This window comes from Humulus lupulus, chromosome 4, assembly GCF_963169125.1.
Source record: "Humulus lupulus chromosome 4, drHumLupu1.1, whole genome shotgun sequence".
NCBI lineage: Eukaryota > Viridiplantae > Streptophyta > Magnoliopsida > Rosales > Cannabaceae > Humulus > Humulus lupulus.
The window spans coordinates 143,299,344-143,355,566 of NC_084796.1; the positions used below are offsets into that span (position 1 = coordinate 143,299,344).

The 56,223-nt window shown below is 36.2% G+C and overlaps 1 non-coding gene across 1 annotated transcript; it reads left to right on the forward strand.

The window, feature by feature from the left end:
* The first annotated feature begins 33,991 nt into the window (after positions 1-33,991).
* On the forward strand, positions 33,992-34,098 carry LOC133833405 (small nucleolar RNA R71). Its single transcript, XR_009892786.1, has one exon. It is a non-coding gene; the product is annotated as a small nucleolar RNA R71 (small nucleolar RNA).
* The last annotated feature ends 22,125 nt before the right edge of the window (positions 34,099-56,223 follow it).

Below are 56,223 nucleotides of genomic sequence, written 5' to 3' on the forward strand. Positions count from 1 at the left end.
AATTAGACCCTCAACAGGTCAAAATTACAAATATGCCCATTTAAATAAATGCGGGTCTGTTTCATACATTTAATACACCTAAACATGCATAATCAGCTATATAATAATATAACACATGCAATTCACATAATCCCATCAATATCCAATTGATGAACTGGTCGCTCCTCATAGCACAAATCTGTCTGCAACTCCAGATCTTCATAACCCAATACATGAGTTACATATGACATATATATATGAAGCATCGAAATATGGAATACATTATGAACCCCTGACACCGATGGGGGTAAAGCCAGCTTGTAGGCTACCTGAATAATCCTCTCCAGAATCTCAAATGGTCCTACGAACCTAGGGCTCAACTTTCCATTTTTCCCAAACTGCTTCACCCCTCTCAATGGTGAAACATGAAGCAAAACATAGTTCCCAGCTTGGAACTCTACATCCATACGCTTGGGTTAAGCGCAGCTCTTCTGTCTACTTTGAGAAGCGAGCATCCAAGCTCTAATCTTCTCAATAGTCTCATTGGTCCTCTTACTGCTTCAGGACCTAGATATTTCCTTTCAACCATTTCATCCCAATGGATGCATGATTTGCATTTCCTACCATACAACATCTCATAAGGGGCCACTCCAATAGTTGATTGATAGTTGTTGTTGTAGGAAAACTCAATCAATGGAAAATATTTAATCCATGATCCTTCAAATTCCAACACACATGCTTGCAACATGTCCTCTAATATATGTATCATCCTCTTAGATTGTCCACCTGTATGAGGATGATAGGCGATACTGAACTTCAATTGTGTACACATAGCCTTCTGCAGACCACCCCAGAACTTGGAAGTAAAAATGGTGTCCCGATCTGACACAATAGACCTAGGAGTCCCATGAAGGCGCACTATCTATTTCACATAAAGATCAACATACTGATCTACTATAAAGTTCATCCTCACAGGCAAGAAATGGGCTGATTTGGTATACTGATCCACAATCACCCATATTGAGTCATGCTAACCCACTGTCTTGGGTAACCCCACTATGAAGTCCATAGTAATGTCCTCCCATTTCCACTTGGGGATACCCAAAGGCTGTAATATCCATGCTGGTCTTTGTTGTTCAGCTTTCACCTAATGACACGTTAGGCACTTAGCCACATATTCAACTACATCTTCATAACAGGCCACCAATATAGAGATTTAAAATCCTGATACATCTTCATGGTGCTTGGATGGAGCGAGTACAACATAGTATGAGATTCATCCAAAATCTCTCGTCTGATAGCAGAGTCCATCAGAACACAAATCTGCCCCATGTATCTCAGTAAACCCATAACTGAAACAGTGTAATCCCTAGCCACTCCAGCTAGGACGTCCTCTATGTGCCTCATCAACTGAGGATCATTCATCTGCCCTTCTCTAATCCTCTCCAAGAGAGTAGACTACAAGGTGATGTTAGCTAACTGGCCCACCTCCAACTCTATGCATGCTCTAGCATCTCCTCTACCAACTCCTTTGATATATGTTTCAAGCTAAACAGCTGTGCCGGACCTCTCATGCTCAAGGCATCAGCCACCACGTTAGCTTTCCCTGGGTGATAAAGAATATCACAATCAAAATCCTTCACGAACTCCAGCCAACGTCTCTGTCTCATATTAAGATCTCTTTGGATAAAGAAATACTTCAAGCTCTTATGGTAAATGTATATCTCACACTTCTCCCCATAAAGGTAGTTCCACCATACCTTCAAGGCAAAGACCACCGATGGTAATTCTAGATCATGGGTAGGGTACTGTTTTTCATAATCTGTCAATTGACGTGATGCATAGGCAATCACCTTTCCAGCCCGCATAAGGACACAACGTAACCCTTGTTTCGATACATCATAGTAAACCACAAACTTCTTCTGATGTGAAGGAAACATAGAACCGGAGCACTGATCAGTTGTTGCTTCAACTCAGGGAAGTTGTTCTCCCACCTATTTGACCACACAAACTTTAAGTTCTTGCGTGTCAACTCCGTCAGTGGTGTCGCAATCTTTGAAAATCCTTCCACAAAACATTGATAATATCTTGCCAATCCATGGAAACTCCTAATCTCTGAAGCACTCTTTAGCCTTGGCCAATCCCTAACTGCCTCAATCTTTGCAGGATCCACCATTATTCCATCTTTGCTGACTATGTGACCGAGGAACGTCACCTGAGACAACCAGAACTCACACTTCTGGAACTTTGCATCAAATTTGTGCTCCCTCAATCTCTGTAATACCAACTGGAGGTGCTTCTCATGCTCTAACTTCGACTGAGATTAAACCAGAATGTTGTCGATGAAGACTATCACAAATTTGTCCAAGTAATCCTTGAACACCATGTTCATCAGATCCATTAAGGTTGCCGGGGCATTAGTCAATCGAAATGACATGGCTAAGAACTTGTAATACCTATACCTGGTATGAAAGGCCATCTTCGGAATGTCCTCATCTTTGATCCGCAGCTGGTGATAACCAGACCGAAGATCAATCTTTGAGAATACAGTCTTACCCTGTAGCTGATCAAATAAATAATCGATCCTTGGCAATGGATACCTGTTCTTGATGTCAGCTTGTTTAGCCTCTATAATCAATACACATTCTTAGAGGGCCATCTTTCTTCCTCACAAATAAGACAGGTGAACCCCATGGAGAAAAATTGGGTCTGATAAAACCCAAGTCTAGTAACTCCTGTAACTGAACCTTCAGTTCCTTTAACTCTGCTGGAGCCATCCTGTATGGTGCTCTAGATACTGGCTCTGTCCCTGTGACAATTCAATGACAAATTATATCTCTCTGTATGGCGATAACCTTGGTAACTGTTCTGAGAATACATCCAGATACTCACAAACTAATCTATTCTCATCAGGTCCGATTGGCACAGCCCTAGTGGTATCTACCACACTAGCTAGGAATCACATGCAACCGTCTCACAATAGGTCTCTAGCTCTCAACATTAATATAATAGGAATATGAGGTCCATGCACAGTTCCCACAAATACAAATGGGTCCTCGCCCTCAAGTTCAAAGGTTACCATCTTTTTCTTACAATCTATGGTTGCCCCATACTTGGCTAGCCAATCCATACCCAATATCATATCAAAGTCTTCCATGACCAACTTAATGAGATCTATGATAGCTCTATGTTATCCACCACCGGTGATGACCTGACCTATCTCCTACAGACTACCAGATCCCCAGTACGCAATTAAGTCCCAAATCCCATTGCATAGTATTCACATGGTCTACACAACCTATCAATCACCCTACTAGATACAAAGGAATGTTTAGCCCCAGAATCAATCAAAACAAAATAAGAAGTGCCAACACTAGAAAGCTATCATGTCACTACTGAGGGTCAAACCTTAGCCTCTGATTGTGTCAATGCGAACACTTGAGCCAGAGCCAAGCTGTCCGCCGTCTTTGGTTCTTCCTTCTTCACCCTTGGGAAATCTTTCTTAAGGTGCCCAACTGTACCACATAAAAAGCAGGATTTTGCCCGACATTCTCCCAGATGACATCTCCTGCATCTGACACATTTTGGATAAGTCCTATAGCTATCATTGCTGCCCTAGGGGCCAACTTGTGTACCCCGTGGCCTCCAGTCTGGGCCTTGAACTGAAATGGCATCTTAGGTCTCCCTCTTCTAGTCATTAGGGCCTCCGCCCCTACCAGATCCAATAAAAGGAAGTCCCAGCCACCTAGTATCTCTTCTGGTTGTGTTATCACACCAGATTTTGTTCCCAGTGCCCTTAGCCATAAGGCCATTCTCCACCACCCGAACATAAGTCGTCACTCCAGGTACTGAAGTAATTTTAACATCCCGGGCTATCATAAGGTTTAGCCCTCGAACAAATATCTCTTCCGTATCACATCAACTGGCACCAATTCTATAGCGAACTTGGCCAACCTATCAAATTTTAGGGCGTACTCTATAACAGTCATGGTGCCCTGTACCAGATTACTGAACTCATCAACCTTTACAACTCTGACTGCATCGTTATAGTATTTCTCCTTAAAAATATCTCTGAATTCTTCCCAACTCAGGGTTTTTACTTCTCTAGTTTGGCATATAACTTTCAACTAGATTCAGGCATCCTCCTGAAACATGAATGTGGCACAAGCCACTCTGTCATTACCTGCCACCCCTATAAAGTCCACGATGGAGGTGGTCATACCCATCGATTGCTCAGCTCGCAGTGGATCTGGCCCTCCCTCAAAGGTAGGAGGGTGCAGTTTCCTGAAGCGCTCATAAAGAGGCTCCCACCTATTTTCAGCCCCTAGTTGTTGGTGTAATACTGGTGCCACAACAGGTGGCACAACTAGTGCAGCATTCCCTACTAGAACCTACTACTGTCTCAACAGGAAAATTTCTTCTTCCTGCCTCTGTATCCTAGCTTGCATATCAGCAAGCACCCGATGCCAGTTCTCAGGAGCTGGTGGAGGGTTCTAACCCTGGTCGTTGTCTCTGACTTGACTTCTAGCACTAGCTGGTTCATTTGATTTCCTAGGAGCATACTTCCAAGTCTATCGTCAATCAATGACTTGGCACATTAAGCAATAGTAAGAGTTCCCATCACCACTCCCACGATCCAAGACCAAACAATTAAGCATACACATGCAATAAAAGTGCTAATAAGCAGTTCAATGGCTTTCACATACAAGAGTCATGCTAATAAGCAAGTCAGTTCATATTCATGCTCAATCAAGGTGCTAATAAGCACATTCTTCAATATTCATAGTACTAATATTGCTAATAAGCACATCCTTTATCATTCACATAACAATCAAGGGTAAGGCCCTATCAGTATAACCCATGCTTCCTCACAAAGCATGAAAATAAGACATTCATATATCTAATAAGCAGGTGAACACATATTAACATAAATAGTTACTGAACCCTGAATCAATCTTGTCTTCAGCAGCAAGTGTACATGCCCAACCAATCTTTAGGAACCTTTAAACCTATAACGCTATGATAACAAGTTGTAACATCCTCCTAATCCAGTACCGTTACACTGTCTAATTTAAATAGTGCTTAACTCGCTAAACGAGTCATTTGGACTTAAATCGTGTAATTAAAACTAACCACATGTTTAGGTACTAAAACTTTCATTCAAAAGTCAACCATTTCATTAAAATATTTTGACTTCAATAAATGGATACAAACATAGTTTAAAACAATTACAAACCCAAAAATGTATACAAAAGCCAACCTAGAAGACAAAATTAGGGTCCAACCATAGTTCCAATAGGTAACCTCGACCGTGGTGGACAAGCATGCCGCATATGTACACTCTGCCCCTGAAGCTCTCCAACTCATGGATGGTCCAACTTTTCCTTTCCTTTACCTGCACCATTTAGCACCTGTGAGCCAAGGCTCAGCAAGAAAACATAATCATGCTTATAAGCAATACGTTATCAGATCACAGATTCATTATTAGCATGCCTAGCAGTACTAACCCTACTCAATCATGCAATCAATCTAGAATCTAATTCTAGGGCCTATTGCCCAATTTCTCATATAACTATCATTAGACCTGGCCAAGAAAATCTGATGCTTAACATTCAAGATGACCCTAGGGTCGGTCAAGCGTATATCTCGCTTCCGGGTTGGCTTAACCCTTGGCCAACGTTTAGCACGCTATTGCCAATCTCGAATCGTAAGTCGAGCCTGTAAACCCTCGACTTAAAAGTCGAGTCTCTTAACCTTCTAATGATAAGTCGAGTCTTTTAACTTTTGAATGATAAGTCTAGTCTTTTAAACTTACTGATAAGTCGAGTCTTTTAACCTTCGACTGATAAGTCAAGTCTTTTAACCTTCGACTGATAAGTCGAGTCTTTTAACCATCGACTGATAAGTCGAGTCCTTAACCTTCGACTGATAAGCCGATTCTTTTAACATAGATATGCCCTGGAATATTAAGCCAAGCTCTTCATTAGATGACACATATAAATACTCAGCTTATAAGCTGAGCTTCCCAATCAGATATGTAGACAAGCAGTTATTACATAACATAGGTAAGCATAATGCATTTAACATGTTTAATAAAACATTCTCAGCATAGTAATAATCTTGTACTATAACCGAGCCAAGCCATAAACACAGACCAGGTGCAGTTTTCTTACATCAGGTCCTGAGTAAATAGTGTTTGACAAACCCCAAGTATGATCCTTTCCTCCCGAGCCTTCACCCTTTGGTTGAATTCATCTCAGCTATGATTCCCTTAAGCTTAAATAGCTTCCTACTTGCCATTAGCCTTTTAAAAAACTCAATCCTCCTTCAAAACCACCATGCTTAGAGAGAGAGCATGAGAAACGAGAGAGAGAATGCCTGCCTTGTTTTTACTCTGTTTTTCCCCTACTTCCTGAGTTATACTACTCAGCCAATCTCAAAATAACTAATGGTCTAAAGACCAAAATTCCCTCAAGGAAACTCTCTCCTCTCAACGCCCCTCAAGGCAAAAAATGTCAATTACACTCCCATCTCACATAATACTTTAAATTCAAGGTTAATTTCGCTAAACTTGGAATATCACTAATTTTCCCCAAAATATGACTCATAATCTAATGAGTCCCGGTAACCCACCAAATTACTGTAATACTTGTAACGACCCAAAACAGACAAGACCAAAATTATGCAGAAATATAAACTTTTTACCTTTAAGTAATTATACCGAAAATCCTTATAAAAAACTTTTAAAAAGATCGTGTGCACACACTTTTAGTTTAGCAAACAGAATTACAACTACTCTTCCATAGATTTATAACAAAATAATTATCCCAAAAAATAATAAACTTCCATCTTTTTCTTTTCAAAATTTTGATCCATCAAAAACCTCCCCAGGTGAGGCCACATGTACATATCCACAAGTAGACTCTGACGCTCACTGATCCACTTTTCCTTTGCACTTACCTACAACATGAATAGCCTTACACACAAGTATACTAAAATCCAGTAATGGGTTGACCTAAGGTAGATATCGCTACCATTCATTAGGGTATTGGATAAGTTCCAACCCTATCATGCAATTCTCAATAATAACCATTACAGAAAATCAAGCACTTTGGTTGCACCCAACAACCAATTTTCATACATATCATAACAACCTGCACTCAGAAAATCCCAAACATTCAAGATATAAAACCATATCCAAAATAAATACTTTCGTCGTTTAGAACAACCAACTTCACACATATCACAATAACCTGCACTCAGAAAATCCCATACATTTAAGATATATAACCATATCTGAAATACATACTTCAGATGTTTCGAACAACCAAGTTCGAACATATCACAATAACCTGCACTCAGAAGAATTCCAGAACATTCAAGATATATAACACATATTATAACTAATCAATTGATTAACAACAAAGGATTTAGGCCTCAACTCGGTTCCAATATTAATCTCATGGCTCCAACCAGACTATATTACGCTAAGGTTCTAGATCCAACCCGGACTATATGTTTGTACCATGTCCTGGCTCCAACCCATACTATATTTTGCTATGTCCTGGCTCCAACGCTAAGGTTCTGGCTCCAACCCGAACCTACTTACCATTTAGCCACAAAATGCAAAAGCATTACAAGTGTAAGTGTTAAGCATACCCCGGTCTTAATGACCCAAACAAAACTAATGTATTCTACTACTACAATCACACACTAATATATTCATATTGTAGCCAAGAAACAGAAAGACTAACTTACCTAGAGTCCTTAGTTACCCACTGGATTCTTAATTTCGCTATTCGTTTTTCTCTTTTGCGGTTACTATAATTAGTACAGTGTACTCGGATTAAACTATGGCATAAACTTATAGCTACTATTTTACAATAGCTACATGCAATAAACTCTCAGAGACTCTATACTGTAGCCTCTTATGCACTTCATAGTGTATAAGACCGAGTTTTCTTTTCAGTCTTTAAGTTATTGTAGAAAAATTGGTCTCATAGAAACATGCTCTCCACAACGTGTGTTTCAATATTCCTTCAAGAATGAATTATCTTATTTGATCATTTGGTACTCCCATTTGAGAAAAATTTGTTAACAAAACCGTATCCTTAGAAAAATACCATATTTTTGGTCCTTTTATAAAATTCACCATTTCCTTTCAAAATACTAAAATACTCCTTTTATACTCTTTAATTATTATTATCTTTTAAAAGTCACCCTTTGTTTATAAATATCAATTTTAACCTAAACTTATATTTTTACCAAGTTTAATGATAATCTAAAACCTCGTTGTGGTATTTTTGAAAAGAAGGGTAATTGGTCCCTTGATTTATTAAAATGGTCAAAATCATATTTTATTTATCTCAAACTAATTTTAGAGTGGTTTAACATCAAAATTCTTACTTACTTTTATAAAAAGAACCATTTTCCAATTGCCACCATTTTACTTTTACTTCTTTATTTAAGATGATAAAAGTTCATTTTTAAACTTTTTCCATATGTTGAGCTTTTTGCCAAAGCCCTTAAACTTTCATCCACTTTTCTTTTTTCATAAGGACGGGAACTAGGTTAAAACCTTGCATCAAAACTAGTTTTAGGATAGGAGAACTAACCTTCCATAAATCACTTTTCTTTATGGTCAGAAATTACAACTTTTCAGATTTTAGGGCAAATTAGAAAATTTATTTCTCTTAAACTGTGAATCATTTTTTTCTTAACTTTTATAGGGGTCCTGATACATACCTTAACTATGTCCCTTAAAAATTTTATAATTTTTGGGAAATTAAAAACCATTCAAATCATTAAAGAAATCTGGGTAGTGTTTGCTGCCCAGAAGTTATTTCCAGATTTTAGGGCATATTTTGAAAATGTGTTTCTCTTAAACCATAGCATATTTTCCACTTCCATTTTACAGGGACCCTTATAAATGTATCAACTAACATCCTACCAAAATTCATTTCTTTTGTATTAGTAAAACCCGTTCAAAAGATAAAGAAATCTGGGCAGTACATGCTGCCCAGAAATTTTCCAGATTTGCGTCACAATGCCAATAAGTGCATAACTTGGGCTTAAAAATAATTTTTTGTGATTTTACAAAGCCTAACATCAAGTAATCACAAATAACTACACAAATTATATTCATAAACCGAGGCATTAGGGTGCGATCTAACCCCTTGGAAGCCAGACCCCAAATTTTGGCAGCGTTCATTTTTACTCACATTTAACCACAACAAGAATTATTAGCATAAACCCTAGCCATATGCATGCATGAAATACATCATAGCACACACTAAATCATACGCATAAAAATAAGCTCAAAAACCAATGAAATTCCCTATACAACCAGATGTACGAGAATCACCATAAAACTTCAGGAAAGACATCATAGATTCTACCTTTTGAAGCCAAAGATTGGAGATGTATTCCTTAGTGCCCCAAAATCCCTAATGAGGTTTATGGTCAGATTAGAAGGCCGCGAGGGCCATAATTTAATTATTATGCCATTAAATTATTAAATGCATGATTATGTGAATTATACTATTATATGATGATAAATGCATGCATGTGGGTCCATTTTTCATTTTAAGGGCATTTTTGGTAATTTGGCCCATTGAGGGCATATTTGTATATTTTCATGCATGTTGGTGAATTATGGATGAGGCCACATTATTATGTGGATTTTTTTAAGTTATTCGGCATGAGACGATCTTTGAATACAAGTTAGCAGTTTGGTCATAACAGGGTTAATTTCAGGGCTCGGGATGAGTCTCGGGGTAATTTGATGATTAGGACATTGCCAAGAAATAAAGGGTAATGGGATATGATTCATTAATATTTTAGAATATTTGGAATAACGGGAATTGTAGGACATTAATTATAATTAGCGAGAAAGGCGGGAAATGATGATTTTGCCCTTGGGAGGCTCAAAAGGGATTAGATTGACCTAGGGGCATTTAGGTCTTTTGACCTTAGGCTATATTTAAATTAGAAGGTTGTGGAATAGAGAACAAAGCAGCAAAAACATAGCACTCCTTTCCCTACCCCAAAGATCATCTCTTCCTTATCCTTTCCTTTGAAATTTTGAAGCAAGTTTGAGGATTCAAGCTAGGAAATTAGAACTTGAGGTTCTAGGCTTATGTTCAGCCATTGAAGGGGATTCAAACATGAGTTTAAGGTAAGGTTTCAATTCAATTTTTCTGGTTCCTTGCTCTGTTTTTGTGTTATTTTTGAGCTTGAAGTTTTGATTATAGAAGTGGGAATTTGATGAGGTTTTAAATTGTTTAAAGCTTTGGTTTTGTGGTTAAACTAGTGGACATGATGTGTTGGTGATTGGTTGTGATTTCTTGGTTGGGTTTTTGGCTGATGGGTAAGTAGGGGCGAGGTGCAAGGTTGGTATGCTGTGGCGCAAGGTGCAGACAGAGAAGAGGTTGGTGCCTCTGTTTGGGAGGCAGGCCACGGCTCAATGGAGTGGGACCACGGCTCTTAAGGGCATTTTTTTGCTAGAATTATGTTTTAATCATGGGAACTCTAACCTTAGGCATCGGGATCGTTCCTACTACCCAGTTTAGTAGGATTCGACGTCCCTGAGGCTAGGTCTTGGTCCAGGAACCTTTTATTACTCATTTTATTGATGGGAGTTTATATTTCTTTATAACTACATGACCACTAAGGGACTTAAGGACTGATGCTCAAACCAGAGGTAAGAAAACTACACCCAGTATGTGACATGCATGGTTATTCATGAGAAATGTTGAATGCTCTATATGTTGACATTGATTGCATTGTAAATGCTTAGCATTCTTGCTTGTCTGTGAATGGTACAAACTTATTAGTCAGAAATGACAATGGTATCAGTATTGATTGTGAAGCTATGACTTATTTGTCATGTTCGACAGTAGTACTAAGCACTGGTCGTATGGTATTGACTTATGAGTCAAGAACGGTATTAGCGTGTTTAACGCAAGCCGAAAAGATTAGATCTAATCAACATAAGCATTACCATCATAAGCATCAAATGCTTGACCGACCTTAAGTTCTATGAAAACAAAAGTGCTTGTCTAGTCTAAAGGCTAGTTACTTAGAGCCAGAGCCAAAAGGATAAGGTGACCGACATGTCACATGGCTTAGGGAGCGGATCCCCATAGATGGACTTATTAGCCATCTATTTAAGGAGTAGAACCCTAGAGATGGAATTATTAGTCCACTATACAGGGAGCAGATGCTTAGAGGTTGACTTATTAGTCACCTGCACAGTGTGTGACTCAATAGTGACCTATCTGATTAGGGTGCAGAGCCCTAAAGATAGACTTATTAGTCATCTATTCATAGTATGACTTAATAGTCACTTATCTGATTGGGCTACAAGCCCCAGCATGATTATCAGAATCATTATTGATCTTCACTTATCTGATTTGGGACACAAACCCAGTATGATTATAATAATCATCAATTGATATTGTATACATGCAGTAATAAGTTTTCTTGCTGAGCCTTGGCTCACAGGTGCTATGTGGTGCAGATAATGGGAAAGAAAAACTCACCCAGCCTTGATTGGAGAGCTTACATGGCGATGTGTACATATGCGGCCACTTGACCACCACGGCCAAGGTGTTTCTCAGAGGAACTAGGGGTTAACCCTATATTTTTCCACTTAGGTCAGCGGGTTGTAATTTTTACACTGTAATGACCATTTTAGATTGTAAATAACTTGAAAATACTTTTATGGGCCCATGTACAGTTTTATGTTTTAAATAAAATATATCCATTCCTTTTGATCGAGATTTTTCACCTTAGCCTATTAATAACACCTAGATGCACGTTTATAACCTAATGAATTGTTTAGCGAGTTATGCAATGTTTAAAGTTCACAATAACAGTTTTAGAGTAATCAAGGTGTTACAAAAACCAAGCCCCAAGTCCCACATGAAGATTTTTAAGAAAGGATTAGGATAGGAAGAACTTAGATGAGGGATAAGAACATGCAAACTTACAAGAAAACTCTTTCCTTGCTTAATTTGATCACAATGGTGTTTAACTTTGAGATCCAACTAGTAAAGGCTTCTCTTGAACCCTACAACACAATAATAAGGCAATGCATGGATTTTGGATCACATGCATGCACAAGGAACCCTAGTTTTTGGGTTTGAAGGAGAAGAGAAGAAAAAAAAAATGTACTGGGGAACATTATACTTACAATAGACAAGGAAATCTCTTCTTGAAGCTTTTTCTTCTCCAATGGGGAAGAGGAGTACTAGTTATCTCTAGGATTTGAATTTATTTGCAGCAATGGAGGAGACAAATAGAGTGTATTTGGTTTTGGAGAGAGAGAGAGCTTGAGAGAGGGTGTTTTTATTTTTTAGAAATGATTGGTTTTGGCTTGTATAAAAGGTAAGAGACTTTTCCCATTCCATAACTTTTGGGGTATGTAACCTAGCTTATGAGAGCCCTAGGGTCTACCCCTAGCCTTGCCACCCACCCCTCTCTCTCTCTTCCCTTGGAAATTACTTTTATGCCCTTGCTTATTTTACCTCACATATAAGGAATCCAAGGGCCCTTTGGGAAATTTGTGCTCTAAATTTCTCTTAACTTTTAACCTATAGTTTTTTAAATCTCCAAGCATAATTAAATAAAATAATTTGTGACCAAAAATAAAATTTGTCACAATATCAAATAATTTTTTCAATTTATCACATATTGACAAAAATTCCCTTAAAGGCCCGAGCAGGAAATTTTCATTCTTAAGCCTGGTTGATTGGAATTAAAACTCAATCAATTCTCTTAAAAAAATTTGGCTCAACAATAAATTCTCAGTTGCCAAACAAAATTAATATTTTTATTCCACAACATTTCCTATTTTATTTAATTCGAGACTTTTCTCCCATTAGTGTTTACTCCTTGCTCCGAGACCAATCTTTCTTTGCATAAAACTAGATCCTTTACCGGATCATCACATCAGCTATACAAATTCATGAATTATCATAAATTCATATAATATCATTTATCAAAATAATATTCCACATAATTCTTCACCAGCTCCAACTAGCTACTAACGTGTGTTCAAAACAAGGGATGTCACAATACCTACAATTTATAAAAGTTCCGTCCCCGAAACTCAGAATATATGGGGATACAGCTCCCGCATCTCGGCTTCAGTCTCCCAGGTTTCCTCTTCAATGTCGTGGTAACACCATTGCACCTTTACCAAAGGTATTGTATTGTTTCTTAACACCTTGTCTTTCCAATCAAGAATTGCGACCGGTTTCTCCTCTTAACTCAGTCGAGGATCTATGCTAAGTTTATCGTAACATAGCACATGAGAGGGGTCATTCACGTACTTCCTTAAGGTTGACATATGGAACACTTTGTGAACTCTAGAGAATGCGGGAGGAAGGGATAGTCGATAATCCGCCTTCCCAATGCGCTCCAAAACCTCAAACGATCCTATGTACTTAGGGCTCAACTTGCCCTTTTTTCCGAACCTCATAGCTCCTCTCAGTGGAGTTAACTTTACCAGTACCTTGTCCCCAACTTCAAATTCTAAAGGTCTCCGTAGTTGATCTTCGTACTTACGTTGTCTATCAATGGAGGTCCGTAACCTCTAACGAATCTACATAATGTCCTCCGAAGCTTGGTCTACCTCTTTTGATCCCAAGAATTTCCTCTCACCAGTCTCGTGCCAGTGGATTGGAGATCTACACTTTCTTCCATATAGTGCCTCATATGGAGCCATCTTTATCGTGTCATGACAGCTATTGTTGTAGGCAAACTCAATTCATGGAAGTTTTACACTCCATGAACCTTTAAAATCTAGCACACAAGCTCTCAACATGTCTTCCAAGGTCTTAATTGTTTGTTCCCTCTGGCCATCCTTCTATGGATGAAGGCAGTAATAAACTTGTGTTTAGTTCCCAATCCCATTTGCATTCTCTTTGATAACACAGAGGTAAATCGCCCACCACGATCAAACACTATAGAGATGGGAACCCCATGTAATCGCAATATCTCAACAATGGATAAATCTTTCAACTTATCTGAACCCTCATTGTCTTAATGGGTAAGAAATGAGCGAATTTTGTAAGTCTATCCATGTAGTGTCCCAGAATATTTACTTAGCTAGCTAGATAGTAGTAGTAGTAATAGTAGTAGCTAGTAGTAGTTTGTAGTATGATAGTTTCCGTGGATTTTGGTTCAAACCGAGACTTAGTTGGAAACTCATAGCAACAGTTATGGATTTTATAAGTTTAACATATAGTTTAAGAATATTAATTATAACATAAAGTTTGATTAATATTGCTGGTTCTAGAAATATAATTAATTATAACCTAAGGTTTAGATAGAATTAATAAGAGCATGACATTTTTCATAATTATGTTTATTAAGGATTTAAGTATTTTTTATGAATAGTTTAATTAAAAGAAAGATCTAGAAGCTCTAGAACCTTCCAACAGCTGTTAGGATCACATTCAGACTTAGTCAAAGCTGTTTTATCAATTTAAAATATGCTGAAAAAGTGCAATGACGTGTTTGATATATCAACGTATGCCAATATATCGCAGCTATAGGGGCCGATATATCGCCTACCGAAGATACGGAAAACACGTCGACTTCGCACGAACAATCGAACGGGGTTGGGAATATGGGGGATGCGATATATCGCCTATAGGGGGCGATATATCGACTCCAACTATCATTTTTGAAAGTTTGAGGAATTTTCAATTTAAAAATAGCATTAACCAATTAGACCTGCCTATGAACGGTATTGACAGAGTTCTGGGCATCTGTAGAACGAAAATTCAAATCTTTTTCATTTTATATTCATTTATTCACTCAAATTAAAAGGGGTTAGTTTCACTCCTTGAACTCTATAAATAGGACCTAGTACTCAACCATTTTCTTCATTCTTCAAGCATTTGTTCAGAGCCTCCAAGTTGCTAATGTTACTATAGAGAGAAACACTTGGGTTTTGGGTTAAACGCTTTATCATTCTAAGCTTTTCTAAACACTTGGGAAATGAGATATAGTGAGATTTCGGTATCGAGGTTTAGATCAATTCATAAGATCATTCAAGATATTCTTATCCCTAAGTTCAATTCTTTATGGTTCTTTAGTTTTATTTTATTTTCTTTTCCGATTCTAACTCCTGTTTATGATTCTTGATTAGGTATTTAAGTTTCTTGAAACTTAAGGTTCTTTTCAGTAAGTTTCTACTTGGATGGTTTAGTTCTCTTTTCATCTTCATTCTTTAGAAATACTCATGGTTTTGTTGTTGGTTTTTAGGAGTGTTCCAATCCCGTTCTTGTTCTCAAATATCCCAGTTTTGGATAAGGAAAATAGGATAGATTATATGTGCTTATATGTTTATGTTATGATATGTTTTATGCTATGATATGTATATGTATAATTATGTTTTGTAGTCCATGGGCATATGAATTGCTTAGATAGCAAGCCCCAAGAATATGTTTTATAGTCGCTTGGGCATTTGACTTGCTTAGATAGCAAGCCCCAAGAATTTTTATCATTTTCATGGTTTAGTGCTTTGATTTACCCTACCTCGATTAGTAGACAGAGGACCTAGATGGGTTATCATATACTACCATGTGATCTAACCTACCTCGATTAGTAGACAGAGGACCTAGATGGTTTATCACAGGCCATGTTAATGAGTTAATGGCCATTAATATTGTAGTCCTATATGATATACGTTTTTATAGTCATATGTTTTATAGTATATGTATAAGATATAGTCTTATGTTTATGATTTACGTTGTTAATAGATTTTCCTTGCTGGGCATCAGGCTCATTCCTTTATTTTTAGCTTGATACAAGGCAATGATATGGAAGGTGGAATGATTCATGGCAGCTTAGCTTATGTGTTGAGGATGAATGGATTGAATGGACTGCGTGACGATCAAAATCGAGGATGACGTTGTTTTTTAAGTTTTTTTTTATTTATGTCTTTATGTATATCCGCATTTAGTATTTAAACAATTAAAGTTTATGTTTTATGTTTTATAAACAATGGGCACTACAAGAAAAAACAGTATTCATAACACTTAAAAACTGCTATCCGGGACTATTGATAGCACTTCTGAAAATGCTAACATAGCCCCTGTTATTAAAAGTCCAGTCTTTTCTATAACAGTTTTTGAATGTTATGTTCGGTGTTATCTTAAACTATTCAATAACACATATTTAGGTGCTATAATATTCAAATAATAACATTTAGATAGAGTTTTTGGTTATAAATTTGAAGTTTAATCTTGTATTTTTTCATAACATTTTTCAACTGTTACATTTGATTATTTTGATAACATTTTTAGTTTGTTATATTATATAAACCATAACGATTTTTTACGCTTATAATATATTTTTAAATCATAACATATAGTAATAAAATTGTTACTTTAGTGTGGATAATATATTTTAAATTATTTTTTGATAAGTATACTTGTATGGTTTTTTTTAATTAAAAGATTTTCATTATTGTATTTTGATAAACAAAATCAAAATTAATCATAAAATGTAATTCTCAATAAATTGATAAACCATAAGTATTACATTAAACAATAACTAATTCGAACCATGAATGTGTCTACTTCATGAGATCTTAGTTCTAACTTAAATTTGAAAACTTAACATAATAAAGTTTTATAATCTTGAACATTTTTTACTTCAAACTATAGTTTGGATGATGCTATTGTTGCTGCTGCTGTTGCTGATGTTGTAGCTATTCTTCAGCTTGTTGTGCTTGACTGTGAACCCTAGATGGTGTACTAGTCCTTCGAGGGAACTTGTTCAAACACTCTGAAAAATAAATAGATAAAGATAAGCAACAAATATAAAACTGCATGCTAACAAAAATGAAACTATTCTCATAAGAAATATAATCCAAGGAAAATAAGTCTTGGAACCCCTTGTAATATGGTTTTGGTATCAATAAAGATTCATTCTAGTTATTCAACATACTAGTGTGCATCAGCAATACAAAGACCCACAAACAAATTAATGGTGTATTCAAGAGACCACTGAAACTCTTTAACCACAAAATATAACTCACCTTCAAGAAAATCTTTTACACTACCCACAACTTCATTTATTCATTTTTTTTTTTTACCTTTTATTGGGTGCCTAACATCTAGCAGAATTTATCAAAAATTTGAGGCTTTCCAAGTCATCATCCTGTAATAGCATGAAGAATTTAGCCGAAATCAGCATCATTATGAAGTGATAAACCAAATATTTCTAGACAAGTTTAGATCTATTTTGTTCCTTTGTTTACTTTTTAGTTTTAGGATATACACAAATAAGATTTAACAATAAATATATCTTAAACAAAGAAAGAAAAGAATTTAAATGTTATAAATTCTATAGATAGTCACAAACACAGTCTAAACAGAGGTTACACAGATATGGATAGTAAAATAAAACTTACAAAGTTTAACATAAAGCTTCATACGAACTTCATGCAAAGTAATGAACTAACATCAACTGAAAATAAAATAAGTACAAAATTAACAAACCTCTTGGTGCACCTCCCTCCTTCAGTAATCTTTCCTCAGCATCCCTGTTAAAACAATATATGCTAGTTAAAAAAAGAAAAAGAAGGAACAATTGATGTTAATCTGCTATAACAAAGTCCAAGAAGATCATTCACAAGAAATCACACCTCAAGACCTCTGCAATTGTTTCATCATCAGGAGAAACTTCATGAGCCTTGATAAGATCAGAGACAGCATCCTAACAACAAGAATGTCCCCCAATGGTTAGCAGGGCAATTGCATAAACATCCTTCAGAAGACATTTATTATAAGCATTATTTTCTAAAACAATTTTTTTATTATAAGATCAGAACTGATAGATTGAAAATGAGAAAATACAAAAGCAATTTTAGATAACAAACAGTCCTCTAGCTTTGGTGCTATTATTATAAATGTCTTGATTATTAATCACAGTTGACTGATATATAGTATAATAGAAATCAAAAGGAAGACAACTCAATACCTCAGAACCTTCTTTTATGCATTCATCAAACTGCTTTGTTTTCAAGTAACAAAAATGGGGTATTCTTTCCCTTTTAAGTACTTTCTGATCTAAAAATAGGTTCCTGATCTAAAATATTATTTTTGCAATTTTGTTAAACTAAACTGAGCGCCAAACAAATTAAATTTGGCACCATAGTTATTTACCTTCCATATGAACATGTAAAACGATGTTATTGCAGCTTTGCTGCTCAAATCAACCGACTTGGCATTAGTCCAGAGTATTGAAGCCAAAATTGTGTGTCCCAATACCTAATCAAGGAAATACATATAAAAAAATCAACATTCACAGTACTAATCAAGCAGAAAGGGAAAGCACACAACATAGTTCCATGGAAAAAAAACAAAAGTTGATACCTTAAATAATGCTATAACAACTGAGAAGAAGCTCATAAATGCAGTTGCAAATATGAGAGGCCTTGAGAAGGCAGCTGGCCTTTTAAAGACATGGGTCTGAAAATCAATGCATATTTCAGTACTTGGAATCATTGAAATCTTTTCAATTTAAAAAAAAAAATTATTGAAATCTGAAACGCATTACTATTATAATTTACATGATCATAGTAACAAATGGCTAAAATATGCAACTATTTGGTAAAACAGATACCCAAATAAACATTATTCCTTCCCCTTCTATTTATATGATACATGTTCCTTTTCATTTACATTCTTAATATCTATGTCATGCATGATTTAGTTATTTTTAGTTTATATCCATACAATAAATGGCATAATGAAAACTTATTTTTATTAAAAGACAATCAGCTTTGGGCACAAGAAATAAGAATGTTTGGATCATGCATAGTATGAGTAGAAAGAGACATGCAAAGTTCAACTTGGCTTGCAACAAGAGGAATAGATATAACATAACCTGCATGTGAAGAAAAAAAGCTAGTTGAACAATCACTGCTCGAACTGCGAGAATGCACATTGCTGCAACTAAAGCAAATCTCTTCCATCTCAAAAGGGGCACCTGACATGAAAGGTGTTAAGCTACCAAGTGAGAAACAGATTCTGTAAAGTTTCCACCTTAACCTTAGCATAAGAAAAATCTCACAATTAGCATATTGGAAACTGTTAACAAATTATTCCCATGAACAGAACTTTTTTTTCAAAACCAAAGACAAACATATATCAAAAGCAAAACCTTTTGAAAAAAGTTCATGTTTTCAATCAAGGATAACAGAGGACCTGTTCTATTTGACCTGGTTATAGAAAATAACATCATTGAACTTATGTCCCAGCAGTGGTTATGTCAAAAATCTAATGACTCTAATCAAAGTTTTTAACCAACTGGAAAACCAGTTGATGCAGCACAAGCACAAATGCCAATGCCCTATAATCAGAGAGAGCAACAAAGCTTACAATAAAACAAGTTTATACAACCCCTTTTACATTGCAGCAAGGTTGTCCATTAGTTACATTTCAGCATCAACCATTTTTCAACCCCTTTATTAAAGAATATATATGAACAGTAAACAGAGGAACTCATCCAATTTTATAACATTTTGGCTAAGTAAGATGTGTGAAGGGAGAAACTTAAGTAATTCGATAAAGGTCCTACAAGAAAAAGGGCCTAAGAAAAAAAGACAAATATGATTTCTGTTATACAAGAAAAAGAAAACATAAAAGTGTGTGAAACGATTCAACCACTGAATTAGAACCAAAAATTAAAAAACAAGATAAACTAATAAGAGGGCCTTTCTAATCACATGAAACTAGAACCAAAAATTAGAGAGTTGCACTTAAAATTTACGAATAACAGGGATTTAAAAAGAAACAACACTACTTGTATTCACTTGTACTATTTATATAAAGAAAAAATACAAGGAAGTAGTTACATGATTTCTTAAAAGGATAAGACACTAAGAAAAAGACAAGCTAAAGATAAAGCAGTGAAATATTTTAGCTTCAAAGTTATTGAAATCAATTTGATGATGATAAATTCATTCAATCAAATATGTAATGGCACACAACAATGAATCAAACACTAACAAGCTCGTGGGATGTGTCTTTTTCTAAGTTAATTGCTATACAGAATAAACCCTTTTCTTTTCCAATATGGAACCTTTTTTATGTTAAAGTCAAACCAAACTTTCTATGCATGTACATGATATACAACAAGATACCTAAAAGCTGCTTCCTCTAGATATGCTTGATCTCAAAAGATTTAGAAACTCATCTTCTCCTCTGGATATACAACATGATTATTGTCTTGCAGCTGTTCATGAGGTTCCGAGGGTGAAAAAGATAAGATCTTCATCCTATAGCCATAACAAGAACAAACAGGGCGATTATCAATACAAGAATCAATTTTTTCAGAAAATTGATGAATTACGTTTTTCTGTGACCCAGATATACAGTTAATATCACAATTACATACAAATTTATAGCCTTTATGATATAACCAGACTAGACATGAAAACCCAGGTGAATGAAACCAACCCTCTTTTTTCATAAATTAGAATACATTACTAAATACAGTAAAATTCACATCAGCCAACAATCTGTATTATCAAATACAGCAGCCACAAGGAAGATAATGACATTCTACCAAAAGCAATGTCAAGTTAAGAAATTCAATCAATCTTTTATTCTCCTAAAAGAAATACCGTTGAAAAGGGACTGAGAGAGAGACCTAACAGAACCTTGAAAAGGAATGCTTGAAACAGATATGGCTAAAGTAATATCAGATATGCCAGAAGCAAATTCAGTCAAGAAAAGACAAAACTCCCACCATCAGAACTCGGGACCAAATTGTTTGAAATATAATCTTCTCAACTAAATCACAACCAAACTAACAATGAAAGAAACAGAGTTACCAATCCTAATAACCCAATACCCAACATCAAATTATGTAGTAAACACTCTGAAATAACTATCCGAGCAAACAGTTTCAAATTTTCAATCTCCCCCAAATATAAATAAAGTCCCAAAGCTTTCATTTTTAGCAATACAATGGTTTTATAATTATTATGTGAAGAAAAAGTTCTTTCTCAACCATCAATGTAGTTCAAAGGAAAGACACCATGACTAGTACTAGTAGTTACTTAAAGGCAATAACAAAAACTGAGAACGCCTAAACATATAGTTCATCATAATTATGTCAATGGTTTTCCTCACTAACTGTAATTAAGAAACATGTAACAACAAGGAAGAGTACCCTATTATTATGCATTTAGTAATCTATCAAATGTGTTTGATGGTGTTTCAGGGACGAAACCTGAACTCCAATTGTCTACCTCCTCTGTCTCGCTCTCCACCAACAAGCCCAGTCCCACGCTCGACCCTGCACACTGCCGGACTTGTAATGATGAAATCAGAGACAGAAATCTTCAAGCTCCTGCACCTCCGAGTCCTCGTCACCACCTCCGTCTAGTCTCCCGCGCCAGCCACCTACAAGAGAGAAATGTGAAAAATGATGGAGTTGAGAGGTTAGATAGATGTGAGGGAGATAGGGTTGAGAAGAGAAAAGGTACATCGCTGAGAGAAGAAAGTCGAGAGAGAGAGAAAGAATGAGAATAAAGAAATTAAAATATCCCATACTAAGCCTTCGACTACCATGAACCAACCAACAGCAACAAAAATAAGTTGAGAGGAAACATACCAGATCTCGCCTTCGTCGTGTGCTGAGGAGAAGAAGACCCACGCAGCGTCGAACCCGTGACCTCGCCTCTGCCTCCGCCTCCGCTAGGCGCCGTCACCTATTCTTCCAAGAGAGAGTGAAGTGGGGATGGTTTCGAAGCAGGAGGGCGTGAGTAGAAATGAGAGGCCCTGAGGTAGCAAAGAGAGAGAGAGAACCAAAGAAAAGAGGTTGAGGGGAATCAGGAAATGAAGAAAAAGAAGAATAAAGGATAGGAGTGAGAGGAGGAGAGGGTGGCGGCTTAGGGCTTCTCAGATTAGAGTGTTGAGTGAAAAAAAATGAAAAGTAAAGCGCCATTACTAATTCACATGGCGCCAAAAACTTCCCTCCGTATGTTTTAGAGCCTCCGTATGATTTAGAGCTAAGTCAATAATAGCACTTTAAAAAATATGTAATATCTTACCGTAATATTTACACAAAATTCTTGTAGTGTGATCCCATACCATATCAAATTTTATTTTATAGTTTTACCTTATCTTGTATTGGTACAATATTTTTGGTTTAAAATAAAGTTATATTATTTATAATGTATGTTTCCCAAATTTGTAGCTATGTCTAGTAGTTTTAATGGTCCAAGGCCTTAGAAATAGTTGGGTCATTACAATCCACGATAACTCAGAATGCATCATGCTCTTTCGGAGTGTGTGGTAACCCGGTAACAAAGTCCACGGTGACCATTTCCCATTTCCACTCAGGGATCTCTAGCAGCTGCAATAACCCTGTGGATTGGTGATGCTCTGCCTTCGTTTGCTAACATGTCAAACAGTTTGCCACGTACTCCGCTACATCTCTCTTCATTCCTACCCACCAATAGTATCTTTTGAGATCTTGATACATCTTATTAGTTCCCGAGTGCATAGCATAAGGAATATTATGAGCCTTATAAAATATTTGTCTCTTGATCTCCTTATCATTAGGCACGCATAATCTACCCTTGAAACCCAACACTCCATCCTCTGATGTGAATCCCTGGTCGCATGTCTTTCGTAGTCTCATGCACGAGTCATTGGATCCACGAATCTACGAGTTGTCCCCCTTGGATTGCTTCCATAATCGTGGGTTGCACGGATAACTTTGACAATCTTCCCACAACTATCTCCAAATCCAATTTAGAGATATCAATTTGTAGTTCTTGGGGTATTTCCTTCATAGTCATCACATAAGCCATTGACTGTCCACTCAATGCGTCAACTACTTTATTAGCCTTGCTTGGGTGGTATAGTACATCGCAATCATAATCATTGAACAATTCTAACCACCTCCGTTGTCTCATGTTTAACTCTTTCTGGGTGAAGAAATATTTCAGACTCTTGTGATCCTTGTATATGTCACAGTGGATCCCATAAAGATAGTGTCTCCAAATCTTCAATGCGAACACTACCGCTGCTAGCTCCAAGACGTGTGTTGGATAGATTCTCTCGTAGTTTTTTAGTTGTTGGGAGGCGTACGTGATCAATTTCCCGTGTTGCATTAGTACGTCTCTGAGTCCTTGACCTGATGCATCGCTATAAATAGCATATCCCTCGGTACCCTTTGGAATAGTGAGGATGTGAGCAGTCATTAATCTGGTCTTTAGGTCTTGAAAACTTTGTTTGCACTTGTCTGTTCACTCAAATTTGACGTTCTTCCGGGTTAGTGTGGTCATAGGCGTTGCTATTTAGGAAAAACCTTCCACAAAGTGCCTATAATACCCTGCCAGACCCAAGAAACTATGAACTTCTTGTGCGTTCTTTGGGGCATTCCATTGTTCCACCGCTTCAATTTTGGTAGGATTGATTGCAAGTCCATCTCCTGACACACGTGCCCCAGGAAACTTACTTGAGTCAGCCAAAATTCGCACTTGGAGAATTTGGCGTACAACTTTTTCTCGCGTAATCGTTGTAAGATTATCTCCACGTGCTTGGCGTGTTCTTCATGGTTTTGTGAGTATACGAGTATATCGTCTATGAACACAATCACAAATTTGTCCAAATACTCACCCAGTACCCTATGCATAAGATCCATGAATGTTGCGGGCACATTAGTGTTTCCAAAAGACATTACCACGAACTCGTAGTGGCCATACCAAGTTTGAAATGCGGTCTTGGGAATATCCAATTCCTTGACCTTCAACTTGTGGTAGACGGATCTCAAATCAATCTTCGAGAATGCCGATGCTCCCTGCATTTGATCGTCACCTTATTAAGTTCATGGTAGTATATACACATCCTCATGGAGTTGTCTTTCCTTTTCACAAATAATACCGGGGCTCTCTAAGGAGAATTACTTGGTTGTATAAATCCCTTATCTAGGTAGTCTTATAATTGCGCTTGTAGTTCTCTGAGCTCTGCCGAGACCATCTGGTATGGTGCCCTTGAAATAGGTGTGGTTCCTGGAATTAACTCGATCTCAAACTCGGCTTTCCAATCTAGGGGTATCCCAGGAAGATCCTCATGAAACACTTTTGGAAATTTTCACACTACTACTACCTCGGTTGGTTGTAGCTTAGTCTTTCTACCCTTGTCTATTACGTTCGACAGGTACTTGATAGATCCATCATCTAGTATTTTCCTCACCATCAAGGTGGAGATCATCGCGAAATTCTTCTATCGGGTCGTGCCTTTGAACATAAACTATTCAACCTCAGGTCGATTAAAAGTTACATTTCTTCGTTTACAATTCACCACTACCTGTATTTTTTTAGCCAATCCATACTAAAAATTCTAAAACTAGTAAGTCCACGGTCAACTCCTGGCCTTCTACCCAGACTGGTACGGCTCCAACCCAAGATTGTACCATCATATTCTCTCCCAAAGGTAAGGATACAACACATATATTTATCATAGGCCCAGGCTTCCGATCTATCTTATCAACATAAGATGCAGCAATAAAAGAATGAGATGCACTAGTGTCCATCAATACATATGCTAAGTCAATACATATGCTGAGTCCATCAATACATATCGGAAGTCCCAGCTCCTTTATCGCCCTGGGTGAGTGCATAAAATCGTGGTGCAGCTCCTATTTGCTTTGGTTGGTCGTTTCTTTCCTTATGACAATGAGTCGAACAGTTCCTGAAGAAATGACCCAGCTTTCCACAGGTGAAGAAGTTGTTATTGTTGCACTCACCTGGGTGGCATCAATAGCATTTGTTGCATTACAGCCAATAGTTGTTCTCTCTCTTTGGTTGCTTGTTGAAGTTTGAACTTCGGCTTGGTGGATTCATTCTTCGTTTATGATATCCACCATTGGGAAACCTAGAGTTTCCTAAAGTATTGGTTTTCCCCATACTTCTATAGCCCTTGGATTCAAACCTCCAAGAAAGGTCGCTCTGGTTACTAGAGTATCTCTCATGATCATTTGAGACATTTGCTCATTCTGCAGCCTTGTAGGGCTCTTTCTTCTATTGAACTAGCCATGATTCTTGGCGGATTTCTCACTCTACTACTTCATCACAAGTATACAGGCTGGTCTTCCTGGTATCCACAGACTGAGCTATCTTTCTTTTTAACCCCTTCATGAATTAGCGTAACCGGTTGGCTTCAGTGTTTACCACATCCAGAGAAAATCTTGATAGTTGGTCAAACTTGCGCACGTACTCTTGTACTCTAGATGACCCTTGGACCAGGTTGGTGAACTCAACCTCCTTCTGATCTATCATCATCTGGTTGTAGTACTTGGCATTGAACATGGTCAGGAATTCTGCCCATTCCATCTATGCAACATCACACCCCTTCCTAGCACTATCCCACCAGATGTTGGCGTCCTTCCTCAACATATACACTGCACATATTACCTTTTCCCTTTCAGTAGCCGCCATAAAGTAAAGATTCTCTCAAGCAAGCTGACCCATTCTTCTGCCAGGGGGTCCAAAGTCCCTTCGAATACGGGTGGGTTTTGCCTGTTAAATCATTACGAGATCGGTTTTGGCAGATTTGTTGTAGATGCATCCACTGGCAGATTTGCTCCCACCGGTGGATCTTCTTGTGCTAGTAATTCCTGTTGTTCTGGAACGTCCTCCCAGGGTGCTGGGGGTGCGCTGTTGGGTGGCACTTCTAGAAATCTTCGCATCAATGCCTCAAACATCTGAGCATTCGTCGTATCCTTCTCATGCACAGTCCTTCTCAGATCCTCTATCTGAGTCACCAGATTTGTTTTCGGGTGTGCTCTTTGTCCTCTGCCTCAGCCACAACCTAAATCTTGTTCAACGACTGCTCTCTCAGATGGGTCTGGTGGATTAACAGCTCAACCTTCCCTTGCTTGAGTGTTAGGCACCATCGCGAGTCTCTATAAAACGATGTTTAAACATTTGAGTGTACAAGTTTTCCCAACACACAAGGAAAGGAAAAAGGAAATCATAAGGATTCAACTCAAAATAGGTAGTCGTAACATTCAGGGATATAACCTAGCAATACAAAATGATCATGACAGATCATGTGATAAGGTTTTAGTTAGCATAACAATAAATAATAAAGAGAACCCTAGCTACACGTCGGGTTTCTACATATGCCTGCTACAACAATACAAAAGTCCTACAACCTAGTAGGTTTGCAAAGTCTTTACAAAAAGTATCAACAAGACTCTCACAGCATAACCTAATCTATGATATCCATCAACATATCAAGCTCTATGTTGGTATCCTCGTCAGTCTGCTCGAGATCCTCCTTTGGCTCTACTGCTCTGCCCCTACGTATGCTATCAACCACGGAGATAGTCCAACCCATGGCCCAAACACTAGCTCAATCTGCATACAGAAGTCATCCCACATGTCACGAACCAGCCGTCAACGTCTGTGACAAAACCATATATGTGTCGAGCGTCTCAGACAAGTGTCGGCATATCACACTCTCTGTTGCTCGGGTGTGTTGGCCCTATCAAAGGCTTTTTTCATGTAGTGTGTCCATTTCCAAATGACACGCCAATGCTAGTTATCGTACTCCAAGCGTCGAGGATTCTCAACATTAAAGAGTAAATAGTAAACGATCCTAGGCGTAGGGATCATGGGTAGGTTCTTGATGGACCCAAAACGGGTATGTTTAAAAATTTATAAATCGCAAGCGCACGAATCGTTCATAAAGAATAGTGATCGTGTAAGCAAGGATGTCGAACCCAAAGGAGTTGTCTAAAATTGAAAAGAGAAAACTATTTTAAATCAAAAGTAATAAATTCTAACCTAGTTCCAAAGATTGATGAGTTTTAATATTATGAACATAAAATAAAAGATTGAAAAATAAAGCTATTTAGGAGAATAAAAATAAAGCAATAATGAGTTGAAAATAAGTGTTAAAAGAAAAGATTATTAAGATACTAGAATCCACAAAGTGTAAGTTTGATAATATTTATTAGTATATTGATTCCCAAGTTTTAGTGATAGTTAAAATAATTCAAACTATCATTTTCCAAAAAGATTTATAATTTTAAGCACAAATTTCTTATAAAAAGATAGGATTTTTCTTCACTTTTCAAAATTATAATTTCAAAGCATTTAGTGTAAATCAATCTAATGAAATAACAAATAAATCAATGAACATTATTTATGAGGCAAAACATAATATTTTTGTTCTAAGCATGGATGTGTACAATTTAATGACACATCTTACACAAAGAATATTATGTTTATGCACTAATGAAGAACAAAGTGTAAATATGTTCTAACAATCTAAAATAAAAGATATTTAAGAAGAAAGAAATATATGAAGAAGAAAAATCCATAAACTTGTTGCATTACAAGGGAAATCAACATACAACATAAATATTACCTAGTTACAAGTTGCTTCATCATGATCTTAATAATCTTATGAAAAAGATTAGAAGCACATAACTAGAGTAGAAATTACAAAATAAAAGACATACATACTTGCAAAATGCTCTTGAAAAACCCAAATGGAAGAGAGAATGGTAGAGAGAAAATGGGAGAAAAAAGATGGTAACCAAAAATTAAGCACCCCTAAAATGGTCTTCAAAACCCTTATTTATAGCCAAAATGAGATTATTAAAATAATCAATTTAGATTAAGTAAATTGATTAAATTAATAATAATATGGTAAATAGGGGTAAATTGTAGGAGTAATGATGATTTTGGGCTAAAAAGTGTATAGAAAATGGGTAAAAAGTGGCATTTTGAGCATAGAGGACAAATGATACACTTAGGCAAATTTAGGCTCAAAAAGTGGCAAAATGCAGCACTAGGCTGCTGGTGGCAGGCGTGGCCTTGTGGGCTGAGGAGAAGCTGGGCCTGGCTGGTGGTAGGCGGAAGGCTGCTGCGTGAGGTGCAGCTGTGTGGAGCAGGGGGCGTGAGGTGGCAGATTGGCATATATGGCTGATGGGGTATATAATATATGCAAATTTCCCTCATGAATTGGCTGGAGAATGCTGAACATGAGTACACGGCTGGGTGCTACATTGGAGGACAAGGCTGGGCCTTGGAGTGGGCCTGCTGAAGGAGAAGGCCTTGTGCCAATTTTTTCTACTTCTTTTTCACAAATGCCACTCTTCTTTCTTTCTTTTTCCCAAAACTACAATATAATTCCTACAAGAAAAAAAATAAATTAAATAACAATCAAATATTTTCAAATATAAATACATCATATTAATTATTTGAAAATATTGATTATAACTTAATTTAATATAGCATTTAAGTTCACAAGAATTACACTTTTAACTTCTAACTTAACAATACAAATTTTAAATAATTAAATTACAACATATTATAATAAAATATCTATAAAACCATATAAAAATTTAGAGAACTACAATAAGACTAATAAATTAAAAATTACATAAAAACTTAATAAGTTAATTAAAAACTCAAGAACTAAGCAACAATTAGCATATAAAATATGGTAAAATAACTCTATTTTGTAGAGTTATCACACCCCCAAACTTAAAGTTTTGCTAGTCCTCAAGCAAAAGAAAAATTAAAATACACATTTTTTTTTATTGGTGATATAAAAATGATTTTCTCAAAAATTGCACAATGAAAATAAATCTCATAAATTATTATGAATAAAAGTTAAGCTTATGTAATTAATTAAATTGTCAATTTTGCTTTTAGAAAATAGGTTTTCATTAAAATTATTTTTCACTTAAACTTATAGGAAATAAGAATGTTTTTGAAAAATGTAATTTTTGTTACAAGCAAAATTGACCCTATAATTAAAAACAAAGATTAAAAATTATTCATATTTTTAAGAGAATTAATTTCAAACTCAATCAGAATTTTTATCATTGAAAATGAAAAATATCACCAAATTTTTTTTTTAAATATATATATTTTTTTTTGAATTTTTATGAAAATGAACAAATAAAATTAAATTAAAAATTAAAAACAACAACATATAAATAATTTTTTTTTTCAAACAAACATAAATAACATAAATAAAACACAAAACAAACACAATAAAACTCGATACCCCCAAACTTAATTTAAGCATTGTCCTCAATGTGTCAAAATATAAATATAAATTAAAATTAACAAGAGTGTAAAGTTTAGAATGGTCGTACCTCGATATTGTGCATTGCGAAGAGAGAACAAGATACAACTAACAAAAATTAAATCACACATAAAACAACAATACAAATAAAACACAAGTTATCAAGATTACACAGGAATCAAAGAGCATGGTAAACATGGTCCTCAAGGAGTATCTCATCCACTTCATCAGTTTTTAATTCTAAAAATGGTTTTAATTTTTGTCCATTAACTTTAAATATATCACCATTTTTAGGATTTTCAATTTCAATAGCTCCATGTGGAAAAACAATATGAACAATGTAAGGACTGGACCACCTAGAGCGTAACTTTCCCGGGAATAAATGCAAACGAGAGTTGTATAAAAGGACTTTCTGACCTGGAAAAAAATCTTTTCTCAAAATATTTTTGTCATGGTAAAATTTCATGCGATCCTTATACTTTTTTTAATAGTCATATGCATCATTCCTAATTTCATCTAGTTCATTTAGTTGAAGCTTTCGTTTCTCATCTGCCTTGTCTAAAGAAAAGTTTAACTGCTTAATTGCCCAAAAGGCTCAATGTTCTAACTCAACAGGTAAATGACACGCCTTCCCATACACAAGTCTGTAGGGTGACATGCCAATGGGTGTTTTGTACGCGGTACGATACGCCCATAATGCATCAGTGAGTCTTAAGGACCAATCTTTCCTAGTTGGATTCATAGTTTTTTCTAAAATGTGCTTAGCTTCCCTATTAGACACTTCAACTTGACCACTAGTTTGTGGGGGATATGGTGTTGAGACTTTATGTGTAATGCCATATTGTTTCATCAAATGTTCAAATGGCTTATTACAAAAGTGTGTACCGTTATCACTAATTATAGCACGTGGTGAACCAAAACGGGAAAATATATTTTCTTTCAAAAACCGAAGCACAACTTTGTGGTCATTAGTGTGGCATGCAATAGCTTCAACCCATTTAGATACATAATCGACTCCAACAAGAATATAAAGATTACCAAAAGAGTTAGGAAATGGACCCATAAAATCAATGCCCCAAACATCAAATATGTCAATAATAAGAATAGGATTTAAAGGCATCATGTTTCTTTTAGTTAAACTTCCTAACTTTTGGCAACGTTCACAAGCTTTACAATAAACATATGTATCATGAAAGATAGTAGGCCAATAAAAACCACATTGTAAAACTTTAGCAGCTGTTTTCTTACCGCTAAAGTGTCCTCCACATGCATGATCATGACAAAAAGATATGAATTTAGATTGATCACAGTTTGGAATGCATCTTCTAATTATTTGATCAGGGCAGTATTTAAACAAGTAAGGATCATCCCAAATAAAGTTTTTCACCTCAAAATAAAATTTAGATTTATCATGCTTAGACCAATGAGATGGTATTTCTTTAGTGACCAAATAAGTAACAATATCAGCATACCAAGGCAAGGAAGAAACATGCATCAATTGTTCATCAGGAAAAGTTTCAGTGATAGGAGTAGAATCATGTATAGTTTCAACAACTAGTCTAGATAAATGATCAGCAACAACATTTTCAGATCCCTTTTTATCACGTATCTCTAAGTCGAATTCTTGTAAAAGCAGGATCCAACGGATCAAACGAGACTTAGCATCTTTTTTCGACAAGAGATATTTTAATGCAGCATGATCAGAATAAACAATAATTTTAGATCCTAACAAATAAGGTCTAAATTTCTCCAATGCAAAAACAACAACAAGCAATTCTTTTTCGGTTGTGGAATAATTTAATTGAGCATCATTTTAAGTTTTGCTAGCATAGTAAATTACATGAGGTATTTTTTCAAGTCTTTGTCCTAAGACAGCACCTATAGCATAATCAGAAGCATCACACATTATTTCAAAAGGTATTTTCCAATCAGGAGGTCGAATAATGGGTGCAGTAGTCAACAATTTTTTTTAATTTTTCAAAGGCAACATGGCAATTATTATCAAAGACAAAAGCATTTTCTTTTCCAAGTAAATGGCATAAAGGCCGAGAAATTTTGCTAAAGTCTTTTATAAATCTTCTATAGAAACCGGCATGGCCTAAGAATGATCTAATTTCTTTCACAGTTTTAGGTGGGGGAAGTTTTGAAATAAGATCAACTTTAGCTTTATCAACTTATATTCCCTCAGATGAGATTACATGACCTAAAACAATTCCTTTTTTAACCATAAAATGACATTTTTCCCAGTTAAGCACAAGGTTTTTCTCTTTGCAACGAATTAAAACAAGTGAAAGATGATGCAGACATTCATCAAAGGAAGAACCAAACACAGAAAAATCATCCATAAATACTTCAAGAAATCTTTCAACCATGTCAGAAAAAATCGAAATCATACACCTTTGAAAAGTCGCAGGTGCATTACATAATCCAAAGGGCATGCGACGATATGCAAAAGTTCCAAAAGGGCATGTAAAAGTAGTCTTTTCTTGATCTTCTGGGGCGATGGGGATTTGGTTATACCCCGAATACCCATCAAGAAAACAATAATATGCATGGCCAGCTAATCGTTCAAGCATTTGATCAATAAAAGGTAATGGAAAATGATCTTTTCTAGTAACATTATTCAACTTTCTATAATCTATGCACACTCTCCACCCCGTTTGTACTCTAGTAGGGATTAATTCATTTTTCTCATTTTCAACAACTGTGATCCCAGACTTCTTAGGCACAACTTGAACTGGACTAACCCATTGACTATCAGAAATAGGGTAAATGATACCTACGTCTAACAATTTTATGACCTCTTCTCTAACTACTTCTTTCATATTTGGATCTAATCTTCTTTGACATTCCCGAGAGGTTTTAGCATTCTCTTCTAGATGGATTCTATGCATACATATGGATGGGCTAATTCCTTTAATGTCTCCAATGGTCCAACCTATGGCTTCTTTATGTTTTCTAAGGACATCTAACAACTTATTTTCTTGTTCTTTATCTAAAGCAGATGCTATGATAACAGGTAAGGTTTCAGATTCTCCTAGAAAAGCATATTTTAAATTTTCTGGTAAAGGTGTAAGGTCTAACTTTGGAGACTCAGAAATTGATTGAACATGATCTAAGGGTGAAAAAGGTTCAACTTTGGTTTCATGTAAGGGTATAGGCTCTACCAAAGAATTCACATCATCATTAGAGTCATCAACATGCAAGTTCATACCAAAGTATTTTTCACAAAAGTCAAGTAAGTCATTTCCCTCATCTTCACATATACTATCTATCATGTTAACTTCATGCACTTCTTCACACTTAACAGATTTAACCACATTAAATACATTTAATTCAACAGTCATATTTCCGAAAGATAATTTCAAAACACCATTACGACAATTTATGATTGCATTAGATGTAGCTAAGAATGGTCTACCTAAAATGATAGGAATTTGAGCATGCATATTTTCCACAGGTTGAGTATCAAGAACAATGAAGTCAACAGGAAAATAAAATTTATCAACTTTTATCAAAACATCCTCTATAATGCCTCTAGGAATTTTCACAGAATGATCGGCTAATTGAAGAGTTATAGAGGTAGGTTTTAGCTCACCAAGACCAAGTTGCTTATAAACAGAATAAGGCAATAAATTTACACTAGCACCCAAATCAAGTAAAGCTTTGTTAATAAAATGATCACCAATAATGCATGAAATTGTGGGACACCCAGGATCTTTATATTTAACAAGACTCTTATATTGAATAATGGAACTAGCTTGTTCAGTTAAAACGCCTTTTTAGGAACATTAGTGTTTCTTTTAACAGTACAAAGATCCTTTAAAAATTTGGAGTAGGCAGGAATTTGTTTAATGGCATCTAAGAAAGGGATGTTGATACTAACTTGTTTAAAAACTTCTAAGATGTCATTATATTGACCGCCTTTTTTAATTGGAAGCAATCTTTGTGGGAATGGGGCTTTTGGAATGAAAGGATGGATTGGAATTTCTTTGTTTGATGAGTCATTGAGATTAGAACTAGAAGGCTGACTCTTTTCTTTTTCTTTTTCGTTTTCAACCTCAGGTATGTAATCGGGTTTGACAATGTTCTTTCCGGACCTAAGAGTTGAAATTGATTTGACTTCTCCATTATGACTAGACTTTCCTATCTCATATTGACCTTTTGGATTAGGGATAGGTTGACTAGGGAATGTTCCTTTTTCTCTATCAGCTAAAGCAGTGGCGAGTTGTCCTACTTGTGTCTCGAGTTTGGTAATAGATTGAGATTGATTTTGTAGGATTTGTTGGGTGGATTGCATAAATTGTTGTAAAGTATCTTCTAAGGAAGGTTTTCTTTGTTGCGGATATGGTTGATTTTGTGGGGCATGAGCTTGGTTTTGTGTGTTGTATTGGTGCCCTTGATTCATTTGGGGTTGGTTTTGTCTCCATGAAAAGTTCGGATGGTTTCTCCAATTTGGATTGTAGGTGGACGAAAATGGGCTATCATTTGGTTTCCCATAAGAATGAAGAGCATTGGCCTCCTTAGAAAAGGCTTCTTGGTAGGAAGGACATGATTGGGCATTATGGCACGGACTAGAACATATAGAACAGACATCTTTTCTTGGTTGTATTGGAGAGTTTATAGTTTGGCTTATGGCTAAAGCTTCTACTTTTCTCGCTAATTTATCTAAAGATGTTCTTAAGTCTACTTCTTCTTTTACTTCATACCTTCCTCCTCTTTTTGGTGAATTAGTTGACCTAGACCTAGGATCAAAATAATTCCATTGTTGTGAATTGACAGATAAATCTTCAAGGGCGTCCCACGCCTCTTGTCCTTGAAATTTTAAAAATTTTCCAGTATGCATAGATTGAATTATTTGACGATTAGAGGGAGTCAAACCATCATAAAAATATTTTACAAGTCTCCATTTTTCAAAACCATGATGAGGACATTTTAATAATAAATCTTTAAATCTTTCCCAACATTCATAAAACTCTTCATTATCTTTTTGAAAAAACTCGGAGATTTCTCTCCTTAGACTATCAGTTTTAGACATAGGAAAAAATTTCAGTAAGAATTTATTATAAAGTTGATCCCATGTAGTTATAGACCCCGTGGGAAGGGAATTTAACCAAGCTTTTGATTTGTCTTTTAATGAAAAAGGGAACAATCTTAGTTTGACTGACTCATCAGAAATTTTTTTGAACTTTAAATGTTGAGCAAATTTCTAAGAAATCTTTGACATGCATGTAAGGATCCTCTCTATCTAACCCATAAAAAGATGGCAATAATGGAATGATTGCGGGTTTAAGCTCAAAATGAGTAGCAGAAGTAGTAGGTAAAACAATGCATGAAGGAGAATTAGATGAAATAGGTGCATAATATTCAAGCAAAGTTTTTTCAGGCACAACATTTTCATCAACAGGATTAGCAATAGGTTCCATGATGCTCAAATTTTTACTACACACTTTCAATTTCAAACAAAGATAAATGTCTTTTTAATAATCGTTTTTTAGAGTTACGTTCCCAATGATGCATACAATTTTCACAAACAAGGCAACAAGGATAATCTCAAACAAGCAATTTTCTGATGTGGAAGATCAGTTAAAACCGCAACCACAGAGCATACTTAGAATTTTTAGAGATTTCACAACAATATAATTCTTATGGTTTACATGTCCCCAGGCCTATTTGATTCCACTTACTCGCGCACTACTAACAACTCCCCGAGGTTAATTAGTAGAGGCGGATTGGGAATTTTGTTCAAATTTCCTTTAAGCAAAAATTGCTTATGGTGAAAGGACAAGATTTAGGTTTCTTTTTTTTTTTTTCAAGTATTTTTCACAATATTACACTACAATTTTATAGAAGACAAAGAAAAATAAGGCAAAAATTAAATAAGACTAAAATTTAAGCAAGAGTAGGGAGGCATAGCATGCCATCAACCATAACAAAATTAAGGTAAAAACTAGGAGGCAGAAGTGTCATCAACTCAAACATAAGATAGAGGACTAGGAGGCAAAATTGCCATCAACTAGCTAGGAGGCAAAATTGCCATCAACTAGTAATTTGCGGAAATTAAATAACATAAAAATTACAACAAAATAAATAAAGAAATATTACAACAAATGTTAGGAGGCACAAGTGCCGTCAACTAACAACGAAATACAATAAATAAAAATTACAACAAAATTATAACAAAATTAGGAGGCACAAGTGCCATCGACTATAAAAATTAAAAGGATAGATAGGAGGCACAAGTGCCGTCACTAAAAAAATGTAATAAATATAAATAAATAAGTTTTTTTTTTATGGGTGGTAGAACCGTCCCAAATTTTTCTTTTTATCTTTTTTTTTTAGTTTTTATAGATATATATATATATTTTTTTTTTAGTTTTTTTTAAAGTGCAAAAAATTAAAATAACTAGTAGAAGAATTTACTAACCTTGAGATAAATTTCGTTTCTTTTCTTGCAACTCCCCGGCAACGGCGCCAAAAGCTTGATGGACCCAAAACGGGTATGTTTAAAAATTTATAAATCGCAAGCGCACGAATCATTCATAAAGAATAGTGATCGTGTAAGCAAGGATGTCGAACCCAAAGGAGTTGTCTAAAATTGAAAAGAGAAAACTATTTTAAATCAAAAGTAATAAATTCTAACCTAGTTCCAAATATTGATGAGTTTTAATATTATGAACATAAAATAAAAGATTGAAAAATAAAGCTATTTAAGAGAATAAAAATAAAGCAATAATGAGTTGAAAATAAGTGTTAAAAGAAAAGATTATTAAGATACTAGAATCCACAAAGTGTAAGTTTGATAATATTTATTAGTATATTGATTCCCAAGTTTTAGTGATAGTTAAAATAATTCAAACTATCATTTTCCAAAAAGATTTATAATTTTAAGCACAAATTTCTTATAAAAAGATAGGATTTTTCTTCACTTTTCAAAATTATAATTTCAAAGCATTTAGTGTAAATCAATCTAATGAAATAACAAATAAATCAATGAACATTATTTATAAGGCAAAACATAATATTTTTGTTCTAAGCATGGATGTGTACAATTTAATGACACATCTTACACAAAGAATATTATGTTTATGCACTAATGAAGAACAAAGTGTAAATATGTTCTAACAATCTAAAATACAAGATATTTAAGAAGAAAGAAATATATGAAGAAGAAAAATCCATAAACTTGTTGCATTACAAGGGAAATCAACATACAACATAAATATTACCTAGTTACAAGTTGCTTCATCATGATCTTAATAATCTTATGAAAAAGATTAGAAGCACATAACTAGAGTAGAAATTACAAAATAAAAGACATACATACTTGCAAAATGCTCTTGAAAAACCCAAATGGAAGAGAGAATGGTAGAGAGAAAATGGGAGAAAAAAGATGGTAACCAAAAATTAAGCACCCCTAAAATGGTCTTCAAAACCCTTATTTATAGCCAAAATGAGATTATTAAAATAATCAATTTAAATTAAGTAAATTGATTAAATTAATAATAATATGGTAAATAGGGGTAAATTGTAGGAGTAATGATGATTTTGGGGTAAAAAGTGTATAGGAAATGGGTAAAAAGTGGCATTTTGAGCATAGAGGACAAATGATACACTTATGCAAATTTAGGCTCAAAAAGTGGCAAAATGCAGCACTAGGCTGCTGGTGGCAGGCGTGGCCTTGTGGGCTGAGGAGAAGCCGGGCCTGGCTGGTGGCAGGCGGAAGGCTGCTGCGTGAGGTGCAGCTGTGTGGAGCAGGGGGCGTGAGGTGGCAGATTGGCATATATGGCTGATGGGGTATATAATATATGCAAATTTCCCTCATGAATTGGCTGGAGAATGCTGAACATGAGTACACGGCTGGGTGCTAAATTGGAGGACAAGGCTGGGCCTTGGAGTGGGCCTGCTGAAGGGGAAGGCCTTGTGCCAATTTTTTCTACTTCTTTTTCACAAATGCCACTCTTCTTTCTTTCTTTTTCCCAAAACTACAATATAATTCCTACAAGAAAAAAAATAAATTAAATAACAATCAAATATTTTCAAATATAAATACATCATATTAATTATTTGAAAATATTGATTATAACTTAATTTAATATAGCATTTAAGTTCACAAGAATTACACTTTTAACTTCTAACTTAACATTACAAATTTTAAATAATTAAATTACAACATATTATAATAAAATATCTATAAAACATATAAAAATTTAGAGAACTACAATAAGACTAATAAATTAAAAATTACATAAAAACAAAATAAGTTAATTAAAAACTCAAGAACTAAGCAACAATTAGCATATAAAATATGGTAAAATAACTCTATTTTGTAGAGTTATCAGTTCTCTAACACAGGGTCACCTATATTAGGTATATTAGCCATAACCTAAATTTATAGAATTGAGTTAAATACATAAATGTTAAGGAAAGAATATGAACAGACATTACATACAGTGATTGTTGATCTATCTTGCTGAATGTACATGTGGGTTTGTTTACAGAATTGGCTCAACTCAAGCTTTGATACTACTTGTAATGATCCAAAACAGACAATACCAAAATTATGCAGAAATTTAAACTTTTTACCTTTAACTCATTATACCGAATATCCTTATAAAAATGTTGTTAAAAAGATTGTGTGCACACACTTTTAGTTTAGCAAACAGAGTTAAAACTACTCTTCCACAGAGTTATAACTAAACCATTATCCCAATGAAATAATAAACTTCAATTGTTTTCTTTTCAAAATGGTGATCCATCGAGAACTTGCCCAGGTCAGGCCACATGTACATATCCACAAGCAGACTCCGACACTCACTGACCTACTTTGCCTTTGCTCTTACCTACAACATGAACAACTAGGTAAATGAAATTGCTTAGTAAGAATAGCCTTACACACAAGTATTCTAAAACCCAGTAACGGATCGACCTAAGGTAGATATATTTACCGGTCATTAGGGCATTGGATACGTTCCAACCCTATCATACAATTCTCCATAATAACCATAACAGAAAAGAAAAAAAACACTTTGGTTGATCCCAACAACCAATATTCATACATATCATAACCACCTGCACTCGGAAAATCCCAAACATTCAAGATATATAACCATATCCGAAATAAATACTTTGGTTGTTTTGAACAACCAAGTCCACACATATCACAATAACTTGCACTCAAAAGATTCCCAAAACATTCAGGATATATAACACATATCATAACTAATCAATAGATTAACAACAAGGGATTCGTGCCTAAACCCGGTTCCAGCATAAATGTCCTGGCTCCAACCGAACTATATTACCATTGTCCTGGCTCCAACCTGGACTATATGTTTTTACCATGTGTTGGCTCCAACCCGAACTATATTTTTACCATGTCATGGCTCCGACACAGACTTTAGCTTAGCGTATCTTGACTCAAATCCAGACTATATTACACTAAGGTTCTGGCTCCAACTCGAACCTACTTACCATTTAGTCACAGAATGCAAAAGCATTGCAAGTGTAGGTATTAAGAATACCCTGGTCTTAATGACCCAAACAAAACTAGTGTAATATACTACTACAAGCACACACTAGTATATTCATGTTATAGCCAAGAAAGAGAAAAGCTAACTTACATGGAGTCCTTAGTTCCCCGCTGGATCCTTAATACTGCTATTCATTTTTCCCTTTTGCGGTTACTGTAATTAGTACAATGTACTCAGATTAAACTATGGCATAAACTTATAGCTAATATTTTACAATATATGCATGCAATAAACTCTCAGGGACTATTGTATCCTCTTATACTGAGTTTTCTTTTCATTCTTTAAGTTATCGTAGGAAAATTGGTCTCACAGTAACATGCTCTTCACAACGTGCATTTCAATATTTCTTCTAGAAGGAATTATCTTCTTTGATCATTTGGTACTTTGGTTTTAGAAAAAGAAGTTAACAAAACCACATCTATAGAAAAATACATAAATTTTCGTCATTTTATGAAATTCACCATTTTCTTTCATAATACCAAAATAATCCTTTTAGACTCTTTAATTATTATTATTTTCGAAAAGTCACCCTTTGTTTATAAGGATCCTTTTTAACCTAAACTTCTATTTTTACCAAGTTTAATGATAATCTAAAACCTCTTTGTGGAATTTTTGAAAAGAAGGGGTAATTGGACTCTTAATTTATTAAAATGGTCAAAATCATATTCTATTTGTCTCAAACTAGTTTTAGAGTGGTTAAACATCCAAATCCTTAGTTACTTTTATAAAAAAGAACCATTTTCCATTTTCCACCATTTTACTTTCACTTCTTTATTTAAAGTGATAAAAGTTCATTTTTAAACCTTTGCCATATGTTGAGTTTCTTGCCAAAGACATTAAACTTTCTTCCTCTTATTCTTAGTCATAAGGACGGGAACTAAGCGAGAACCTCACATCGAAACTCATTTTAGGCTAGGAGAACTAACCTCCCAAAAATAACTTTTCGTTATGGTCAGATATTACAACTTTTCAGATTTTACTGAAAAATTAGAAAATTTGTTTCTCTTAAACTGTGACATATTTTTCTCTTAAATTTTATAGGAGATCTGATACATATCGTAACTAACTTCCATCAAAATTTCATAATTTTAAGGATAGTAAAACACATCCAAATAATTAAAGAAATTTGGACAGTACTTACTACCCATAAGTTTTTTCGGATTTTAGGGCAAACTTTGAAAACAATTTTCTCTTAGACCATTATCTATTTTCCTCTATAAATTTTCAGGGACCCTTATACATGTATCACCTACAATCCTACCAAATTTCATAGCTTTTTATATTATAAAAACTCATTTAAAAGATAAATAAAAATTGGCCGATGGTGCCCAAAAATTTTCCAGATTTCCGTCACAATGCCAAAGAGTTCATAACTAGGGCTTAAAAATACATTTTTGTTATTTTAAAAAGCATAACATCATGTCCTCACAAATAACTACACAAAATATGTTAACAAACAGAGGAAGTAGGGTGCGATCTGACCCGTTGGAAGCCAGACCACGAATTTTGGCATCGTTCATTTTTACTCACATTTAACCACAACAAGCATTTCTAGCATAAACTCTAGCCACATCCATGCATGCAATTCATCATGTCATACAACCTCAATCATAAGCATAAAAATAAGCTCAATAACCATTGAAATACCCTATACAACTAGATCTACAAGAATCACCATAAAACATAAGGAAAGCAACCATAGATTCTACCTTTTGAAGCCCTAGCTTGGAGATGTATTGCTTTGCTCTTCAAAATCTTTCCTTGGTGCTCTAAACTCTCAAAACCGAGCCCCAATTCCCACATGTATATTTTTAAGAAAGGATTAGGCTATGAAGAACTTAGATGCGGAACAAGAACATGCAAACTTACAAGAAAACTCTTTCCTTGCTTTATATGATCACAATAGTGTTTAACTTTGAGATCCAACTAGTAAAGGCTTCTCTTGAACCCTAGAATACAAGAACATGGCCATGCATGGATTTTAGATCACATGCATGTACAAGGAACCCTAGGTTTTAGGTTTGATGAAGAAGAGAAGAAAAAAAATTTACAAGGGAACATTATACTTACAATAGATAAGGAAATCTCTTCTTGAAGCATTTCCTTCTCCAATGGGGAAGAGGAGTACTAGTTCTCTCTAGGATTTGAATTTTTTTTTGCAGCAATGGTGGAGAAAAGTTTAGTGTATCAGTTTTGGAGAGAGAGTGATTGAGAGAGGGTGTTTTTCTTTTTGAGAAAGGATTGGTTTTGGCTTGTATGAAACGGTAAGAGACGTTTCCCATTCCTTAGTTTTTGGGGTATGTAACCTAGCTTATGAGAGCCCTAGGGTCTAGCCCCAGCCTTTCCGCCCACCTCTCTCTCGCTCTCTTCTCTTGGAAATTACTTTTATGTCCTTTCTTTTTTTACCTCACATATAAGGAATCCAATTTCCCTTTGGGAATTTAGTGCTCTAAATTGCCTTCAACTTTTAACCTATAGTTTTTAAATCTCCAAGCATAATTAAATAAATTAGTTTATGACCAAAACTAAATTTTTTCACAATATCCAATAATTTTGTCAATTTATAACATATTGACCAAAATGCCCTTAACGGCCTGAGCAAGAAATTATTATGCTTAAGCCCGGTTGATTGGAATTCAAACCTCAATCAATTCTATTCAAATTTCTTGGCTCAAAAATAAATTCCAAGTTTCCAAAAAAAATTAATATTTTTATGCCATAATATTTCCTATTTTATTTAATCCGAGATTTTTCTCCCATTAGGGTTTACTCCTTGGTTCAAGACCAATCTTTCCTTGCATAAAACTAGATCCTTTACCGGATCATCACAGCGGCTATAAAAATTCACAAATTATCACAAATTCATATAATATCATTTATCAAAATAATATTCCACATAATTCTTCACCTGCTCCAACCAGCTACTAAACGTGTGTTTAAAACACGGGACATCACAATACCTCTTGGCTCACCCCGAGCTGGGTATAAATTCCTAGTTGTGACTAAACTGCTATCCTTCTTGAAAGGATCAACTCTTGCCAAATATCTCAAATATATCCATATAATAATATGGTCTCAATCACATAATATCATATAATTACAATTAGACCCTCAACAGGTCAAAATTACAAATATGCCCCTTTAAATAAAAGCAGGCCTATTTCGCACATTTAATACATCTAAACATGCATAATCTCATATATAATAATATAATACATGCAATTCACATAATCACATCAATATCCAATTAGTTCACATAATATTCCAATATTGCCCTCCTAAGGCCCTAATCAAGGCACTAAGCCTTATTAGTAATTTTGGCACGTTGCACCCTAATACGGCATAGTCATCACAAGTCTTAGAGTATAAGCACTTGTCTGTATTTTTTTGTATAAATCCATTTGAAAAAATTACTTTATCAAACCTCTCATGCCATTGTTTTGGTGCTTGTTTCAAAACATATAATGATTTGACAAGTCTACACACTTTATGTTCATTTCCTTGAAGAACAAAACCCTTTGGTTGTTCCATGTATACCTCCTCCTTGAGATCCCCATTTAGGAATGTCGTTTTGATTTCCATTTGGTGAACATAAAGGTTATAAATAGATTATAAGGCAAACAATAATCTTATAGAAGTAGTCCTTGTTACCGGTGCATAAGTGTCAGAGTAATCTATTCCCTCCTTTTGTTTTAATCCTTTGGCTACTAATCTAGCCTTAAAGGTTTGTATGGTGCCATCATTATGGTATTTCCTTCTAAATACCCATTTGCACACAATTGGGTTAGAACTCTTTGGAAGTTTAACCAATTCTCAAGTGTGGTTTGACATAATTGAATCTATTTCATCATTAATTGCCTCATTCCAAAAAGTGGAGTCCCGCGAGGATATTGCTTCTTTAAAAGTTTTGGGATCATCCTCTATTTGAAGTACTATTGGATATTGCCAAGCGACTTCCTCATTATTACCTTCAACAATGTATAGTGTCTCTATTTGAGAACACTTCTCACTTGATCCCAAATCTTTGAGCCTTTGGCTCATTGTAGGCAATTGAGGTTGCTCACCAACCATTTTAGGAGTCTCCTCTTGAGGCTCTCTAATTTGAGTTGGTTCTAATAACTTCTTGTCATCCCATGACATGTTCTCAAAGAACTCAACCTCTTTCGATTCAATTATCACATTAGAATCCAAGTCTAATAATCTATAAGCTTTGTTATTTTGGGAATAACTCACAAATGCACATCTTATACCCCTTGGATCCAACTTGGTCCTTTTGGGATCGATGATCTTGCAATAAGAAACACACCCCCACACTTTAAGATAACCAATGTTTGGTTTGTTTCCTCCATAACACATATGGATAGATATTATTTTTCTTCATGGGAATCTGATTCAAAATATGACAAGTAGATAGCAAGGCTTCACCCCAGAAACTAAAACTCATTTTAGAATGTAATCGCATAGCATGAATCGTCTCAATAAATGTTCTATTTTTCTTTTCCGCTATACCATTTTTTTGTGGAGTATAAGGGGTTGTGCATTCATGTTTTATTCCATGCTCTTCATAAAACAAGTTGAAATCATTTGAAAAATATTCATCACCCCTATCACTTCTAAGCACTTTAATTTTCCTTTCTCATTGATTTTCAACTTTCACTTTATATGCTTTAAACAAATTAAATGCTTCATCTTTATTCTTAAGAAAATATACATATGTGAACCTAGAGCAATCATCTATGAAAGTAATAAAATATCTACTTCTTCTTCTAGTCAACATTCCATTTAGTTCACATAAGTTACTATTTATCAAATCTAACAACTTAGAGTTTCTGTCAACACTTGGAAAATGTTTCTTTACCATCTTAGATTTGACACATATTTAACATTTATCATGCTCAACATTATCACAATCAATCAATCCACATTTAATTCCTCCTTTAATTGTGATAAATCATATATATGCAAGTCTAACATGTCACAAATTAATAGAATTTGAGTTAACCATATAACAAGAAGAAGAGGAAACTTTATTGTTTATGTTATCAATAGAAGTAAAAATTTTAAACATGCCATCACTAGCATATACCTTTCCAAAAAATACATTTCCTTTAGACAAACTAAGCTTGTCGGAATCTATCACAACCTAGATTCCCGGTTCGCCAAGAAAATTATCACTCGCAAGGTTTCTTCTCATTTCTGAAACATACAAAACATTGGTGAGTAGAACCTTCTTGCCGGATGTGAAGAACAAATCAATAGCCCCATTTCCTTCAACCATGGACCTTTTCTCATAGTCGATTTGTATCTCATGTCCTTCCTTTAAAGATTCAAAGGTCTTGAAAAGAGATCTATCATAGGTAAAATGAATGGCGGCACAAGTATCATGTAACGACTCGAATTTGCTAATAGGGCTTAGGGCCTTGATTAGTGTGCCGGGAGGGCAATAAATGATTTAATATGTTAATATGTGGATTTATGTGAATATGTGATAATGATGCATGTTTAGTTGAGTTAAATGTGCATGTGGGCCCCGTCTGGATATCAGGGGTATAAATGTGATAAATGCTATATATATGTGATATGACTGTGCAGCACGATCCGAGACAGTCCTGGGGAGCAGTTAGCCAGGAAGTCACAACGGGGTTGAGAATCCGACTCGGGGTGAGTCGAGGGGTAATTTGGGTATTAGTTATTATGTGGGGTTATCGGGTTATGAAATTAAATATTTGGAGATATATTTGAAGATAGAATGTCTAGGAGGGAATATTGGGGAAATTTTCCATTTTGCCCTCGGGGATGTTTTGGTACCTCGAGCCTTGAGGTAACCTTAAAGCTTAAGTTAAATAAAACAAAACTTAGAATTTGTGTAGAGCATTCAGAAACCGACTCTTTCCCTTTTCTCTCTCTCGAGGTGGTCTTTCTTCTCTCCATTTGATGATTGGGAGAATTCTTGGTGAAATCAAGTTAAGCACTAAGGAGTTCAGCTGGAATTTAGGGAGCTTGGAGCATAAGGGGCTGGTTCTAAGGTTTAATCCAGCAAGGGTAAGCTTTAATTATAAAGATTATGTAACGACCCAAAATCGCTAATAAGGCTTAAGGGCCTTGATTAGTGTGCCAGGAGGGCATTAATGAAATGATTGTGATTTAAATGAGTAATTATATGTTTAGTAATGTTTATATGATAAATTGATGATATTATGTGATATGTGCATATATGTGATAAATGTGAGAACCACATTATTATGTGGTAGGTTTGTAGAGCACGACTCAAGACGATCCTAGGGCCAAATAGCGGGGGAAAAGTCACAACGGGGCTAAAGATGTGACTTTGGACAAGTCATGGGTATTTTAGGTATCGGGTAGTGAATTGGACTATCGGGTTACGAAAATAAATATATGGAGATATATTTGAGGTTAGGATGTCTAGGCGGGAATATTGGGGGATTTTACCATTTTGGCCTCGGGGACGGTTCCGGCACCCCGAGCCTTGGGATTGATTTAGCATGAGATAGACTTAAGGAAACTTTTATAAGAAAATACAAACCGACTAAAACTTTTACCTCAGTTCTCTTTCACTCTCAAGGAAAACAAAGGGAAGGAAAACACATAAAATTTGAGGGAATCAAGCTGGAATTTCTGAGGATTGAGGTGGGGATTTGGAGGCTTAGCTTAGGGATTAATCAAGAACTAAAGCAGGGTTAAGGTAAGCTTTTAATTTTCTTCTTTGTGGTTAGAATTCTGGGTTTTGGTTAAGTGTTGAAGCAAACATGGTTTTGATGTTTAAAGGCAGAATTAAGGATGAAACTTGGAGACTTAGCTTGGATTTGGATTGGTGAAGTGATTCAACAGAAGAGGTAAGTTTCAACTCATGGTTTAGAGGTTTTAAATTGGATTTGAATGGCTAGTTTGAGTGTTTATAGCTCTTGAGTTTCAGAAATTGAAAAGAGAAGATTAGTGTGTGTTAGGCTGTATTTTCTGTGGAATTATGTTGTTTAAGTCATGTTAAAGGAGTTGGGATTAATTGGTTGTGAGTTGGGGAGCTTTGGGATGGTTTAAGGTGAGGTTTCAAGCTTAGAAATGATGGGTTTTTTGGGCACGAAGGGGAGGGCCGCGGCTCTGTTCTAGAGCGCTGCGGCCCTAGGATGAAAAAGGGCTAAGGAGGCTCGGCCATGGGAGGGCGCCGCGGCGCCCAAAGCAAGGGCCGCAGCGCGTGTCTTGTTCAGGGTAGGCTTGGTTCTGTTTTGAGGTTAGGGCCGCGGCTAAGCTTCAAGGGCCGCAGCCCTTGGTTGAACACATGAGTTCTTGAGGGTTTTAGGCATGGGAAGGTGGTCTAGTGTGCTCGAGATTGGTACCACCACCGTGCTTGGTGGAAATTCAGATTCCCGGGAGTTAGTTTTATAACCAGAAACCTATATTCGAGTATTAATGAAACCCTATACTTTGATTGTGACTAGGTGATAAAGGCTTAGGCCCGGGAACGGATCGTGCTTGGGGGGCGTTGCTCGTAATTTAGTTATTGTACAGACTAAAGGTAAGAAAACTGCACCTGGTTGAATATATGTGACGGGACTAAGGGCTCCCCATTGTAAACTCTTGAAAAGATGGTATTATTCCATGCAAGCCATTAGTGAACCAACGGCCTAAGGGTGCCAAGGGTTTCTCTAGCGCACAGGGCGCGGCTCGGCCACTGGTAGCCGAGGACAGCTTATTATGCACTGAGCTCGGTTTAAGCGGGCCGGAGTCAGTGGGTTAAATAGAGGGTGAGGGTGCGGCCTAAGTTGTCGGCCCTGAATATTATGTGATATGAGTGTTATATGTGAAAGATTGTATCTTGAATCTGATTGTATGTGCTGAATATCTGTTGGGGATTATCTGATGGGAATACATGCATAATGAGTTAATTGTCTGTTATCGTTGATTGAGTTTTTTATGATGTTTTCTTGCTGGGCCTTGGCTCACGGGTGCTACGTGGTGTAGGTAAAGGCAAGGGCAAGTTAGATCAGCCCTGATTGGAGAGCTCAACAAGCATAATGTACATAGCCAGGTGCTTGGCCGCCACGGTTGAGGTCTAGGCAAGGACGTGAAACCTGAAGACTGTTTGTTTTGCCTTAGTATGGCTAGTGAATACTCATGTACTTTTGGGAGTCTGTAAACTTATTCTAACTTTGTTTTCGTATGGGATCCCATGTTTACTACAGTTTAAATATATGAAATGAGTCTTTTGAGACCAAAACCTTTTTAACCTTAGCTCTTACATGTTTAGTGACACATTTTTAAAATAATGACTTGACTAGCGAGTCTTGCACCTTTATAAGTACACAGTGTAACGGTCTTGGCTATCCAGGGCGTTACAGATTATGCTTAGAATTGCAGCTGGTTTGGTAGAGTTTGCATGTTAGTTAAATTTGATCTGTTCTTGAGTGTTTTAATTGAGTTTTGGAGCTAGACTCTGTTGGGTTTTGAAGCTGATTATGTGTTAGGAATTATTATGGTGATGAACTGGGATTGTTAGTTTAGTTTTGGGAAGGATTGGTTTGAAGAAAACGCAGGAAAAAGGGTGAGAAATTTGGGTTTGGAGGTGAGGGCCGCAGCCCTAGGAGGGGCGCACCACGGCCCGTGTGCGCGCGCGGCCATGGGAGGCCGAGAAGTTTCATGCGCGCCGCGGCCCATGTGGGTGTCAGTGAGGTGCTAGCCTCTATTTCAAGGCTAGCCGCAGCGCTTGTGGGTAGGGTCGCGGCTCTTAGTGCCAGCTTGTGTTTTTAAGAGTGTTTAGGCTTGGGAACTCAATGGTTAAGGCTCGGGATGGATTTTGTCACCCGGATTGATAGAATTCAAGGTCCCAGAGGTCAGGGTTATGGCTCAAAGTTATTTATTGGATTAGAACTTGATGGATGGATATTGTTAATGTGTTGTGACTAGGATTTCGGTGAGGCTCAAGTTGGAGGACTGTGCTCGGGACATCGGTGCTCGGAGAGCTCGGGACTCAGGTAAGAAAACCCTTGTTCCCATAGAGCTTGTATGCAAGGCTGAGCCCAATGTGTTTGAATTGCAGGGTGCAGCCCTTTAGCTGTATTTGTTAGTATTTTGTACTTGTTTATTATGCTATGAGTGCAATAATGTGAATGATCGGCAAGAACCGGGAATGGTGTAGGCCGAGGACGGCAGGGGCCGAGAACGGCAGAGGGCCGGGAATGGCGTTGGGCACGTTGAGTGCAAGGCCGAGTATGGCAAGGGGCCAGGAGCAGTGTTGAGCACGTGGAGTGCGAGTTGCTAGGGCGAGTCCCTGAAGGATACCTGGGATATCCTCATGGTGTGGACCGCGAACCCAGGGCCTGGTAAAGCGCCTGGGACGGCTAGGCCGTATGTGTTTAGCCTATTGATGGCCAGTTTGTATACTTGGTGTATGTTTTGCATATGTTATCTGTTTGTGGGTTTTCTTGCTGGGCTTCGGCTCACAGAAGGTCTGTGGTGCAGGTAAGGGTAAGGAGAAAGCCAACCAACCATGAGTGTAGCAGGCATGAAGTGGCGTGTACATGTTTGGCCAGCCTGGCTGCCACGGCCAGTGGATTTTGGGAGACGTTTGTAAATAAACCTGGATTTTGTTGTTTAGTCGACTTGGTTCATTTTATATGTTGTAAATATTTCTAAACTGTATTTTGGGCTCCCAAGTGTTAAACTTTTACGATTTTCAATGAAATGGAATTATTTCTAAAGTTTTTCCTCTATTTATGGCTTAATTACACGATTTAACCTAAAACCTCAATTAGCGAGTTGAATGCACGTTTTTTTAAACTCACTTAGTAACAGCTCTAAGGAAGTAGTGCGTTACATATCATATCACCACCCATTAACCTTTCCATGAATGGTATTGACTTCACTTAGTGTTACCACTAGCTCTTCTTCGATTGAGTTGACTCGTGCTTCATTATTATGGTTCCTCTTGAACCTGAAATCTCTAGTAATGTGATCATTCTTGCCACAGACAAAGTAAGGCCCATTGGAAATTTTTAATTATCCCTCATTCTTCTTGGGCCCTAAGGGTTCTTGACCCATGCCCTTGTTCTTCCCAATTCCTTTGCCTTTGTTAGGGTGATTGACCTCCACATTGGCCTTTGAAGTCTCTCCATTAGATTCTTCTTCATTCTTATCTCTAGAACGAGATTCCTCCTCAATCCTCAAATATTTGAGGATTTCATCCAATGAAATCTTCTCATTCTTATGGAGGATCTTCTTCCTATAGCCCCTCCAAGATGGAGGCAGCTTGGCTTTTATGGCACCCACAAGGAATTTTTCTGGCAATACAATATTGAGTGTAGATAATTTATTCACAATAATTTGTAACTCATGTATTTTGGGGAGAAGGGGTTTCATATTATAGAACTTAAATTCCCTATATTGAGTAAAAAGGAATTTCATTGTGCCTTCTTCTTTTTCCCCTTTGTACTTCTTTTCCAAGGCTTTCCAAATCTCCTTGTCGGTGTTGGTGTAGAGATTATAGGGCCTATTCGAAAGAGTATTTAGGATGTGACCCCTACATATCAAATCATCTTCATGCGCTTCTTCCTTTCTTTGATGACTTCTTGAGTATCATCTTCCTTGGCCGCTTCCAATGGTTTTAGGTCTTTATCCAAGACATAGAAGACCTTTAGAATGGTTAGCAAGAATTTAATCTTGTCTTGCCAATGAACAAAGATAGTCCTATCAAACCTATGCAATCTTACAAAGTCTTGAGTCATGAAGTTCAAAAACAAAAAATAGTTAGATTCTTCCATGATGTTCTATCTCAAAAAATAGAGAATAAGAATGTTAGGGGAGAGAGACAAAAACTAGACTCTGCACAAAATAATGATTGACAAAAACCAAAGAAAGATTGAGAAATATGATGCAAACCCTAGTTGTAGAACAAACATCTTCAATTTTGATGAACCTTCAAAAACCCTTTGGAGAACCACAACTTTGAGCTTTTCCTTCTTCAATGCAAAAACACAAAAGAAAAGGCTTATACACGAGATTCTTATCGTTGCCCTAATTCTCTATTTCCTAGCCACCATTAATGCTTGAGGCATTTTCTAAGAGGAAATTGGAATTAGGATTGAACAAGCCTTAAACTCACAAAGTCAAGCGTGTATGAGTTTCGTGGAGAAAGCTAGAGATTCTTGAAATCTAGAAAGAGAGAGAGAGAGGCTAGAAAGAGATTGGAGAGAGTAATCAAATCTTCCAATACTCTATTATGACCATTTTATAGTGTAGGCATTGTCATTAGGTCTAACCAATAGGATTAGAGCTAAAGAACTCGTCATTTGGAGCTTAAAAAACGTGTTTGTACAGACACGTCAAGCGATACGTCGCTTGCTAGGGGTTTTGAGTCCCTTTACATTCAGGCGATGCAACGCCTCTAAGGAGGTGACGCATCGTCACCTCCTCTGACATGTAACCCCTCCAATGGGCCTCAAATTGCTCCAAATGCTACCAAACATTTTGGGGATCCTTAGATTCCTCTATGTATCATTTTGGACCCAAAAACATAGTTTTAAAGTGCCTACAATTGAAACTCAAATTTTGCATCTACATTATGTGAAATTCACTAAGCATTTTATACGTACCTTGTATAACAACACTTATCCTATGTATTTAAATAATCATAACATATGTCGCAGTGAATCTGATACAGATAATGCCTCTAGATTTATAGTGCAAAATCTACTGCTGCCAACTCCAAATCATGCATAGGGTAGTTCCTTTCATAATTCTTTAATTGTTGTGAAGCATGGGATATCACCTTGCCATGCTGCATCAAAACCACCCCCAACCCTTGTCCTGATGCATCGCTATAAATCGCATAGCCGCTGGTGTCATTAGAGATTGTAAGTACTGGAGTAATTGTTAATTTTTTCTTTAGTTCTTGAAAACTTTGCTCACATTCATAAATCCATTCAAACTTGATGTTCTTCCAGGTGAGAGCGGTCATTGGCAATGCTATCTTAGAAAAACCTTCCATGAATCGCTGATAATACCCTACTAGCCCAAAGAAACATCGAACTTCTTGTGCATTCTTCGGTGGTTTCCACTATTTAGCAGCCTCAATCTTGGTAAGGGCCACCAAAATCCTATTCCCCGACACCACGTGTCTGAGGAAACTCACTTTCTCTAGCAAAAATTCACACTTTGAGAACTTGGCGTACAACTTCTCCTCTTTTAACCTTTGCATAACCAGTTGCATGTTCTTTTCGGCTCCGTGAGTAAATAGGAATATCATCAAAGAACACATTGACGAACTTATCCAGATACTCACTGAATACCCTATTCATGAGATCCATAAACGTTCCTGGTGCATTAGTGAATCCAAAGGACATCACTATGAATTCGTAGTAATCGTACCATGTTCCAAAAGCCGTCTTTGGAATATCTTATTCTTTTACCTTCAACTGGTGGTAGCCCAATTGAAGATGTATCTTTGAAAATACCGATGATCCTTGAAGTTGATCAAAAAAGTCATCGATTCTCGGTAGCGGGTATCAGTTCTTGATTGTCACCTTATTAAACTCATGATAGTCGATACACATCCGCATGGATTTGTCCTTCTTTTCCACAAACAAGACTGGGGATCCCCACAAAGAATGGCTCGATTTGATGCACTTCTTATCCAACAACTTCTGAATTCGTGTCTTTAGCTCCTTGAGTTCTACAGGTGCCATCTGATATGGAGCATTCAAAATTGGTGTTGTTCCTAGGATGAACTCAAGAATATCCTTGGGAAATACCCCAGGAACTTTATGTTATGATTGATTAAATACAAATGATAAGTGTTAAAATACAAGTAGGTATAAAAACTTAGGGAATTTCACATAGTGTAGATGTGAAATTTGAGTTTCAATTGTAGGCACTTTAAAAATGTGTTTTTGTGTACAAAGTGATACATGGAGGTATCAAAGGTTCCCCAAAATGTTTGGTAGCATTTGGAACAATTTTAAGATCATTGTAAGGGTCAAAAGTTAGAGGGGGTGGTGATGTGTTGCCCCCCAAGTGGTGTAGCATCGCCAAAATGCGAAGGGGCTCAAAAGCCCAACAGGCGATACATCGCTTGCTAGGGGGCGACATATCACCTGCCAGGCGATACATCGCCTGCATGCAGGTGACGTATCGCCTGTCCTATCCATATGGTTACGTAAATAAGTTCCAAATGACATGTGAATTATCTCTAATCCTATTGGTTTGACCTAATGATGGTGACTACACTATAAAATTGTCATCATAGAGTTTTGGAAGACTTGATCACTCTCTCCAATTTCTCTCTAACCTCTCTCTCCCTCTCTAGCTTTCAAGAATCTCTAGTTTTCTCCAAGAAACTCATAGAGAAAGTGCTTGACTTTGTGAGTTTAAGGCTTGTTCAATCCTAATCCTCTTTTCCTCTTCGAAAAGGCCTCAAGCATCAATGGTGGGTAGGAAATAGAGAATTTGGACAACGGGACAATTCATGTATAAGCCTTGGTTTTGTGTTTTTGCATTTAAAGAAGGAAAAGGCTCAAAGTGGTGGTTCTCCTTGGGTTTTAAAGTTTCAACAAGGTTCTCAAACTTCAAAATGCAAACAAGAAAATCCAGAATTAGATTAATATATAATTTGCTTGACCCCTTGGAAGTCAAGGCTTAAACATTTTCTTGCAAAATCATAGTTTTGTCTATGGAATGTTGGATTCCAACCCTAAGAAACATCCAAACACTCTTGCATGCATGATCAACTAGTGAATATGTAACGCCCCAACTCCAGGGACCGTTACGGTGTGCCTTGTAAACAGTGCTAAACTCGCTAATAGAGTCATTTGGGCAAAATCGTGTAACTAAGTATGATTAGCGGTTTAGGGATTAAAAAATTTGGTTAAGATACAACGTTTCATTAGAACGTTTAATATATATATGTTGGGATCCCAAAATTATAATTTCAGAGTCTACTACAAGAAAGTATTTACAATAGGTCGTTCTATGCGGCAAAACAGGGTTTAACCCTAGTTCCTTCTCAACCTCGGTCGTGGTGGACGAGCAGCTGCATATGTACACCTCATCACCTAAGCTCTCCAACTCAAGGATGGTCCAGCTTTCTTTTGCCTTTACCTGCACCACATAGCACCCGTGAGTCGAAGCTCAGCAAGAAAACTCAATATGCTCATGAACAGTTATAACATGTCATTGGATCATTAGGCACACGCCCTACTCCAACAGGCAACAGATCCACATAATGTTGAGTATAACACATCAACCAATGATCATAATAATCATCCAGGTCTCTTAGCCCCAATAAATAGGTGACAGTCGCAACAATCACAAAAGTGGGTACAGCCCCCTCTAGCCATGTGACGACAGGGTCACTCGGGCTTAATTGATAAGTGAACCTTTCATAAGTTTGAACAGGATAGGTGTATGGTGAATAGTCACCAACATAACCTTCCTCATGACCATAGAGTCATAACCTTGGAACAGCGTTCCCTAGCCATGTGACAAACAGTCACCGGGCCATCTGCCCTGGCTCTGAATAACTAGTCTCAGACAAGCCAAGTGCTTATAAGTTCATCGACCTTAGGGTCGGTCTAGCGTTAATACCCCATATGAGTCATTATTTTTGATATTGATTAGATCTAATCTTCATTTGGCTCGCCGTTCATGACGCTATGCCATTTCTGACTCTTAGGTCAGTAAAACACGACCAGTGTTCAACTCATTGTGAACTTGACTAGTAAATCACAGCTTCACAGATGGATCTAACACCATTGCCGATTCTGACTAGTAAGTCAGTGCCACACACACAAGTAAGCCATGCCACCAAACATATATCACATATCCAATATCCATAAACAAGGTATTCAACATGCTTACTTAACAAGTACTAGTACAATTAGGACTATGCACGAACACAGAGGCTCAAGCTCTGAACGATATCATACTCAGTATATAAAGCATGTCCTAATCACATGGTTCTCATGCATCATATGCATTATATTTAACAATCCAACATGCACCAATAATAGCCATGCATGTCACGTATACACAGGGTGAAGTTTTCTTACCTCAGATTCAAGCTAGAACCAATATAAGAACGACCCTTGAGAACGATCAACCTTTAAGCCCTTAGCGGTCACCTAATCATAACCAAATATGGGACACCATCAATAAAATGATCAACATAGGTTACCAAACCAAAATCTAGCCTCTGGAACAACAATCCAAACTAATCCAAGTAGTAGGAACACTCCCGAGGCCTATAGCTAAGTTCCCGGGGTCAAAACGAGCAAACGGGGTGAAAACAGGGCAAGGGCTGCGACCCTAGCACCTTGGGCCGTGGCCCCCAGAATTCTCTGAGCCAAGGGCTCCGGCGCCCAGCAAGACCAATTTCCTGACACCTACTTCTTCGAGCTAGGGCCGCGGCGCCCAAGAACAAGGCCGCGGCCCCCAACCCTGGGCCATTCCCAAACTCGATTTTTAACACTCCAAAGCCTCTAAAATCATACCTAAACATTCCCCAATCATCAAATCAAAGTTCCCAAGCTTCCCAATACTCCAAAACCCTCAAAACCCAAGGTTCAAACCAATCAAAAACTCAACAATTCACAAAGTCCAATTCTAAGCTTAAAAACTTTAGAAACTCAAAAATTCAAACTTAGATTACCTTTGAATGGGTTGTTTTCCTTCAAATCCTTCGGTTAAGAAGCTTCTAATCTTTCATAGGATCGATATGCCTCGACCCTCGCTTGATTCCGACTCCTAGAACTCGAAATTCCTTTAAGAAAGCTTCGAACGGTAAAATAGGCTATCGGGAAGGAAGAGAGAGATTTTCTAACGTACGTTCTTATCTGACAAGCTACTTCAAGCTTAACTAACCTCAAATAAAACCTAAGGCTCGGGGTCCCGAAAACACCCCCGGGGACATTATAGTCAAAACTTCCAGAATTCCATCCTGATCTCAAAAACTCCCAATTTATTATCAAATAATCATTTCTATTACCCCAAAATTGACCCCGTTATGACAAAACCGCTAACTCATAATCTATGATCGTCTCATGCTGAATAGCTCGAATATATCTCCATAATAATAAAATCTCATTCAAAAATTACAATATGCACCCAATTTACAAATATGCCCTCAACAGGCCAAATTACCGAAATGCCCTTATCATTATAAATACACCCATATGCATGCATTTATCATCATATAATAATATAATTCACATTAACACGCATATGAACATTTAATGCCATGATAAATCAATTATGGCCCTCCCGGCCTCCTAATCAAGGTCATAAACCTTATTAGGAAATTTGGGGCCTTACAGAATAAACATTATTACAGTCTCAATATATAATTTAAACACATCAAATAAATTAAACACAACAAATTTTAAAAAAAAAAATTGAACAAAAACTCATAGGAGGTGACCATATACCTCTTGATGAACTTGGTTATTGTTAGGAGTGTGTCCTAAAAGCATGTAAAGACATTTGTTTCTTCTGTGAATAAATAAATACGATGGTTTATTATTATTGTCATATTTAGATTGTTAAATTATTGTTTGAATAATTTTGTAAATATCAGAAAAATTCCATATTCATTATTGAGGATGTGATCTTGTATTAGTACGAGAGAATTAAGATCACAGGAATGAATAAAAATAGTCAACAACAACAAATTAAAGTTATGGAATTCTTTAATTGGAGTTGTAAGTACGGTTTACTAAGTATCATAATGATACAAATAATCTAGATTCAGATTATTGATGTGGAAAGACATCTCGGTAAAGGTGCTTTATATAATATGATTGTATATGACATGAACCGATTGAATTAGAGTCTTTATCCAAAAACCATTTAACAATAAAGACTTGTAATTCATATCATAACTGATGACCATTTATAGATCAACCTAAATCCTGAGTGTTCATGAACTCCTGTTCATGTTTTTTAAATCTTTTGATTCATTAGTTAAGGTCTCTTCAAAGAATGAGGCTAATGACTTTTGTTTTGGAGGTTTAATATCATAGATGGCTGGGAACATGTATCAACAATACGGAATCTAATCTTTCCTAATGGATCGTATATTAGTTCCCTTAAGGGTTAAATCTGGAACTGAATGATTTTGAGCTCAAATATATAATTAAAGTATAGATTAATTATTCACTAGTGAATTAATGGTACTTAAGGAATAAGAAGTAAATTAGAAATGTTAAATGGTAATTCTTCCATTCTAATTTGTGAACTAATTAATTAGAGGGTTGAACTATTGTAAGATGGTTATATCAATGGACGACTTAAGAAAAAGATTTCTGTAAAAGTATATCTATAACATAAAGAGTGCAATTCTGAATTTATAGTGCAGTAATATCAGAATTAATAAATTAACTATTATAATTAAAGAGTTTAATTATTTAGTTTTAATTTATTGGAGCTTAATGTTATAGGTCCATGGTCCCCGAAATGGCTCAAACAATCACTGTCAAAGGCAAATACAAAAAAAATGGGCAAAAAGGACTTATGTGATAAGTAAAATATTTTTCTATGTATCAAACATAATTATTGTTTAATTATGTGTAATTAATTAATTAATTATTTGATTTAACAAAAATATAATTAAT